The sequence below is a fragment of the Tripterygium wilfordii genome, chromosome 18 (assembly GCF_013401445.1).
Source record: "Tripterygium wilfordii isolate XIE 37 chromosome 18, ASM1340144v1, whole genome shotgun sequence".
NCBI lineage: Eukaryota > Viridiplantae > Streptophyta > Magnoliopsida > Celastrales > Celastraceae > Tripterygium > Tripterygium wilfordii.
In genome coordinates, this window is record NC_052249.1 from 3,477,688 (window position 1) to 3,548,725 (window position 71,038).

The 71,038-nt window shown below is 36.2% G+C and overlaps 6 protein-coding genes and 1 non-coding gene across 10 annotated transcripts; 2 read left to right on the forward strand and 5 right to left on the reverse strand.

Moving 5' to 3' along the window:
- Positions 1-20,510: 20,510 nt before the first annotated feature.
- On the reverse strand, positions 20,511-24,000 carry LOC119983918. 3 transcript variants are annotated; one of them, XR_005464795.1, is made up of 5 exons: positions 23,873-24,000; positions 22,680-23,331; positions 22,299-22,360; positions 21,446-21,471; positions 20,831-20,864 (listed from the first exon to the last, which is right to left on the reverse strand). XR_005464795.1 is itself a non-coding variant. In XM_038827654.1 (4 exons), the coding sequence occupies exons 1-3, from the start codon at positions 23,896-23,898 to the stop codon at positions 22,340-22,342; spliced, it is 699 nt and encodes a 232-aa protein (XP_038683582.1). In that variant the 5' UTR covers positions 23,899-24,000; the 3' UTR covers positions 20,511-20,864; positions 22,299-22,339. The 3 variants fall into 3 exon arrangements, 1 of the variants encoding a protein (XP_038683582.1); XR_005464796.1 differs by having other exon boundaries at positions 22,680-23,263; positions 23,873-23,954; XM_038827654.1 differs by lacking the exon at positions 21,446-21,471 and having other exon boundaries at positions 20,511-20,864.
- Positions 24,001-27,975: 3,975 nt separating this feature from the next.
- Positions 27,976-29,677, reverse strand: LOC119983919. The gene is made up of 3 exons (XM_038827655.1): positions 29,599-29,677; positions 28,406-29,057; positions 27,976-28,086 (listed from the first exon to the last, which is right to left on the reverse strand). Exons 1-3 carry the CDS (start codon positions 29,622-29,624, stop codon positions 28,066-28,068), a joined length of 699 nt encoding a protein of 232 aa, XP_038683583.1. The 5' UTR covers positions 29,625-29,677; the 3' UTR covers positions 27,976-28,065.
- A 3,819-nt stretch (positions 29,678-33,496) lies between these two features.
- On the reverse strand, positions 33,497-37,469 carry LOC119983810. Its single transcript, XM_038827536.1, has 3 exons — positions 37,372-37,469; positions 36,931-37,282; positions 33,497-33,960 (listed from the first exon to the last, which is right to left on the reverse strand). Exons 1-2 carry the CDS (start codon positions 37,386-37,388, stop codon positions 36,931-36,933), a joined length of 369 nt encoding a protein of 122 aa, XP_038683464.1. The 5' UTR covers positions 37,389-37,469; the 3' UTR covers positions 33,497-33,960.
- Positions 37,470-42,407: 4,938 nt separating this feature from the next.
- On the forward strand, positions 42,408-46,062 carry LOC119983592 (UDP-D-xylose:L-fucose alpha-1,3-D-xylosyltransferase MGP4). The gene is made up of 4 exons (XM_038827267.1): positions 42,408-42,965; positions 43,291-43,452; positions 43,968-44,183; positions 45,579-46,062. The coding sequence occupies exons 1-4, from the start codon at positions 42,483-42,485 to the stop codon at positions 45,789-45,791; spliced, it is 1,074 nt and encodes a 357-aa protein (XP_038683195.1). The 5' UTR covers positions 42,408-42,482; the 3' UTR covers positions 45,792-46,062.
- A 2,452-nt stretch (positions 46,063-48,514) lies between these two features.
- Positions 48,515-48,586, reverse strand: TRNAG-UCC. Its single transcript has one exon. It is a non-coding gene; the product is annotated as a tRNA-Gly (tRNA).
- A 1,666-nt stretch (positions 48,587-50,252) lies between these two features.
- Positions 50,253-58,408, forward strand: LOC119983392. Its single transcript, XM_038827078.1, has 14 exons — positions 50,253-50,645; positions 50,908-50,994; positions 51,770-51,879; positions 52,447-52,497; positions 53,134-53,305; positions 53,654-53,959; positions 54,063-54,266; positions 54,985-55,470; positions 55,581-55,790; positions 55,944-56,132; positions 56,736-56,899; positions 57,031-57,183; positions 57,285-57,363; positions 57,762-58,408. Exons 1-14 carry the CDS (start codon positions 50,253-50,255, stop codon positions 58,317-58,319), a joined length of 3,162 nt encoding a protein of 1,053 aa, XP_038683006.1. The 3' UTR covers positions 58,320-58,408.
- A 5,583-nt stretch (positions 58,409-63,991) lies between these two features.
- LOC119983695 (rRNA-processing protein FCF1 homolog) lies at positions 63,992-68,281 on the reverse strand. Of its 2 annotated transcripts, none has more exons than XM_038827387.1 (10): positions 68,188-68,281; positions 67,956-68,048; positions 67,789-67,854; positions 67,594-67,699; positions 67,104-67,146; positions 66,724-66,796; positions 66,312-66,399; positions 64,865-64,921; positions 64,705-64,783; positions 63,992-64,464 (listed from the first exon to the last, which is right to left on the reverse strand). In XM_038827387.1, the coding sequence occupies exons 2-10, from the start codon at positions 68,024-68,026 to the stop codon at positions 64,451-64,453; spliced, it is 597 nt and encodes a 198-aa protein (XP_038683315.1). In that variant the 5' UTR covers positions 68,027-68,048; positions 68,188-68,281; the 3' UTR covers positions 63,992-64,450. The 2 variants fall into 2 exon arrangements, with proteins under 2 accessions (XP_038683315.1, XP_038683316.1); XM_038827388.1 differs by having other exon boundaries at positions 64,377-64,464; positions 68,157-68,206.
- Positions 68,282-71,038: the final 2,757 nt, after the last annotated feature.

Below are 71,038 nucleotides of genomic sequence, written 5' to 3' on the forward strand. Positions count from 1 at the left end.
AATTTTATTATTTCATTTATATTTTAACAAAAAATTAATTGATATTAATGAAAAATACCAATTAATTTTTGACCAGCTTTGACCGTGTGATGTTATTATTCTTGGGAAGCCAATAAGAAGAAGACAGAGAGTGAGAGTGTGTGTGTAATGGGTGGTCCAGATTCCTTGGTACAATGATATGAATCATATGATGATGATCGTAGTAGGTAAGTAAGTAGGCATAGATAGAGGCAGGGTGACGTGCTTTGGAACAACTTTACTTCTCCAGAATTCATGCCCTGGCTTTTTCGAATCTCTGGTTAGAAGCGTGTGCATCTATCTCTGTAGTTTGTGTAAGAACACAAGAAATGATTTGACATGATGTGACAAGGGGGTGAAAAAAGCAAAAATGGGGTGAAAATAGCAAGGCCGTAGATGGATTTCCAACTTAGATAGTACATTGTTTCCTCTTTCAGTGGGACTATATTCACCCCTTTTTTTTTTTTTTCACCCCTACCATGTATAGGCCATAGTTAGACGTAAGCATAATGTTGAGAATAAGATAAAAAAATGTGCTAGTAATCATGACAAAGATGACACGAAGCAGCTTCTTTCATTCACTTTTTCCCTTTTTTGGGTCCTGAATGTTGACTAAACAATTACTCATCTAGTCATCTTTCACGTGGGCCTTGCTGTTTGTAACTATTGGCCAAAGGTTGGGAGCATATACACCGTTCGATTTGATGATCTCACTCATATCTTACCCCTTGATTTTGATTAATAATGCTTGAAACCAAAACCCTAATTCAATGAATTCGACACTTTTATGTATTACCAAAACAAGTTAAATAATCCAAACAATAATATTTATTTTCTAGCATGGAAAGGATTGGGTTAGGATGTGTTCTTACACAAATTGTAAAGATAAATGCACACGTGTCCAAAAAGTCAAAGCATAAGAAAATAAGAAAATAGAATTGTTCTAAAACACTCCACCCTACCTCTACCTACTTATTTACCTACTAGGATCATCATTATATCATTGTCAAAGCTGGTAAAAAATTCCACTCACCCATACACACGCCTACTTTTTTTTATTTTTTTAAAATGATTTTTAGGAGATAAATCAATTAATAATCGATTAATTGTGTTATAATTGTTGTAGGAGTTACCATGCAACATTAATTTCGATATGATTAAAAAGGTTTGCAATTTTTATAATTGTTAATGTATTTTTTCAGTATAATAATTTTTTTTATACATATATATGTTTTAATGCACTCACTGATTTTCAATGGTTTCACTTATAGGCTAACTATATTTGCCAAATATTCAACTAAAATACAGACAAATAACATTTCAATACTCTTACAATTATGTAAATTATAATACAATGGTTTCAGAAGGAAATATAGAACGTGTACATTGAATGTATGATGCAAGTTATTTCGTATACGGTGTAACCCATGCAACTGCGCAATCATACCTATATGTAAACCATTGACTCATAATGGGAGGCATCGGGTAACCCTCTGTCAAGGCAATGTGGACAAAGTGATTACTATTGACGAACCCGATACTGATAGTAACATGTTCATGCGGCGGGAGAGGCATTGATCGTAGTGGTAAAAATGTCAAGCACTGTTCAGAACTAAGGAGATGTAATATAACATTGAACCTTGAAGCAATCAAATGACCCATGTCTGGCATTGTCATCCAGTTTTGAAGTGGTGCTGGTCTATCGGATTCCCAAAAGTCAAGTGAGTTGTAAATGGAACATGTCTGTTCATAACCACCAAATAGATCAACATACTCTGCCCAAAATGTTCCCAACTCGTCATCAAGTTATGTCGGACGTTTACCCATGCATCATCTCCAAAACCAAATAATCCAGCAATAGCCCGGAAGCCACAATTTCCATCAGCTCTTACATCTTTTACGAACATAATGTAAGAATACAATATAGGTGGGAACTGACAAAGATATACATGCTCATAGGCAGTTGACCTCGATCTTGAAATCCTTTGCGTAGGAAGTGGTGGGGTGCTGTAAAGATATGAACAACTGTGCCTACCTGGTTCCTGAGAATAACAAAAATCTTGCTGAACGAACTCGAATGCAGACGCGTCACCACTAGTAGATCTGTCTACTTTCTTTTTTGAGGAGGGGCGAACTGATGAACAACTGTGTCTACCTGGACCTTGAGAATGATTCAAATCGTGCTGAACAAAATCGAATGTGTTCTGATTACAACGAGTTGATTTGTCTACTTTCTTCTTTGAGGAGGGGCGTCCACGAATATTTGTCTTAACAACTGGTTGAAGAAGAGCAGTTATTGATGGATTAATTATCTCTCTCAACTTCCTTAGTAGACTGATTTTTTCAAGCCTTGATTGATGCTTAAATTGTTCTGTGAACATTTGTAGCTCGACAATACAATCGATATCATTTACTTTTCTCATTATTTATTTCTAAGACAAAATTTCATATTAACTTGACCCACATTTTTCCATCAACAAATCGTTCTTCGTATGGTAAAAAAAACCTTAAGTGTCGGTTTGGTTTTTTACTCTCTGGTTTTCCTTTTTTATTTTAAAAATATATTTTTTTCATTTTATGTTTTAAACTGTTTTTTTATTTCTTGTTTTCCATATTTTCTAAGACAGGTAACCAAAAGTGCGTTGTTTTCTATTTTTTGAAAAATTAACACAGAAAATACATGTAAAATAAATCCTAAACATAACTGTAAATCTCTATTTTTTTCTCAATTTTATTTTAGTTGTTAACGTGAGTGTTTCTTATCTTTAAAAAATTATACAAATGTGAAAGCATGACAAAAATTGAAGTGTTGTAGACACACATGTGTAGAAAGTGGAATTAGTTGAAATCAAGAAAAGGACGCACAGACTGACAAATGTGCTATAAATGGACTGCATTTCTGTACTAAAAGCTGATAAAAAATAGGAAATTGCTAAATACACAGTTTTTTTTTGCTAAATGCACACAAGTCTATCTGTGTGTCTGACTTAACTGATGGCATAGGTCCCTAGCCGATGGTCGGGTCAACTTAATTACGTCAGCATCAACTTCGTTCCACTCTATTGCCGATTACCAAGAAAAGAAAAAGCCTAGTCTAAGAACTGTACGGATAGCACAACTCTCCACGAAATCCTCCTATGGTAATAACTTGCAGTCTCAATTCTTAAAAAACTTTAAATATTAAATTAAGGTAATTATAATTTTTACCTAATAATAATACAAACAAAAATATATTTTACACTATTTAACCATTGTTAAAATCCCGATTTTGATCGTACGATACAATTACATTAGCAAAACTACAGTCACATTAGCAAAACTACACCAAAACATCATCTCCTAATTGATGTGAATTATTCGCTAGTGTACAAATCACCCAAGTAATAAAGACTGAATAGAGTATCGTTCCCACGAAGATATATTGACAATTTCAATTCAATATCAATCCAAGTAATTATCACACTAAAATGGAAAGACGAATTGTTGGTTGTATTTTATCTACTGCTAAACTAGTAATTAAGAAATCACTAATTAAATGACAATTTGATTAACCAATCAGGCTACAAAGAAAGAAGTGGGTTTTCAAGAGACTTAAACACTAGAGTTCCTAATATCATCGCCTCTTATCCAATTGAATTCCACTAATCCATTAATTCCCAATTCCCCGTTTAATTGTTGACAATCGATTTCCCAACCTATTCAATGTTCTATTCCTAGATACACCGAAAGTATTCTCGATATAAATCCTTGTTATTTATAACACTCGGATTAATATATCAAAAACCCGTTAAGAGCCATGAAAATCATTTAACGATTGCATAAATCATAAACTTATAGTCCTATGGTTCATACAACCTATGTTCTCTATGGATTCTTGCAACCCTAAGCATATCATTACGGTCTCAACCTAGGCATAAAATCATCCAAATGGTGATCAAACATTTGAAAGCAATAAGCACATCCACAGTGAATCAACAATAAAGGGAGAGATTCAAGAACAATAAACCAATTTCATTCAATCTTGAAAGAGGGGTTCCATTATGACCCCTAGTTAGAGGATTAGTTCCTCATAACCGAGGCATACAAATCAAATTCCAAAATAGCAGTCATTAAATATAAGAACAAGGAAGAAATAAAGAGAAACTCTTGGATCTCCTTGCTCAAGCTCCAATGGCTGCTGTAGAAAAGTCTCCAAAATCCTTGATTTCTCTTCCAAAAATGAAAGTCCCTAAAACCCTAAAAATCTATGCTTTTATTCGCCCAAAAACCCTAAAGTCATTTTTCTAACAAGTCTGTGTGGTTTTGAATTGGACCCACTTGATTTGAGGGTAATTTTGGGCATGTAGAGATCTTCAAAAATCGTGAACTGGAACAGACTGATTGATCGGAAATGGCCACCGATCGATCGAATTCTCTATCGGGTCTTCCCAGCTTCAAAGTTGTCCGATCGATCGGATTTCTTCTCTGACTCCAAATTTGGTTCTTTTCTATCCATTTAGCTCATTTTATTCCATAATTGCCCTTACACCTGAAATGCACAATTAACCACTCTTTAGGTAGAATTAATTCCAAAACGACTCTAAACAATGCAAGATTTAATGTAAAATGATGTACAATTATATGTATATAATTGACACATCACTAATACAGTGACATCAACAAAAAGTGAGTTGAAAGAGTGAGGATAGAATTGATAGAAAGTGATAAAACAAGTATCTTAACTTATACAAAATTATTATTTTCTTTTGTTATCTTGAATTATTGGAACAATTATTTTTTATAGATTTTTTAAAAAATAACAGGCAATTTGTTTAGTATTACTATTATTATTGGAAACGAATTTTCAAATATTTTTTATTCTATGTTTACGATAATTTTTGCTAAACCCACAATTAATTTCTTGAAAAAAAAAAGGGTGTTGCTATGCAAACCCACCCTAGTCACCTAGTCTATTACCTATGATTGATGAATTGTCCTTGTAACTTCATAAATTCATTCACGTTGAGTGTTTCTTTGAGACAAAACGTGTAAGCATTGTCATCACATGTCAAAACTCATCAATAAAGACTACTTCCTATCATTCTTTTAATTTATTATATTTATGTCAAATCAAATATATTGTTCAAAACAGTTTACATTTACTAGATGTATACAATATGATAGTTTTCTTGCTTTAAACTCTCTGTAAAATGATGTAACTCTTTAATTATAAAAAAATATATTCTCTATAAAAGGATATAAGTCTTTAATTATACAGAATATATTGGAGAGAAAGAAATGTAAAATACAAAAAGGACATAGTCGTCATTAAAAAAGGACGTAGTCGGTATTTTAGTAATTGTTGACGAGCTCCATTTCGGGCGAACCATACCTTGTCGGAAGCAGAACGACGACAGAAATCATACTCTATGCCTTTTGGCATAGACGTTCGATGGATTTTGGCCATTCGAGTTCGTTTAGGGCCTCATATTTGCAGTCAAAGTTCGACTTTTAACATATTTTATTTTAATTCTATTTTAATTTAGTTGGATTATGGTTTTCAAAACATATTCAAGCCTTTGGGCATTGTTTCGAATTTATTATTGAATTTTATAAAAATCTTGGGTTTTTACCTAGCCTAGTGATAAGCATACTCATGTCTTGTCTCGTCCTATGTTATATGTTTGAAAATAATATATTCTCTGTTAAAGTTAAAGTGTATAACTATTTAGTTACAGAGAATATATTCTCTGTAAAAGGGTGTAACTCTTTAATTGCAGAGAATATATTCTCTGTAAACGGGGGTATTTTTTTTTGCAGAGAATATATTCTCTGTAAAAGGGTGTATTTTTTTTTTTGCAGAGAATATATTCTCCGTAAAAAGAATATATTCTCTGTAAAAGGATGTAACTATTTAGTTCCATCAACAACTCCAAGGTTCACACCATTAATCTATATATACATATACATGGTTGTTCCTGGCAATATACATACTAGCAGAAGATATGAATTTGGATCAATTGAGGAGTTGGGCCAATGATCTACGATTGTCAAGTGGTTCAAGTGATCAGGTAAATATACAACTTTTTAATTGTTTTAGGAAATTTTTTTCTTTAATTGCAAATGCTCAAGTGAATGTCTATTGTTCTCAGGATGATATTCTTGGACACGAAATAGAACAAAACGACGAAAATTTGGACGAAAATATTGATGGAAATGTCGACGAAAATGTTGACGAAAATGTGGACGAATTTTCCACTGACATGGTATGATATTTAACTCAATTAATATATGTTTTATTATGTCAATTTGTAATAAAAAATTGTTAATTTCTAACATAATTAATACATTTTTAGGTATTCAATTCGCGCCAATCTCTTATTGATTGGATTCAAAATACTGGACGCAGTTTAGGATATATCATTGTCATTAAAAGGTCAGAGACTAGTCTAATCGGGAAGAGTCCTAGACTGTTGTTCCAATGTGATCGCGGTGGCACGTACAGAAGCAAGAAAACCTCCACAAAGGTTACAGGTACAAAAAAAATTGATTGTCCTTTCAGATTGAAAAGGGTGAAAATCCGAACAGGTGATGATTGGATGGTAAGGGTGGTATGTGGAACACATAATCATGCCCCTGCAACGTATATGGAGGGACATCCATACCCCGGTCGGCTCTCTGAAGTCGAAACCCAGTTGACGTTACATCTGTCTAAGAAAAATGTGAAGCCACGAGATATTTTGACATCTTTGAAGAAGCAGAATCCGGACAACGTGTCTACCATTAAGACTGTATATAATGCACGCCAGAAATTTCAAACTGCAGAGAAAGCCGGTAAAACCCAGATGCAAGTTGTCATGTCATTCCTACAACGTGAAGGATACATTTTCGAGAGTCGAACAAATGCTGTAACCAATGAGCTTGAAGATTTATTCTTCGCACATCCAGGATCATTAGAGCAATGGCGTGCATTCCCGCACGTGTTATTGATGGATGCAACATATAAAACAAACAGGTACAGGATGCCTCTACTTGAGATTGTCGGCGTGACTGCAACTAATATGACATTTTGCATAGCATTCGTGTTCTTGCACTCAGAAAAAGTATTCAATTATACTTGGGCTTTAAGGTGTCTGCAGTCAACAATGGATGGATGCACTGGTCCACGAGTTATTGTCACCGATAGAGAGTTGGCCTTGATGAATGCATCTGCCCAGGTATTTCCTAATGCTAAGAAATTACTTTGTAGATGGCACATCTATAGGAGTATTTTGAGCAAATGCAGGTCATCCATAAAAGACAACAAAACTTGGAATGCATTCTATAAAATGTGGACTAAGTTGCTGGAATCTGAAACTGAGAATGCGTATGTGTGCAATTTGGCGGACCTTGAGGTAGTGTTTCAAAACTTTCCAGGTGTTATTAATTATCTTAAAGATGTATGATTGACACCGTATAAGGAGATGTTTGTATCAGCATGGACCGACAAATATCTGCATTTTGGAAACCAAACAACTAATAGAGTCGAGAGCCAGCATGCCAAGTTGAAACGATACTTGGAGTCATCACAGTCAGATTTGGTGACATCACTGTCTTTTATTCATCACGTCATCCAATCACAGGACATAGCTATCAAAGCGAGTATTGAGCAGAGCAAAACTATTGTCCAACATCGATTCAATATACCACACTTCTAGGAATTATGTGGTTTCGTTTCAATCCACGGGTTGCATCTGATTTCGAAAGAATTTGAGCGATCTAAGAATGCCGGAGAAGTTTCTTACAAATGCGGATGTCAACTTCGTACGAGCTATGGGCTACCATGTGCGCACGAGCAAGCAATATATTTGAATGATGGTCGTCCCATACCAATTAATTCCATAGATAATTTTTGGAGGAAACTGGACTTATCACCGTGTGTGTCTCTTCAAGACGATGACATCGATTGTGTTGTCGATCTACAAGTGTTCACGAAACAATTTAAGCAGCAAACGAGGCATGGCAAATTCAGTCTTTTAAGGAAGTTGAGGGAGATAATCACACCATCAACAACTTTAATTCGTGAACCTGTTGTTAAGACGAACACTCGTGGACGCCCCTCGAAGAAAAAAGTTGCATCAAATACTCGTGCTAATCCGTCTGCATTTGTGTTCGTTGAGTTTGATTCCCCTCATTCTCGGGAACCAAGCAGACACAGTTATTCGTTTGGAGGCCCCGACTTGAAGAGCAGGGAAGACATATCCACTCGTGCCAATACGGCTACATTTGAGTTTGTTGAGCCAGATATTTTCCAGTTTCAGGAACCAGCGAGACACAGTTGCTCCTCTACTTACAACTACTCTGTACATGCCTATATTCGTCAGTTTTCACCTATACTTCATCCTTACATTATGCACGTACAAGACGTAACACCTGATGGAAATTGCGGCTTTTGGGCGATAGCTGTCTGTCTTGGTCTTCACGAAGATGCATGGACAACTATCCGGTATAACTTAATAGAAGAATTGCACATATTCAAGACACAGTATGTTGAAATATTTGGCAGTGATGATCAGTGGACTCGTGTTTACAACTCACTGAACTTCTTTGCATTAGATAGAGGAGCACCGATTGAGCATTGGATGACTATGCCTGATATGGGTCTCTTGATTGCTTCAAAGTTCAATGTGATATTACACGTTTTAAGTGCTGCACAGAGTTTCACGTATTTTCCACTTCGATCTACTCCACCACCGTCGTATCAACATGTTGCTATCGCTATTGGGTACGTAAATAATAATCACTACGTCCAGGTTGCATTGACAGAGGGTTACCCGATGCCTCCTATTATGCCTCAATGGGTTCACTTCAAACATGATTGCGCAAATGCATGGGCTACCCAGTATGAGGAGCGAATTCATGCGTACATGCAATATATGCGTCATAGGTTTCATTCTGAAACCATTGTGTTGGAAGATTAGAAATGTAATACGTGTTAATATATTTGAATAAATTTGTTTTGAATATTCAAAACTTTTGTGTGTATTTAATTTTATCTCGTACAAAAAGGGAAAAATACAAAATTCAATCAAATTACATTAACTTTGTTAACAAAAAATAAAGGATACATGATTACCAACTAAATGAATAAAACTATATATAATTTAATCCTCCACGCTCTCTGATTTAAATTATCTAAAAATAAAAAATATAATTAGAAAATCAATATCATATCAGTAACATATTATCCTCAATTTGAACAAAATATACAATTGTAGTGCAGGAAAAGGAAAAGGGAACCATTGAAAATGGGCGAGGCAAGAAAGAGCCAAAGAAAAAATGATAAAAAAAGAAAATATAAATAAAAAATAAAAATCGCATTAGATTCCCCTTTCTTCGTTCTTCATTTAATCAATATATTAACTTGTACAGTTCACACTCTTTGACTCTACCCATGGGATTATCCAGTAATAGACCTTCCACAAGGAGATCCACCCAATACAGTAACGATATCTAATTATGAAGATTTGTTGGGTAGCTGACCCTCTGAGTCCTTGCAAGAGTCTGGACAAAATTTTTCTGCATTCCCCTGACATCTGTAACACTTGTCATGTCAAATAATAAAAAAAATTGTATTCAACATGACACAAACACAAACATCAATGTCAACAAAGCTTTTTAGCCGGTCAAATCATGCATTGCTTGGGTTTAATTAACAAATAGGCCGGGTGTATTTAGAAAAACCCAAAAAAAAAACAAAAAACATTGGTTTACAGTCTTTGAGAGACACTGTCTGTCCTGACTCCTGACAAGTTCAGTGTTCAATGTAGGGTCTAGTCTCAGACTCAGACCATTTAAGAAAAGTAGAAACAAAACCCAACAGTTTTTGCATGCAGTATCTTCACTCTCGTATGCTGGCCTTTTTTATAGGTAATTACAGACATCTCACAGACAAATCAAGATTGACAGAATGAATCAGTGTCACATCACGTGTGCATTTAGCAAAAATAATGTGTATTTAGATGCACCTAAAAAATATGTTAACTCATGAAAGCTCCAATCCCAAAAAAAGGGAGAGTGAGAAGCAAAAATGGGAGTATATATAGCACACCCTTCCTCTTTCCTTGTTGTCAATAAATTAATCATGGAGCAAATATAATTAATCATGAGAATTTGGAGCCATTGAGAAATTAGGCTACTAGGCTGTAAAATATCAATGTAAAGAGTTGAATTTTTAAATTTTTTATTCGAAAGCAAGCATTAATCTTTGCCGATTTGGTCTTCCTTAGATGATTACCAATACGTTACTTAAAAAGGGCATCTATCTATATATTCTTGCCTTCTATCATTGTTTCACAAAATCAGAAAAATAATCTAATCAAGTTACAGGATTGTATCAATTCAATTCAAAATTCATTCTTGAGAATCTCAATAACATGATAATTCTGAAAATTAAGATTTGGAGGAAGAAGTTATTGTGAATCACATACTAGCAGAGAAGGTACACTACCCAGTTGTTAGGAATCTCACATCGAAAAGATGTGAGGTTTCGATATCCTTTTATAAGGACAAGCTCTCTCCACTACCAACAAACCCTTTTCTTTGGGTTTAAGTACCATTAAGTGAGACGACTCATGAAAACAAAGTCCGTCTCACTTAATGGTAGTTGAGCCCAAGAAAAGACTTGTTGATAGAGTGAAAAACGCTTATTCCTATAAAGGGATATTGGATCCTCGCATTTTTTCAATAGGGTATTCCTAACACTAGTTAGAAACTAAAATAGTTGGAGATAAGCAACAACAAAGCAAAAGGGGAACGTATATTTAGCTCGCAATCTACATATTAAATATTTCTAAAATAGTTTTCTTTGTAACAAAATTTAATTGCTACTTACTCCTTACAAAATATATATATATAATCACTCTTTCGGTGTTTCCGTACTGAGGACGCTAGTTATAAGAATCAAGCCAAGCATCAACTCCAATTAAACACATTGCCCTCTGAACAAAGTATATAGGAATATGAATAATTACAATATTTGTTAAGTGCGTGCGTCAAGTGCCTTTTAAGTAAGAAGCGAGGCCGAGCGCACACCTTGCACCGTCTCGCTTCACCAGTGTATCAAAAGTGCAATGAGACGCGCTTCTTGCGAAGCACAATGTGCATAAAGCGCAGGCCTCACACGCTTATGTGTACCTGATTGTTTGGCTTTCGTCTTGTTTGCGACGGAATTCGAGTGTTGCGAACAAATAAGATCAAACGATGTGTGCAGGAACAAACATCTTGAAACAAAGTCCCAAAAAAGGGCACAAACACAGGACAGAGGATGGCCTCCAACGGACGCAAACACACGAGGAAGAAAATGGGAAAAAGGGCTAATTAGATTAAAAGCTAAGAAATGGAAATTATATACTCTGTTTGAGTCTTTGATTGATCAGACCTTGTAAAATCTAAAATCTAGGCTTATATACATGTTCTCTACAAAACAAGTGTTCCACGTTCTCTCAACTATTTGATAGTGTAGAATAATTACTTCCTTTCTACCTGACACGTGTGCTCCACGTTCTGTTGTTGTTCTATTTCCGTTGAATTGTAAGTTTCACGTTTACCACTCTCTCTTATACGTTGAGGTGTTGTGTAACTGCCGCCGCTTATTTTGATCATTAATAAGTTGTTTGACCAATCTATCTTCGTTCAGGTTCCTAGCTTGTTTATTCCTCGTCCAAACCTGACCGTTTCCTTCTGCCTTCGTTCAACGAATTGGACGACATTGCTATGTGAACGAGACGACATTGCTATGCCACATAGCATCGATGTAATTTCGATGTATTTTTATATGCAACGCGCCTGAAGCTCAGCTCTTATATCCAGCAAATCTAGCCCAAGAGCTTCTTCGTTTTCTTCTTCCTTCCTATAAGTCGACCGCGTTTGTGTTTTCTTCTTCCTTCTCCTTTGTCATTGCATAAGTCTTCTTCTTCTTCATCCTTTGTCGATCAAGTTTGCTCCGTTGACCCCACCTCTCTCTGTCAATGGGTGCCTCTGTCGATCATTCCTCTCTTTTGTCAATATTTAAAGTGAGATATTTTTTATACATAGTTTTTGTTAAATTTTTTTGATATATTGCCTCTGTCTCGCAACATATTATAATATTGATATACAGATTTGTTATATTTTGATAAATTTTAAATAAATTTAAAAGAATAATTTACCCAACAATGAGGTGTACATGGCAAGAATTTCTTGATATGCCGATTCTTTTCTTTTTTTGGGTTTATCACCCATACGATCTTTTATTGGACAAATAACGCCCCCCATTTGAGATTAATTTTATTTTTAGCACCGTGCCACTATTGCTAACAGCGACATCTATTTGTCTTCAGCGATGCCGCTGTTGAGAAAAACAGTTAAGGGAAAAGGACGGGTGCCATTGTTTTAAACAACGGCACATACATATCCCAACAGCAGCATGAGGATGTCGCTGTTTCCAGAAGCGGCATCAGAGAATCCTAGGTGATGCCGCTGTTGGAAATTGCGGCATCACTTAGGATTCTCTGTTGTCGTAATTGTGAACATCGGCTTCTTCTGTCTATAAACAAACGCGCAAGCGCTCTCCCGTACCCACAAAAACAAAATGAATATAGAGAGGAAGAGAGTGAGAGTCTTTCAGTTTAGTGGAGAACAATAACAACCGAGGAACTAAACTGTAACAATCTTATTGTCAATTTCTACTTGTATTCATTGTTTGGGTACATATCTTATCTTCTATATCTTATTTGGTGTAAAAATAGTTTAGATTTGTTAATGTTTAGTTCATTATTTTATTTGATGTATAAATATAGTTTAGATTTGTTTATGTTAGAGTGATTAGTGTAGTTTGGTTATAAATATTGTTTATATTTGTTAATGTTTAGCTCATTATTTTAATTTGAAAATTAAAATTGTTAATATTTGTTAATGTTTAGTTCATTAATTTAATTCAAAAATAAAAATGGTTATATTTGTTAATGTTTAGCTCATTATTTTATTTGGTGTATAAATATAGTTTGGATTTGTTAATGTTAGAGTGATTAGTGTAGTTTGTTTATAAATATTGTTTATATTTGTTAATGTTTAGCTCATTATTTTAATTTGAAAATTAAAATTGTTAATATTTGTTAATGTTTAGTTCATTAATTTAATTCGAAAATAATTTTTTTTTTTATATTTGTTAATGTTTAGCTCATTATTTTATTTGGTGTACTAATATAGTTTAGATTTGTTAATGTTAGAGTGATTAGTGTAGTTTGTTTATAAATATTGTTTATATTTGTTAATGTTTAGCTCATTATTTTAATTCAAAAATTAAAATTGTTAATATTTGTTAATGTTTAGTTCATTAACTTAATTCGAAAATAAAAATTATTTATATTTGTTAATGTTTAGCTCATTATTTTATTTGGTGTATAAATATAGTTTAGATTTGTTAATGTTAGAGTGATTAGTGTAGTTTGTTTATATTTGTTAATGTTTAGCTCATTATTTTAATTCAAAAATTAAAATTGTTAATATTCGTTAATGTTTAGTTCATTAATTTAATTATTTGTTAATGTTTGGCTCATTATTTTAAATCGAAAATAAAAATTGTTAATATTTGTTAATGTTTAGTTCATTATTTTATTTGATGTATAAAAATAGTTTTGATCTGTTAATATTAGCTTGATTAGTTTAATTTTTAAATATTAACTTGATTGGTTTAATTTTTATATGAATATTGTAATACGAAGGTGATAATGACTTCACCAAAAAATCAAGATTTTTCATATAAATATGGGTACGATTATAGTCAATCTACTCCATGGGTTGATTGTACCCAGACAACTGCTGGAAGTTTCTTCACAACATCAATTATCGGATGTTAATGTCACGTTGATCCCAGAATTGTGTGCCACTAAACACAACAATCATTTTAAGCAGACGATCGCGAACAGCGATGTGGATATTGAAGATGATTAACGTTACATAGGATCTAATGACAGTAAGGTTGAGGTTGAGGATGATGATGATGGTGGTGACACTGAACAAAATGTTGGCCTCCAGACTCTCTTAGTGACAGAAATACCCGAATTTGGAGCTATTAGTTTTGATGATGTGGTATGCACGGATTGGGATGATGTTAATAAGGGGAATGAAGGTGACTTAGAAGTTAAGCAAGTGTTCGAGAATAAGGCAGAACTGCTTAATGCGGTGAAAGCGTGGCACATAGAAAACAACTATCAATACAAGACACAACGTTCGAACACAGAAATTATTCAATTAAAATGCGTAAAGGACTAGAGTTGCAGATGGTATCTTCGGGCTAAGGCGAAAAAGTCAATTTCAATGTGGATGATAACTATGCTAAGAGGGCCACATACATGCACAAATGTCTCTTTAACACAAGGTCATTGACAGTTGGATTCTGAGTACTTAGGAAGTGCAATTTTAGGTATTGTCCGAGCTGATTTGAAGATTAGTGTTGCTAGTATCCAAGCCTTTGCGAGCACACAACTCAAGCATGAAGTATCTTATTTCAAGGCATGGATAGCCAAACAAAAAGCAATGGAGAAGTTATTTGGATCGTTTGAGGCATCAAATGGTGTACTGCCTAAGTTCTTTGGAGCTTTACAGATGTCGAATCCAGGCACGTTGTCCATTTCGAGCATAAGAACAATAACAACTTAGTGGCAACATTTGGATGTGTGTTTTGGGCATTCAAGCCATGCATTGAAGGCTTCCAGTATTGTCGTCCATTGATCAACATTGATGGCACACACCTATACGGAAAGTATAAGGGCAAGTTGCTGATAGCGGTTGGATTTGATGCAGATACTGGGTTGTTCCCATTATGTTATGCGTTGGTAGATGCAGAAAATAATCAAAACTGGGCATGGTTCATAAATTGTATCCGTGCCTATGTTACAGATCGTTGGGGTATATGTGTGTTGTCCGATCGACATCCCAGCATCAAATGCATAATGCGAGAACAATGGCCTGAGCCATTTGCATTCCACAGATATTGTGTCCATCATTTAGCCAGCAATGTCATGACGAAGTTCAAAGATTTTGAATTGAAAGCCACCATTAATATTATGGCCAGAGAAAAATCTCGTGAGAAGTTTGATTTTTGAATGACACGGTTGAAAGGACTAAATGTTGAAGCATGGCGTTATCTAGACAAAGAAGAGAAAGAAAGATGGACATTATCATACAATGATGGACATCGCTATGGTAACATGACTACGAACATATCAAAAAATTTTAACAGTGTCCTAAAACGAGGTCGGTTTTCGCCTGTCACCACTCTTGTGCAATTCACTTTCTACCGGTCAAATAAGTACTTTGTGACAAGGAGAATCATAGCAGATCATAATCTTCATGAAGGTAAACAATAGCCAGGGAAAATGACGAAAGCTCTATTGCGGTAAGTCTATATATCAAAGCGACATCAGGTACGAAAGTTCAATCATGATCCACCGACATTTCAAGTTTCCACGAGCGTTCGTCGAACTGAAGTTAATCTACAAGGAACACGAAGTCATACAGTCAAGATTGGGGATGAAGCTGATCAACAGAGTTGTACATGCAACATGTGGCTATTGTATCATCTTCCTTGTTCCCATGTTATTGCTTGTTGTTTGGCAAACCGTGTAGAATACTCTCAGTTTGTGGAGTCGCACTCCACTGCCACTTCGTTCCTGGCTTCTTATGCACCCACTTTCCATCCAATACTAGATGAAACAGGGTGGCCCATATACAATGGGCCATTGCTGATCTCGAACCCTGAACTACGACGATCATCAAAGGGTTGACCTAGATCAACACGATTGACTAATGAGATGGATATGCGAGAAGGAAGTTCACGCTATAAATGTAGCGTCTGTGGTCAAGCAGAACATAATAAGAAATCACACGAATCAAGGGGTTGAAGTAGGAATGTTTATAATTTGATAGATATAATGTGTAATGTTGTTGTAGAATATATATTTTGTGGGTTTATTGACGTTGCCTGTTATGCGTTTGTAGGATGGATTTTTAGACCCCTTTCAGAGTTATTATTCACCATAGTGGTTTCATGGTAAACACTATCGTAAACTTGAGTGAAAAATATATTAATAAATATGCATAAATAATAATTTACATAAATACTTACAACTCAATGTAGCCTACTCATGTGAGGCTCGTACTCTAGCCATGAAATTACTGGAGTTTCTGTTGGAGAACTGATGAATATGTGAGTGATATATGTATACCACCGCATACAGTCATTGATGTCTAAGTACGCGATGCACTCCTGAAGGACTAGGTCATGTCGTTGCTCCCACTGTTGTACCTACGCTCATTCTCGTCAACCCAGTTCACATCGCTCCGCCTTCTCCTACTCAACTCATGCAAGTCCGCAGCCGTATCCACTGGCTCTAGAATATGCTGAGATAGTCCAAACTGTCGCATGACATGATCGGGGCAATGTCGCTCAACTATCTCATAGCAAATGAGCGGTACGACCGACGCCCATATCTGAGATCCCTCAACACACACACGTGGCGCCATAGAAAGTCATTTATGTGTGTATAACATTCACACAACCTTCCGTATAAAATAAATATAATAGATTTAGCCCACAAGTTTTAATATACTTGGAATCTATGATAATTGTGGTTAGTACCTGATGAGGCCCCAAACTATCAAGCTCTGCCCTAGCAAATGATACCACAGTGGTGGATTATTCCTGCAAGTCCAATCCCCACTCCATATAGCACCTAGCTGAAGCAAAGGTACGTCTGGTCCAGGTACGAGATGCCTAACAATCTCCAGGTGACATAGATGTAGCCGCTCCCACGACTATAACTACAAAATATATATAAAGTGTCACGCATTAAATTTACAAAAATAGCATCAAACCAAATTACGAACACATCATCGAAACGTAATAATTTATACTATTTTGTAGTAACATTGGACATCCACCCATCCCTCTTGCTCCACTTAGACAAGCTCGACAAATATTTCGATATAAAACTACGACAACAGCTCCTCCCCAGCTATACGTGCTAGTCTACTGCAAATCCTCCAATAGCGGCAAATAGTGAAGTGAAATGCTAGTGCCATTGGTGCTCGTGAACAACAAACTCCCAAAGAATGCCAAAATATAGGCTTGAGCATACTGCCGTAATACATCCTCTCCAGCACCATCGGCTGATGGACTGTGATGACCAAAATTGTAGAAAGCCAAGACAATCCAACAGAGGCATCCTGCCTCTGTGTATGTGGGGGAACCCGACCCAACGATCTCTGCATTACATCATCCCACTGTTCAACCACATGTCCAATGACAGCATGACCATCCACTCTCAGTCCTAATAACACGCCTACATCCTGGAGTGTGACCGTCATCTCACCACAACGGAGATGGATTGTGTGCGTCTCACGCCTCCGTCACTCAACTAATGCGGTTAGTAGTCCATGGTCAAGCCTAATATGACCAATCTGGATGATCCCATAAAAACCTGCCTCGATCACAAATGGCCTAACATGTTTGTCTAAATCCCAGAGCACATGGTGTCTAAACGTGATAGCTCATCGAGCATCATCCTAAATATATAAATAAAATTTAAATTACTACCTCAATAAATAAATAAAAATAAAATGAACATTAAGGTCAATAAACTCTTACCTAACCACTCGAAACATCATATGATCTATGCCCAACTTGCATATACAAAACAGATCCATCTACTAGACCAGGATTCTGGACTCTCGTGACCCCAACTACGGATCGAGACGTAGAACGACCACCCCGTGTTTATGCCGTTACCAATCTGACAAACATTTGAGATATAATATAATATAATCCATAACATTTAATTATTTGTAGTTGATGTATTTAAGAAAAAAAGAATGTTTTTCCCAGAGAATTGAATGACAGATCAATTTCTTATTTTTTTCCCTTAATGGTTCATCAACTTCGGGAGAGTGTCTCCAAAATGGCAAGATGTGCGTTGTCGTGTATAGGATTGTCTATTTTAGGTGCTTCAAAACTTCCCATCCAAGTTGAAAGAGAACAAGACTATTCTAGGCATTCACCTAGAAAGTTAAAGAAAATCCAGAGAAAATCTGGTCTCACTTCCCCAATGCACCCAAGCCATGCACATAAATCTTAAAAACGACAAGTCGTGAACCTAGAAAAAAACACATTTGATGAAAGCATCTTAAAGTAGGAAACCAGGATGATAAAAAGAAAAGGATGCTTAAAGAATGAAAGTAGAAAACGATTGATCAATGCATGCATGACGTTACATATATATATATATATATATGCTACTCGATCAGAACTTTGGGACATAAAGCTCAACAGATGGAGCTCACTATTATGAGAAACAACTATGCCTTTTGTACATTTACAAGATCATGCGAGATCAACCACATTCCCGGATCAATAAAGCGTTTCTCAGTTGAGGCTCAATGATTAAGTCATTATTCGATTCCTACAAAATCATGATACTACGAAAATGGTTGGATATGATCTTCTTCCTTCCTAACACGAGCTTGAACAAAACAACACCAAATCAAAGCATAAAAAAAAAAAAAGCATACACCCAAATCTGAATCCAGCCAAGTCAATATACAAATTTGGAATCACATTTGCATGAACCACCAAGTTAAGCATTTAATCTATGGCATGATTAGTGCACACCTTTAAACCGGAAAGGAACTGTGGACGAAGGACGGAACGGAGAAGGAGAACTTCCGGTCAAACTCCGGCGTCGGTGGTGGCATAGAACAGGCTCTCCGAGACTCCGATGGATGGCGGCGGGCCCCCAAACCTGTTTCTCCTCACGAGCGAAGCCCTATGCCGGTGATCTGTCTGTTTTTATATCTTAGTGAATGCCGCTGTTAGCAATGGTGGCATGCCGCCATGGCTAACAACGGCATACGTTATAATGCCCATAGCCGCTTTTCACAACGGCGGCTATGTTTTGTCTCTAGCAAAGCCGTTGTTTCCAACAACGTTTTGATTAAATTTAACAGAGTCGTTGTTGTAAATAGCGGCACCGCTAAAAACAAACAAGTACACGGTGCTAGATATTCAAATAATTTGAATTGGGCGTTATATGTCCAATAAAATTTTGTACCGAGGCCAAATCGAAAAAAACTCTGATGTCTTTTGGTATCTTTTGATCCGATGAGCTGTATATAGAATGAATTGTTTGATCTGTTTTCAGCCTTTTTGTTTTCTCCATAGACTACACTTGTTCAACATGCATGTCTCTAACATTGTTATTAATATTTTTCAATTATTTCGACAGCTAGAAGGGAACCTGGCCATCATATATATATATATATGTATATATATATATATATAGCTTTTTTCTTATAAGGATTCAAAATAAGGACTAGTTTAATAACCATTGAATCAAATCAAGGGACCAGATTAGATCTCAAAAACAAACCCTCTTTTTTCTCTCCCACGCGCGTTTACTTTTCTCCTTCTGGTCCCTTATATCAGCTTTTCTCTTATAAGGACTCAAAATAAGGACTGAAAATAAGGACTAGTTTAATAACCATTGGATCAAATCAAGGGACCATATTAGATCTCAAAAACAAACCCTCTTTTTTCTCTCCCACGCGCGTCTACTTTTATCCTTCTAGTCCCTTATATCAGCTTTTCTCTTATAAGGACTCAAAATAAGGACTGAAAATAAGGACTAGTTTAATAACCATTGGATCAAATCAAGGGACCAGATTAGATCTCAAAAACAAACCCTCTTTTTTCTCTCCCACGCACGTCTACTTTTCTCCTTATGGTCCCTTATATCAGCTTTTCTCTTATAAGGACTGAAAATAAGGACTGAAAATAAGGACTAGTTTAATAACCATTTGATCAAATCAAGGGACCAGATTAGATCTCAAAAACAAACCCTTTTTTTTCTCTCCCACGCGCGTCTACTTTTCTCCTCTCAGTCGTGAACTAAAACCTCCTTCCCCATATATTTGTCGAGAGACCTACGACCACCATAGTCGGTCGGCCTTTACAATCCATCTCTATCGGAAATCACCCATAAATCTTCTAGAAAGTAGACGCGCGTGGGAGAGAAAAAAGAGGGTTTGTTTTTGAGATCTAATCTGATCCCTTGACTTGATCCAATGGTTATTAAACTAGTCCTTATTTTCAGTCCTTATTTTGAGTCATTATAAGAGAAAAGCTATATATATATAGGATAATGCTTAAGACCCCCAAAAAGTGATCCCCAAAAGTCCCTCATTTATTGTGGAGTGTTGGATGTGAAGTGGGCCTCACATGTGTGTTTTTAATCAATGGTTATTTTAATGCCACATAGATTTGGGGAACTTTTGGGGGTTAAATTTTGGGGGTCTCTAGCATTGTCCATATATATATATACAAGTTTTCTCTTATAAGTACCCATAATAAGGACACAAAATAAGTACACCCTTCCCAACCATTAGATCAAGTCAATGGCTCAGATCTGATTTCCAATTAAAGACACAAACAATTGCACTCTGGTACACCCAGAAAAGGACAGGAAAAAAGAATAAAAGGTTTACCTGGACAGGCAAATGATGAAGGAAGAGGGTTTTTATTTATTTATGGCTATAATGCATACTAATTTTGCTATTCAAAGGGAGACAACCTATTAGAGATCATAAGGAGTGGCTACTACTATGCCAAGAGCTCATTATTTCATCATATGTTTTAACAACTATGCAAGTAAAGTCACATGTTCAATATTATCGTCGTCTTCAATTCTATTCACATTTTGTATCTCAAGAGAGTGGTGCCTGCGTTATGCTGTATCAACACTCCTAAGCTGTTTTTTTTGTTTTTGCATTTTCTATATCCTCCCGTCCTCAACCTGCATACAGAGATTCAAATAGTTAAGAGACAAACAAATTTTAATAACCCTTTAGAAATGATTCATAGATGTCACTACGTGGGATCTAGGACACAACTGTTACAAACAATGCATCACTACCATTTGATGCTAAAAAACTGTACTTGAACTTTCGTGTAAATACTATTATTAGGTGTTTTGTAATCAAACATTTTCAGATAATTAGGAATTATACTTCAAAAGTTCAAATGTAATCATAACAGGTAAAAATTTCCATTATCTGAACAAAAGAGGAAAGTAAGCAGTCTCAATTCTCAAACTATGCCCAATTCAAGCATCCTTTCACAGCTAATTAAAGGCAACTAAAAAAACAGAGGTAACTTTGGTTCCCTATACATTGCAATATTGCATGCATCAAATTGCAAAGAAAACGCTAGATTTACTTCAATTCAAGCATCATTTACAAGAGCCAACACTTTGTAACACAGCAGCGTAACAACAGTAACAGAGAAACCATTTTATTCAAAAGTAGTAGCAGACATTGAAAAAGAAGAAACAACTAGGATTCTTTGCACTCAATCAAACTAAAAAAAAACTTTTACCTTAGCTACGACCAGAAAGAAAATACCTGCAATTACAAAAGCATGTAAAATGATAACATAAGCATTCCTTTACAAGATAAAACAAACTTTACCATGAAGAAATCCAAAAGGCAATCAATTTTCAGGCATAAGTAGAATATAAAACAACATGGTTCCTTTGCATTGAACCAAATTACAAAAGTAATGCTAGGATTACCTCTATCAACAGCAAATAAGAAAATATAGCTACCATTAAAAGCAGTCTAAACCTTTCAAGTTCTACATCGTCCTACAAACTATAGCTCAAGAATTAATAAAATTGCAGCATGAAATTGATCTGAAATTAAAACTCTTGGGCTCACATATTCATCATGAGAAAAACCAACTCAGAAAGAGCCACAGCCGGAAGTTTTAGGCCCTTAAGACTCCGGTGCATGCATTCTCCTAGCTTTCTTCTAATAATCAGACATGGAAATTGCGATGGCCTCTGCAATCCATTGCTGAGATTCTAAATTAGGGTTATTCCAAATCTAGATTTAGAATAAGCATTATTCTTGTTAACTAAATTAGGGTTGGGGATTGGACAATAGCTGTTATCAACTTTTGCATAAAATTTAGACAGGGCAGGTTGTGCTATACTCATCCCAGTGGGTGTTTGAATCCAGAACCCACACCAGCTCCACTTCTAGAGCCGGCGACAACACTATTCTGATACATCAGAACTTTCCAATTGTTGTTTTCAACCACCCATAGCCAATATTGGTTCTACTAAACGTTTCCAAACAACATCAGACAACAAATAAAGACTGTGAAAGAGGATCCATATATTGACGACAGCATGAGATGATTTATTTTAGTCAAAAGAACTCTTAACCTTTTCGCAGTAATAAGGGAAGACAGCTCCATAGAACAACTTCAGTCCTTGAGCGAAGGATCCTGACATCATCCAAGAGAATATGATCAAGTCAAAATATTGCATATACAATAACTACTTTTAATTCGAAAGTTAGATTGCTAAGATGGGATTGATCATATTCAAGAGTAAAAGGCTAGGTTCATTGTGATTTAGCAAAAGTCCAGGTTAGGTTTAGCAACATGCACTTTGTTTTTTTGTTTTAGATAAATATTTTAAGATTACAGGATTAGGATTCAGGTGATCACATATCCTAAAACAAAAAATTTCATCTCCGAATTCACACTATAACAAAGTATTGAAAAGATCTCGCAAATAAGAAATTTAAGGGAAGGTGATTACCGATGGAGGTGGTAGTAACCCCACTCCCAGTATTTCTCCAAACATATGCACCTTTTCAGGATCCACCAATTCATAGGGAATGGGTGATAAGGGAATGGGATCACTAATTGTCTCATCTGGATCATAAGGAGAAAAGGGATCACTAAATGTCTCTGCTGTCTCATTAGGAAAGGCAAGGGGATCACTAGTTGTTACATCTATCTCATACAAAGGAACATTCTGAATCTCCTCAACAAGACGTGCTTCTCCACTAACAAGTCGATAAACTTTTGTAGGATCAGTGGAAGTAACTTTCCCAATCTGAACAGTTCCACTGGAGCTACTAGGAAAACTTGTAGGGCGGAAAATCCGATCATCCATAGTCCCCCCTGTTGTCTCATTCAAAGTAACATTCCCAAACTCCTCAACAAGACGTGCTTCTCCACTAATAAGTCGATAAACTTTTGTAGGATCAATGGTAGTAACTTTCCCGATCTGAACAGGTCCACTGGAGCTACTAGGAAAACTGGTACGGATGAAAATCCAATCATCGAAAGGTTTGAAGTACGGATAATTGGCATCCAGACATCGCTTCTTGAATTCCTCTACAACAGCGTCATCGTATCCCAAATGTTTTAGGTAGTCAAACATCAACTGATGAATCGGTTTCCAACTGAGATAAAGAAAAATCAATTGCATTAATCTGACCTAAGATGTGGAAATAAACTGATGAATTTGTTTCCATGTGAGACTAGAAATCAAATGAAGAAATTTCAATCGCATCAATCTTTAACGTAAGATACGAACATTAAATATCAAGATCGCATTGATAGCTAACCTTTCCATAGGAGACTGAAAATCAAGAATAATCAACCACATGAATCGTTAACCTAAGATCTGAACATTAATCGGCGGATTTCTTTCCAACTGAGGAAAGAAAACCTAAGATCTGATTAACATTTGCGAGTTATTTCCATATGCGACAACAATCAATCTCAGTGAATCTAAGGTCTTAATATAAATGACGAATCCATTTCCAACTGAGACAGGAAGATAAATTGCATGAACCTTTCAACCTAATATTAACATAAATGGTGGATTCATTTCAAACCGAGAAAAGAATCATCAATCGAGTGGATTCCTCAACTAATCTGTGAACCTTGAATAGATTGCCAAAATTAGACAAGAATATCAATGGAGAATCAAGGGATCACCTCCTTTCATGTTCCTGTTCAGCCATTTCTTGCTTCAGAATTTGATCTGCTTGAGCGAACTTGGGAGTGATTCCTGTTCCTTCTCTCTGTTTCTTCCTCAACACGGTTTGGAGTTTTTATATTTGATAAATTGGGCGGGAAGCTAGCACCCAATGCTTGAGTGACAGCTGTTAAACTAGGTCGGTTTAAGACAAACCCCAATCTGTATAATTTTATTTTTTTTTTGCTTTTTTTCTTTTCTTACTTGGATTTCTTTTACGAGAAAAAAACTAAATGCATTGCACCTCTTAATCTTTTTTGGTTTAGTTCATAAAAAAACCTACTTAATTTACTTAGTATCACACATGACAAATATTTTCATTTATTTTTTTTGATATCTATATGCATTTTTTTAAAATGGCGACGTCAGTTTTAATGTCAAAAGCACAATATAAGAACTGTTCCAAAGGATGTGGTAAAATAGAATGTCAAAAACTTTATTTTAGATTTTAATGCTCCGTGAGCACATATGATGCTAAAAACTTTATTTTAGACTTTAGATGCTCCGTTTATTTCATAAAAAAGTGTTCATTCATGGGAAATATTTTTTCGAGAAAAAATATTACAGGAAAATCTTGAGTTTTCTAACGTTTGGCCAAGAAATGCATAATACTTTTCCATTGTTTGTTTGTTGTAAAAAGATAAATGCATAATACTTTTTCCATTGTTTGTTTCTTGTAAAAAGATAAAAATATTTTCATATCAGAATTTGTAAAATAATATACATATAATGAACATTATTTGCACCCATTATTTTCTGAGGAAACTCCACTCTAGAAAATCTCAGTAGAAAACATAATAAGTATGAGTTCTCTCATTTTTTTGTCTTTTGAACAATCACAATGTGTACCCCATCCGTTTCTTGCTTTACCTCTTTCCTCTGCCGTCTCTATTCTCTCTTCTATGTCAATTTCACCAGTAAGGGTTCACCTTGTAAACTTTTTTATTTAAATATGGTCACCTTTATCTCTTTTAGTGTTTTAGTTTAACATGACATATCATTAAGGAATTATGGAAATGTTGATTATTAAATTACCAATTAATATGAATATGAGATAATAACCATAAGATAAAATTAAGGAGCCATGATAGCTGATAACTCTTAGAGTGTGTTTGGATTGAGGGATTTGGGGGAAGGGAAGGGAGGGGAGGGGAGGGGAGGGGGAGAGAAGGGAAGGGAGGGGAGGGGGGACTATTTTTTTCTCTCCCATGTTTGGATAGATAAAAAAAAAAGAAAAGAAAATTTGTTTAATTTACTAATTTATCCTTAATTTTATGTTAAAATATTATGTATAAGGGTAAAATAGATATTTAACTTACAAATGACTTAATTAGTAATCATTTCCCTCCAAATGACTCCATTTTGGAGAGAAAAATTTTAACAAAAATTTAATGAAATCTTCCTCTCAAATCCCCTCAAATCCCTCCCCTTAATTTTTAATAAACTATCCAAACAAGGGAATTGGAAGGAAACTTTATTTCCCTTCCTTTCCCTTCCTTCTAAATCCTTCAATCCAAACACACTCTTAGTAGTTATCTCTCATCTTAACCCTCTTCTCTTCTTCTCTATTAAAGAGCACGTTCAATATCTTATGTGTACATACTTTTTCCATCACTTAAGTTTTGGTGCTAAAAGAGAGACAGAAAGAAGAAATGTGTTAAGTTTGTTTTGCATGTTATTCTTGGAGCATCTTCTTCATCCATTTATATGACAAATAATGGTACATGATATCGATCCTATTAAAGTTATTTCCGCATTATAAGTAGAGTATTATGGTAATTATGAAATTCCAAGCCATGTCCCTTATGTTACAATTACAGGCTGCCTCAGCACCCTAAAATACCTTACATCCAATACTCAGGTTTGATTAACTTTTGGAAGGATTTGCCATTTATTTGGTTTTTTTTTTTAATTCCCTTTCTAGATTTATGTTTACAGTAGTTGTTCCTATTTTATATTTTTCCTCTGCAATTGCTTACCAATTCTTCCTCAATCTGTAATTTGAGAAAATCTATCTAGTCAGTTACAAATATGTCTTGGACCTTTTATCACCGTTTGATTGTCAATTTTTAGGCAAGTCACTTTGATATAAGTACTAGCAATAACTTCAGCAACAATAGCATCTTCTGCAGTATAAGCGCCACTATAGAATTCAGTGCAAATATCTGACATTTCTCCTTTGACCTCCAACAATCACTGCTGCTGATAAGCCATTTACGCCTATGGCAGCATCAAATTTTAATTTCTCCATAACAAAATGAATTAAGCACTTCATATCCCTTTTTTTTTCTCGAAAAAACTGTGGTTTGGTTATTAAATTTTAGAGATTTGAAACTAGAAAGCTTTAATATGTGCATACCATTTAGTTTTTTTAGCTCATTCACCCAAGCATAAAAGGTTTACCTGGACAAGCAAATGAGGAAGAGGGTTTTTATTTATTTATCGCTATAATGCATGCTAATTTTGCTATTCAGAGGGAGCCAACCTATTCAAGATCCTAAGGAGTGGCTACTACTATGCCAAGAGCTCATTATTTCATCCCATGTCTTAACAACTATGCAAGTAAAGTCACATGTTGAATATTATCGTCGTCTTCAATTCTATGCACATTTTGTATCTCAAGAAAATGATGCCTGCGGTATGCTGTATCAACACATCCTGCGAACCTATACAGAAAACTCCTCAGCTGTTTTTTGTTTTTACATTTTCTATATCCACCTGTCCTCAACCTGCATACAAAGATTCAAATAGTTGAGAGACAAACAAACTTTAAGAACCATTTAGAAATGATTCGTATCGTCTTCTTAAAGTTAGATGTCACTACATGGGATTTAGGACACAACTGTTATAAACGCTGCATCACTTCTATTTGATGCTAAAAAACTGTACTATAAATTCAAAAGTTCAAATGTAGTCATAACAGGTAAAAGTTTCCATTATATGAACAAAAGAGGAAAGTAAGCAGTCTCAATTCTCAAACTATGCCCAATTCAAGCATCCTTTCACAGCTAATTAAAGGCAACTAAAAATACAGAGGTAACTTTGGTTCCCTATACATTGCATGCATCAAATTGCAAAGAAAACACTAGATTTACTTCAATTCAAGCATCATTTACAAGAACCAACTGGAACTTTGTAACACAGCAGCGTAACAACAGTAACAGAGAAACCATTTTATTCAAAAGTAGTAGCAGACATTGAAAAAGGAGAAACAACTAGGATTCTTTGCACTCAAACTAAAAAAAAACTTTTACCTTATCTACGACCAGAAAGAAATACCTGCAATTAAAAAAGCATGTAAGATGATAACATAAGCATTCCTTTACAAGATAAAACAAACTTTACCATGCAGAAATCCAAAAGGCAATCAATAAACCATTTCAGGCATAAGTAGAATATGAAACAACATGGTTCCTTTGCATTGAACCAAATTACAAAAGTAATGCTAGGACTACCTCTATCAACAGAAAATAAGAAAATATAGCTACCATTAAAGGCAGTCTAAACCTTTCAATTTCTACATCGTCCTACAAACTATAGCTCAAGAATTAATAAAATTGCAGCATGAAATTCATCCGAAATTAAAACTCTTGAGCTCACATATCCATCATGAGAAAAACCAACTCAGAAAGAGCCCCAGCCGGCAGTTTTAGGCCCTTAAGACTCCGGTGCATGCATTCTCCTAGCTTTCTTCTAATAATCAGACATGGAAATTGCGATGGCCTCTGCAATCCATTGCTGAGATTCTAAATTAGGGTTATTCCAAATCTAGATTTAGAATAAGCATTATTCTTGTTAACTAAATTAGGGTTGGGGATTGGACTATAGCTGTTATCAACTTTTGCATAAAATTTAGACAGGGCAGGTTGTGCTATACTCATCCCAGTGGGTGTTTGAATCCAGAAGCCACACCAGCTCCACTTCTAGAGCCAGCGACAACACTATTCTGATACATCAGAACTTTCCAATTGTTGTTTTCAACCACCCATAGCCAATATTGGTTCTACTAAATGTTTCCAAACAACATCAGACAACAAATAAAGACTGTGAAAGAGGATCCGTATATTGACGACAGCATGAGATGATTTATTTTAGTCAAAAGAACTCTTAACCTTTTCACAGTAATAAGGGAAGACAGCTCCATAGAACAACTTCAGTCCTTGAGCGAAGGATCCTGACATCATCCAAGAGAATATGATCAAGTCAAAATATTGCATATACAATAACTACTTTTAATTCGAAAGTTAGATTGCTAAGATGGGATTGATCATATTCAAGAGTAAAAGGCTAGGTTCATTGTGATTTAGCAAAAGTCCAGGTTAGGTTTAGCAACATGCACTTTGTTTTTTTGTTTTAGATAAATATTTTAAGATTACAGGATTAGGATTCAGGTGATCACATATCCTAAAACAAAAAATTTCATCTCCGAATTCACACTATAACAAAGTATTGAAAAGATCTCGCAAATAAGAAATTTAAGGGAAGGTGATTACCGATGGAGGTGGTAGTAACCCCACTCCCAGTATTTCTCCAAACATATGCACCTTTTCAGGATCCACCAATTCATAGGGAATGGGTGATAAGGGAATGGGATCACTAATTGTCTCATCTGGATCATAAGGAGAAAAGGGATCACTAAATGTCTCTGCTGTCTCATTAGGAAAGGCAAGGGGATCACTAGTTGTTACATCTATCTCATACAAAGGAACATTCTGAATCTCCTCAACAAGACGTGCTTCTCCACTAACAAGTCGATAAACTTTTGTAGGATCAGTGGAAGTAACTTTCCCAATCTGAACAGTTCCACTGGAGCTACTAGGAAAACTTGTAGGGCGGAAAATCCGATCATCCATAGTCCCCCCTGTTGTCTCATTCAAAGTAACATTCCCAAACTCCTCAACAAGACGTGCTTCTCCACTAATAAGTCGATAAACTTTTGTAGGATCAATGGTAGTAACTTTCCCGATCTGAACAGGTCCACTGGAGCTACTAGGAAAACTGGTACGGATGAAAATCCAATCATCGAAAGGTTTGAAGTACGGATAATTGGCATCCAGACATCGCTTCTTGAATTCCTCTACAACAGTGTCATCATATCCCAAATGTTTTAGGTAGTCAAACATCAACTGATGAATCGGTTTCCAACTGAGATAAAGAAAAATCAATTGCATTAATCTGACCTAAGATGTGGAAATAAACTGATGAATTTGTTTCCATGTGAGACTAGAAATCAAATGAAGAAATTTCAATCGCATCAATCTTTAACGTAAGATACGAACATTAAATATCAAGATCGCATTTATAGCCAACCTTTCCATAGGAGACTGAAAATCAAGAATAATCAATCACATGAGTCGTTAACCTAAGATCTGAACATGAATCGGCGGATTTCTTTCCAACTGAGAAAAGAAAACCTAAGATCTGATTAACATTTGCGAGTTATTTCCATATGCGACAACAATCAATCTCAATGAATCTAAGGTCTTAATATAAATGACGAATCCATTTCCAGCTGAGACAGGAAGATAAATTGCATGAACCTTTCAACCTAATATTAACATAAATGGTGGATTCATTTCAAACCGAGAAAAGAATCATCAATCGAGTGGATTCCTCAACTAATTTGTGAACCTCGAATAGATTGCCAAAATTAGACAAGAATATCAATGGAGAATCAAAGGATCACCTCCTTTCATGTTCCTGTTCAGCCATTTCTTGCTTCAGAACTTGATCTGCTTGAGCGAACTTGGACGTGATTCCTGTTCCTTGTCTCTGTTTCTTCCTCAACAAGGTTTGGAGTTTTTATATTTGATAAATTGGGCGGGAACTCTAGCTCCCAATGCTTGAGTGACAGCTGTTAAACTGAGTCGGTTTAGGACAATCCCCAAGCTGTATAATTTTTTTTTTTTTGCTTTTTTTTTAATTTTTTAATTAAACTAAGTCGGTTTAAGACAAACCCCAAGTATATAATTCTTTAATTTTTTTTTTTTGCTTTTTTTCTTTTCTCGCTTGGACTTTTTTTATTAGAAAAAACTAAATACGTGTCACCTCTTAATCTTTTCTAGTTTAGTTCCGAAAAAACCTACTTAATTTAGTTTAGTATCACACATGATAAATATTTTCATTCTTCTTTTTATATCTATATGCATTTTTTAAAAATGACACATAAATTTTTATGTCAAAAACACAATATAAGAGCGACTCCAAAGGATGTGCTAAAATAGGATGTTAAAAACCTTATTTTGGACTTTAGACAGTGCAAAAAGATGGTGCTAAATTTTGGTTGGGACCCATAAAGGGACGAAGTCAGGACTTCATGTGAGGGAGTTGCAGTGGCGGACAAAAAATTCTATGTCAGGATGAACAAAGCTAAGAGAGGGGTTCTGAGTCCAAGGGTAGCGCTCTCGAAAATTTTTTGGGTTATCTATCAATTATAGATTCGAAAGTATAAAAATAACACTAAATGAGGGTCTAGAGGCAACTGACCCCTCATCATACGGTAGCTTCTTCACCCATGATCCCCCGGGATATGTTGAAATGGGCTGGTGAAATTATTTTGGGCCGAGCCCATTTAATATTGAAGTGCAACTCTTTTTTTTGGAGAGGAAGTGGAACTCATTTTTTAAATTTAATTAACTCAATAGATTTAATTAAAAAGACTTTATTTTCTTAATCAAATAAAATTAAAAGCTAATACTGAGGCCAATGAAATTGGACTAAGAGCATCTGCATCAGTTTCTCTTAACAGATTCCCTAAAATACAGACAAAATGTCACTTTCCCCTATTTTACAGATTTTCTATCCAATCAACACTGCATCAGATTACCTATCATATTCTCTATTGCATCAAAATAATATTTATTTCTCTTTCCTTTATTTATTCTATTCATATAAATTACTTCTATTTAAAATAATAAATTAATTACATTTAAAACAATATATTAATTAAAATAATAAATTAATGTTATCAAAAATTAGAGAAAAAAATTGAGGAGAGAGAAAAAGTGAGGAGAGACAGAGGAGAGAGAAAGAGATGAGTGATGAGAGAGAAATAAAAGAGAGAAAAAGTGAGGAGAGACAGGGAGAGAGAAAGGAGTGAAAAAGTGAGGAGAGGAGAGAGAAAGAGATGAGTGATGAGAGAGAAAGAAGAGAGAGAAAGAAAGGAGTGAGGAGAGAGAGAGGAGAGAGTGAGGAGTGAGAAAGAAGAGAGAGAGAAAAAGTGAGGAGAGAGAAAGAAGAGAGAGAAAGGAGTCAAAATGTGAGGAGAGGAGAGAGAAAGAGATGAGAGAGAAAGAAGAGAGGGAAAGAAAGGAGTGAGGAGAGAGAAAGAGTGAGGAGAGAGAGAGGAGTGAGAAAGAGAGGAGTAAAGAGAGAGGAGGGAAAAAATGAGGAGAGAGGAGAGAGGAGAAAGTAAAATAGTAAAAAATGTTATTTTATGTTTAAGGAAGTGAATAGTGGTTCTCTAGATGTAGGGAACTACTATTCATATTCTGTAAAATAGGGAACCTCTAGGTAATATGATGCAGAGCTCTATTTTGACAAAATCTCTATAATCTTTCCCTATTTTACAGACAGATTCATGTTTAGGTAATCTGATGTGGATGCTCTAAAGAGGTCTGGAGACATAATCCGCTGGGCCTAGGTTAACGCAGATGAGGTTAGATCTACCATCACAGATCTCCTCTGTGTTGATGTTGATATCTCTGATGGAAGTTGCGGAGTTCTTTTTCTATTTCTTCTGGCTTGTTAAGAACCGTCATGTGCACGAGGAACCTCTTTTCCCCTCAACTTCCAAGCCACGTCCCTTGTGTCACAATTACGGGCTGCCTCAGCACCCTCGGAAAACCGTACATCTGATGCTTTAGGCCGACTGAATCTGGTCACCATACGACGTCGCTGAGAACCACTTTCAAGTTCAACTGAGAGTCGAGATTAATATTGTTGCATCTTGGCATGCTTCTGCTACTTACGCTAGCGTGGGAGTTTTGTGATTCGAGATAGTGGTGGGCGAGTCATCCTATTTGCTTACAAAATGAACCCAGCGATAGGTGGCTCTATCATGATGGAAGCCTATGCTTTTTTGTTCGGGGAAGAACAGACCATTGATCTTGGCCTTGGACGTTTTATACTCGTGGGAGATGCATTAGTCATTGTTCAGGCTTTCCATCAAGAGGCTCATTCACTTACCCTTACTGATTCATCCTCCGGATATACTGTCTAAGAAAATCAAGTGGATTGTGAGATTGTCTATGCTCCTCGGGACAGCAACCGGCTAATGGATGGCTTAACATCCTTATGCTTAGATTCTACAACCACAATCATCTTACGGGGGATAGCCCTACAATTGATAACGACCTTAAGAAATATATATGCAAATGGAAAAAAAAAATGTTGGAAAGCAGGCAAAGCACTAGAGTAGAGGTTCTCTTAAGATTACTATGAACATTTAAATTTTCAGAGGAAATGACTAGATGAGAATAATACTCCGTTCATTTCACAGAAAATAGCTCATTCATGAAAAATATTCTTAAAAGAAAAAGAATTTCAGGAAAATTAAAAATTATTAGTTTTCTGGTATTTGGCCGAGGATACAGAATACATTTTCTAGTGTTTGTTGGCTGTAAAAAAAAACTCAGATCAGAATTTACCTGATAGTATGGCTTGTAAGCAATCCATGATCATTGAGAGGCAAATGAAAGGACCCATACCTACTACATGTTCACAATTTCTTTCTCACTGCTAAAAGCATAGCCCAAAATGCATCTGCAGCAGGAGATACTTGTGCATACAATAACCACCTTTGTGATTGCAAGAACCATCACGGCCAGGACAGCCATTTTTGCTGCCCGTGGATTCCCAGCTGCAAATTCATTCACATTCGACTACTAGAAACAATTTAGGGAGACAGAACACAACCCTTATGGTGTCTTTGTAAGGCTGTTTACAAAGACAGAGAATTGGAAGCATTAACTGAACATTTGAAAACAAAATTAAAGTTCTTCACATTTTCTTTTTATTAGTACATAAAAATATGCAGCAAACATAATGAAATATGAATGGAAATGTACCATATAGAAAACACTGAAGTCTTCAGTTTTGGAACCAGAGCAGACAGTAGAAGTAGAATCGCACAAGACCAACATGCAAGACTAATTAAATTGATAAACAACATAAAAAGAAGATAAAATTCAACCTGGTAGGTGACCATTTCTTGGTTGGAAAAATAATCTGAAGAGAATTACTAAGTCATCACTACAGAAAGAATAGCAATGCATAGCTTCCAAATTTCCCAGAATACCTCATGAGTACTAAATGTTGCTCTATTTTATTTCACAAGCAAAAGAATTCTTCATTGCAACCCAAGAAAAATCACATTCAACCAATACGATAAGCTGATAGCTAATGCTGCTCCAACCAGTCTCAATTTCAAGTTAAACACTAAAACCTAACAGAGAAGTATGTTAAAACACAGAGTTGCAATTGAACTCAAGAACATCGGAATGATCAAACTCTGAGTCTGGAAGTAACGAATTAAATTTGGTAGGATTCGATAACCAATCTACGCAGAGAAAAACAAGATCAAAAATCGAGAAAGCACTTGTCTAATTGAATGATTCAATATCTGAACCCTAGATTTAGAAGGTACATAACCTGATCTAATGGAGAAAGACAAAAGCTTCCATGGAAACCAAGGTGCGAAGCCGATCTTGGAAATCCGGATGACGGACAGCGTTGAGAGAGGAGAAGCTCTTGACTGCCAAAGAAAACAACATCCACTCACGAGAAACGGATGTTGTTTTCCTGGGTTTCATCGTTAGTTTTTCCTTTGCCCGATATTTGGTTTTCATTAAAAATTTTATTTTCCTCCAATCAAACATTGGAAAATAAGATAAGTTTTCCCAAAATAGATGTTTTCTGCCTAACAAATGGAGCATACATACATGGAAATAACTAAAAGAGAATTTTAAAAAAAAACTCGAACGACAACATTCCAGATCTTGTCTTGTTAATGGTAGCTTTCTCCTGTCAGGATTTCATCTTCCATAACCTGCATGCACGGAGATCAAAACTGTCAATCCTGACATCAGACCAAATCTCATTGAGGATGCTTTTAGGGTTGCTCTAAGAGCAACTTCTCAACTCTAATTTTAACGAGACCCTAAAAACACCAGTTCAACAATTTATGTGCGCTAAATGAACATGATTCTAAATGAGAATATCGTTGGGGCGGTGGTGGATTCCCGTTGATGTTCTCATAAACTCATGTAACCTACCCCAAACTTTTTTGATAAAGGCTTTGATGATGATGATGATGAAAGCGCAAGAAACATCTGTTCAAAACAACAACAATTTCCCCCACATCAAAATTCCCAGAGCCAATGATCAAGTCAAATAAGTGCTGAACAGCAGCTTAAATGGATAGGTTGCAGCTGAGCTGAGCTCAGTGAGTTGCTTCCCAAGTTACCCCCATCAAGAGCTCAGCATTGCAGATGTTGAGCTTAGCAAGACATGGCTCATAAACTTGCATGTCAATGACAAGTTCAGTCTAAAATTCGACTCTTGAATAACTAAATAAAAGAAAAATCCACTTGAGTTTTTTAAATGAATACAAGTTCTGAGTTCTTCGTCAAGCTTAAGCCCAAAACCAAGCCCAAGCCTACATCTTTAACTCCCTAACAAGCTTGAGACAGCTCAGTTCTGGTAATCGACTGAATGAGTATGAGTCAGGAATGCTGGCTAAATCTAACCCTGCGATTTTCTAGTCATGAAATTACAACAAACTTAATACAGTTTACAGCAATACAACAACAACCATCAAATTATTATCCTCTTAAGTCTTAACAGTTGAACCCATTAAACGAGGCTCTCGATACCACTGTAGGATCAAAGAGGGCATGCGTACAGCCTAACTCTCAGACTGCAGAAAAATGGCTTCCTGGTATTGAGCCGTGACACCAAGCTGCGATAGAGCAACTTACCACCATGCCTGTTCATACTATAATGACTAAAACCTTAGGGTCTAGATCCACATTGGACTTCCAAACCCATATTTTTCCAAATGTTAATATAACGTTAGGCAGATTTTTATAGATTCAGCTTTCTGGAACCAGAACATGTTTTTACTTTTTACATTGTGGAAGATCCAAATGAACAAGGGTATCAGCTGTAGAAAAATATAGATATGACTTTTAGAAGTCAGAACCAAATGACATTAAGCCTTGAGGTAGGACCTATTGATGATGTGCTTAATTTTATACAAGTAATTTTTCGGACATGCCACGAAATTGAATATGCTAAAGTGGATCCTAATCAAGATGAATATGATGGAAACTTTTGAAGGACATATGGTTTTCTTTCAATTCCAAGTATAAGGAACTGATCAAGAAAAACTACCACCACGACATTCTTTACCATCCTTCGGAATCTATTTGGAGTTCCAAAGCTCTTCCTAGGATGGCCTTCTTTTGCTGGGAAACTATCTGGGAAGAATTATGATGATTGACAATATGTAGAGAAGAGGTTTCAATATGATAGACAGATGCACCCTTTGTCGAGTTGATCATGAATTGATAAATCACTTGCTTCTTCATAGTCCATGGCCAAGATTTATTGGGGATAAATTGCGGGACAGGTTGCACTGTTGGACTTGAGCTCAGAGCATGGAGTTCTTGTAACCACCGCAAGAACAAATAGAATCCAATACAGATGGTACCTACGGCTATAATAGGGGGTCAATGGAATGAAAGGAACAATATTATGTTCAACAATAGGAAGTCCTCAGTATAGGTTATCAATGAATTTTACTTTAGCACTTTGATACTATGGAGTTCAGGCTTTTGTAACAATTTTCTGGAGGCCATCTCTATAGCATCTTTGTGATTCCTATAGTTCACTTTCTTGGTGCTTAATAAATTTTCTTTCCATTCCTCGAAAAAAAAAAAACAGAATAATGTGGTACTATGGACAACCAGAACTGTGGAAAAGGGTAAACTCTAACTATGTTTGCCTACCGTAATTTCAAGTTTCAACAACTGTTGCTCAATTTTCAAGACAAATTCTAACATGAAAAAAAGATAAAATAAGCGCAAGAAACAAAGTCACACATAAGGGTATGAGGGAATGACGCCCTCACAAACTTGACATCCACATACTACATATTTTATGGGGACATCAAAATAGTACTAAAAGATGCAGAATTCACACTTATCAAAGAAAAAGAGGCATAATTCACAGTCTCCTAGTTTTCCAAATTGTATTATGATTAGAATTTCCCAACAATTTAGTCCCCAGGAATTTCCGAGGGAAAAAATCAGAAGTAAATTTCTAACATGCTAGAAGTGAAGGAATTAGAAAAACAGAAAACCACAATGAGTTCCACCAAAGACCGTAGTTGACTGTCACATAAAACATGTGAAGTTGAACAATTAGGTAAATACTAATAGGCTACTCTTTCAACGAAATAGAGCAAATCTGTAAACCCCACACATCCTTGATCCAAGTTAAACAAAAAGCGGAAACTTTTTTTCCTTCTTAAAGAAAAAACATTAATAAACTAACCGCACTTAACCTAATGAAATTGATCATTGTACATGCTCGAAATCAATTATTTAACCTTATGCCCTTAAATAGCTTACACCAAGTCCAACCAACAACTAATCCAATTCAGGAGCTTCATTCTTGGAAATACTTCTCTTTCAGCTTAATAGCACAAACTCACTTGACCCATAAGATGTGCTTCTTAAACAGGCATCAATTGCCTTAAAAGGATGGCATAGAAAAGCAAACTTATTTTCCCATGCTCCAGTGACAAAGTTAACTTGCGAGAAAAGATGACAAATTAATATGTTCAACACAAGCTTTGTCAACAAACCAATTAACAAGTCTTTACTTGCACAAAAATAGAGAATATGATCAAAAGCATTCTGGCCCTCTTGTAGTAGGAAACAGATTGCTAATATGGTCAGTATTCTAGAACTTAAAAAATAAATTCCAATATTTAAGGAGCAAAGATAATCACCTAACAATCTGATCGCAAGCCCGAACTCTGATCAGATTGAACAACCAACTTCTCCCGAAAATCAGAAATAAGCACTGAAGCAGAATCGATTGCCTGGAATTTCCCATCAACCCCTGTCGCAACCTTCTTCTTCTCCCTCGTCAGTTCTGCACCGTCTCCTTGCTCCACAGTGTTGTCCGTTCCAACGTCTTTTGGCCTGGCTTCTGAACCTGGCATACGAACCCACTGGGACAAGGGTTTGAAACTTGGAGTTTTAGGATCGAGGGCTTTCTCCTTCAAATCTTGAACAACGTTTTCATTGAAACCTAGATGTTTGAAGTAGTTGAAGAGTAGTTGCTGGAAATCATTCAATCTATATAAAAACATCAATCCGTTAATCAACAAATAAGCTCTATAAACAATGTTAAAATTAGATTGAAGTAAAGATTAGCAACACCATACTTTTTCTCCTCTTCCATTCTTGCTTTCACGATCGTCAAGGTTTCAGGGAAATACTTCAAAGAAAATTAACCAATTTAAAACAAAGAGTGAAAAATAAACGCCGGATGTCTCTGACTCCCAAAGGACGAAAAAAGAGATAAATATTAAATTGCACACAAAACTTTTCAACTATTCTTTTTTTAATTTAATTTAATTATTGGAGTTTACATAAGCCCTACGCGATATGAATTGGGGGAGGACCCTATGCACACGAATGGAATTAACCACATTTTTTTTTACCCAAAAGGTCTTTGACGCTGTTATGAATAGCGTCATCATAATTTTTTTACTCTAATGACGTTGTCTTCAATAGCGTCAAATGGTTTGAAAATTCAATACACTAATGACGTAGTTATAAATAGCGTCTTATAGGAAACTAAAAATTTTATGATATTGACGCTGGTGCAAAGAGCGTCAGTGACGATAATGTGAAATAATGTCATTTGGAACGACGTCATTTATAATGATGTTGTTTAGAACAGCGTCATCCCTCTAAGAAAAAGAACATGAGTGTTTTTGTTCTACAATAGACCTAAAACTAAAATCCCTAATTTTAAACAGCAGCCTCAGCAACCCAAACACACTCCCATGTAGGGATGGCAACGGAGCAGCCTCAGCAACCCAAACACACTCCCATGTAGGGATGGCAGCGGGGCGGGGGTGGATCATGGTCGCCCCGGGATGGCAAAACAGCAGCCTCATCAACCCAAACACACTCCCATTGTAGGATTCGAACCTGGGACTTCTAGGTGGGAAAGTAATGAACTAACCAATAAGCCCAACCTATTTTCATGTCACACTTGCCAACTAATTAAATTATTATCTTTACATACCACCTATTATATTTTTAACACCATTAAATAATTTTAGTTTTACTTAATGGTATTGATTTTAAAGTTTATATCATACACATCTATAGTTTTAAATTGTTTAATTTTATACTTTATTTTATAAAATCTTAGGGTCTTAAAGATTTTATCAACATTAATGAGTAGAGGGTCATATTATGGCTTTAGGCTTAGGTTTAGGGTTCAAAGCCTTTAGGGTTTAGAGTCTTTAGGGTTTTGAGGTTTAGGGTTTAAAGCCTTTAGGGTTTAGAGATTTAGGGTATTTAAAGATTTTGGGTTTAGGGTTTAGAACCTCTAGGGTTTTGGAGATTAGGATTTGGGAGTATAGGGTCATATTTAACTTAAGATTTAGGGTCCTATATTTTTATCAATATCAATTCAATTGACTTAGGGTTTAGGGATTATTTATATTGGATTAATTATATGGTTTAGGGTTTAGCGCTCAGCTTTAGGGGTTAGGGTTTATGAATTATTTAGTACTTAGGTTTAATGGTTTAGGGTTCATGGATTATTTAGTGCTTAGGGTTTAAGGATTATTTATATTGGATTAAAACTAAGCATTCAAATCTCTATTTTGACATTATTAGTTTATTACTATATTAGAATCAATGTGTTCAAATCAAGTCAATTTAAGTTAGGGTTTAGGAATCTTAAATTATTTTTTATCAACATCACTTCAGTTGAATTAGGAGTAGACTATATTTAATTTAAGATTTAGGGTTTTATGTTTTATCAATATTTATTCAATAATCAATCTAATTAAGAGTATAGGAGTATTGTAAATATTATGTATAGGGTTTTAATTTTTAAGTACTTAAATCTTATTAAAGAAGTTTAGGGGTTACTTTGATTTTAATAATAATATCAAATTAATAAATGTTTAGATAAACAAATATTTATCTATATTATAAAAGAAATCTCATATATATATATATATATATATATATATATATATACATATATATGAACATTTATTGCGGGGCGGGGTGCGGGGCGGATTGCGGGGCGGGAGACAAATCCGCCCCCGCGCGGGTTGAAAATTTTTGCCCCCATCCCCGCCCCGCACAAGTCTCGAATCGGAGAAAATCCGTGCGGATCGAGGCGGGTCGGAGCGGGTCGGACACAAATTGCCATCCCTACTCCCATGGTCAATGGTGGCTCCTCCTACGACGAAGCCATCTTCGTGCCTCCGGTGACTCCAAGTTCATTCCGCCGGAGCCTCAACCGTGCCTCAACTGTGGTTGAAGGATTCCTCCAGTGCCCAGCCACTCTCCACGGGTGTGTGAGAAAGACACCAAAGTTAGGTAAGAATTAGTTGTTTTTCCTTTTGATTGAGATGTAGTTGTTGATATTTGGTCAATTTATGTGGATTATTTGGTTGTGTTGAAATTCATTTGTAATTTTTTGTTTTTAACCACCAAAAAAAAGACAAACCATTGCAGGTGTTTGTGGTTTGATGAATTGTGGGCGAGGGACGTGAAAGGCTTCTGGTGCTTCACTTCTTGGTTTTGAGTGTGTGTAATCCCGGTTGGAAGAAGGTACAAGTTGGCCCAATCACCTTGCCCTCTTGTGGTCTCCCTAACTGTGAGTCTCTCTTTCTATCTCCCTCTCTTTGTTAATTAGGTTACTGGCTCTTTCAATTTGGTTCAAACATAGGTGTTAAATGGTTGAGAGGTTTGAGTTTTTTTGGGCTGATATAGAGTAGTTAAAATGTTAATTTTGGTATGTTTTGGTGAAGGTGATAATGACGATACCATGGAATCAAAATTTTAAATTCGGATTTTCCGATGAAAATGTTGCTGGTAGTTCATATCCACCCCCATCATCGGGGGTGAATTTGACATTTATCCCGGAGATGTGTTATGGAGAAGCCGATAATATTTTTGATCAAGCAGCTGCAAACAACAATTCGGAAGGTGAACAAGATGAATATGATGTAGACTCTGATGATAGTGACAATGATGAGGTGAACATACCTAGTTCTGGGGTACAGAATCCAAATGATGGTGACGATAGGGGTGACGATGTTGTTGTTGACCAATCTGATATGGCATATCCAATTCCTGTGGAGACGTTGGTGCACCTGGAGATGCAAGGTGCAACGATTGAGACTTCAATCGTCCATTCGAGTATGATGATATTGCAGTCAATCAAATTTATGAAAATAAAAAAGAATTACTTCATGCAGTTAAGACATGTCACATACAAAACAATTTCCAGTACAAGATAGAACGCTAGAGGAGAAGGGGCCGTGGGGATGTTAATTGGGTTGATAAGAACGCGGAATGAGTCCTCTAGTGGGATGATTGAAGCAATAAAGTAGTTCAGGAGAGGTTCCCATTTATGAGTCTAGATGCCTACATGCAGTGGTATTCATCTATCACATGTCGATCTATTGCCTCTGCTAGTACAGTCCCGAGTCGATCGGTATTGGAGTACGAGCCTCACGAAAATAGACTACAGCGAGTGGTAAATCTTTAAGCATTTATCCATATTTATATATGCATTAATTCCAAATTAATATTTACTCTGTCTTTGTTACGCATATAAATTTGGCTTTGACGGGGGATAGGAGAGCTGCAGCTTTGTTGAGGCATGCGGTTAATGATGCTTCCGACGTAGTTGTCCACAACTAGTTCGCAACATGTTGAGATATTCTTGATGAGCTTGGTGAGGGACATCATCTAGCTGATGTCACAACCCATGCTGGGGTAGGTAGACCACCGCGCGTACGTCGACATCCTCAAGGTGGAGGACGTGGTCATGGAAGTGTTCTATTTGCTACCGATTTCACTATGCAGCAATCACAGCTAACACAGGAAGCTCCAAGATCATCTACTACTCCGAGCACTTGGCCTCCACGTACTAGGAGGAGGATTGGCATATAAACCGTCTTCATTATATTACTTAACATGTATTTTCTTAATGAATTAGAAACTTTAATTGGTACATTATGTTATATTATTCATTATCCTTTAATTGATACTGTGCTGCCAAGTTTTGGTCTACAATTTGTTATATATACAGGTTTCTGAGTGGTTCCCAGAAATTGATAAAATCTGTTTAATTCTTGAGAGAATGATGCAGTTTAAAACAATGTCATTCTTATTTGTACTAATGATGCTATTGTCAACATCGTCATTAGTATATTTCATTCATTGATGCAGTTAGAAATAGCATTTTGTAAGAAATTTCATGATGACGCTGTTAGAAATATCATTTGCCTTGGTAACGCTATTCGTAAGAACGTTATTTTTAATGACGTTGTTATGAACAGCGTCAAATGTCTTTTGGGTAAAAAAAGGGAGGTGAATGTCATTCTAGTGTTTAAATATATAATGAGTCCTGTACGATAAAAAAACTCTATGTCTCTAACTCCCAGAGGACGAAAAAAGAGATAAATATTAAATTGCACATAAATCTTTTTAAGTATTCTTTTTTATTTAATTTAATTATTGGAGTTTACATAAGCCCTACCCGATATGAATTGGGAGAGGACCCTATGCACACGACATCCCACCACTACACCATTTTGGTGTATCAAAATTATTTTTTAAAAAAAAATCATAAATAGATATATTTTGACTATGAATGTAATTATGTATTTTTTAAATGATTAAATTTATCAAAAAAATTAGGAAGATTTAATAGACCACTCACATCGGTTACATTAAAACCAATTCTGTCTTTAAAATAGCATTTGAATTGTACAAATTTAGACAAAATCACTCTTGCATCGGTATCTCGATCTTTTGAAAGATGTCAACGTGATATGATATAGTAAAACAAAATAAAACGCAACACTCGTATACATGGAGATAAAATTGTCTTTTAATTTATAGTTTAAATAAGTTTGTACTTTATTTAAATTTTCATGATTTATTGATATAATATTTTTGATAAAATAGGAGTGATTTATTGGTGATCAAGCCTTAAAGTTAATATCAAATATAAAATTTGTAATAATTTTTAAGATGAACTTAAAAATTTTATGATTAAAATAACTTATATTAAAAGTGCACCCCGGAAGACTGCACAGGTCCTCCCCGGATCATACCCGATAGACCCGAGTCTCGTCCCTCCTGTTTATCAAATCTCTATTCTCTCACATAGATCGGATCTCAAACTTTCTTTAATTCTCACTTCCCCAAAGATCATATCAACCGTGACGCTTTGTTCTTCTATTCGAGAACCTCACTCAATCCAGTGAAGCTAACAACAGCAATGTCGCACATCTTGCACCAGAGACCCCTCCACAACACACTCTTCTCAAGCCCCTACCCGACCTCTCCGCGCTCCTCCTCACCTTCTCAAAGACCGATCTCAATCTTGAGCCGGACAGGCCTCGTCGTGTTGTTGTCTCTCATGGTGGCGCTCGGTGTTCTCCTGCCATGGATGGGGATGCCCCAGGGAATTTTCTCCGTTACCAGACCTTCTATGACGAAATGGCGCGCCTACACTCTGCCCCAAGCGGCGTCATTTGTCGCCAAGAACGGGACCGTCATCGTCTGTGCTGTGAGTGAGCCGTATTTGCCCTTCTTGAACAATTGGTTGATCAGTATTTCCAGGCAAAAACACCAAGACAAGGTGCTTGTTATTGCTGAGGATTATGCGACTTTGTATAAGGTCAATCAGAGGTGGCCTGGCCATGCTGTGCTTGTGCCGCCCGCTCCCGATTCCCAGACAGCGCATAAGTTTGGCTCTCAGGTACTGTGGGGCGTTTTTGGCCTGGTTATTTCAAGTTATTGAACTATGACGTGAACTGTTAAGCCTGTGATCTCCAGCGGTTACAAGATCGATGCCAAGTTGTAGCATGTTTTCTTTAACTTCTGATTGAAACTGCAAAGATGATGTGAACACTCTTTTCACTTTAAGGGAATTTCTATCTAAGAGTATACGCTTCTAAAAGTATCTTGATTTGTTTTCTAAGAGTATTAATTTTCAAATATCTCAGTTGTATATTATGATTTACATTGTTAAAATTTACAGTATAGACCTTTTGAAAGGATCATAAGTTTGTTTTTTTGTATAGGGATTCTTCAATTTTACATCCCGAAGACCTCGCCACCTCCTGCACATTTTGGAGCTTGGGTATAATGTTATGTACAATGATGTCGATATGGTTTGGTTGCAAGATCCTTTTCCCTATTTGCAGGGAAAACATGATGTATACTTTACAGATGACATGGCAGCAGTATGTATCCTAACTTCCATACTAGCTTTTTTGTGCTTGTTCCTAAATTATCTTTTGATGCTCTGATGAACAATTTGGAGGACACAATTGTGGATGTTTTACCATTAAATTGATAATGCTGAAGATGTCAATGCAACACATGGCTAATCTCTGTTTTGAGCAATTCATTCAGCTTGAAGCTCTAGCTTGTTATGCCCTTTTTAGTTTCATCTTGAGGCAACCTAGCTAGAGATTTGTTTGGAATTAGCTTAGAAAACACATATGACTTTGTTTTCTTCTCGTTTAGAGGAGAATAGCTTTTCCCCTTAAATTCTTTGGTGACATTTGAGATCACTTTTCTCTCCTGCATTGCAGTATGTACTCTCACTCAACTCTGCTGTTGAGAGAATTTTCTAAATCAGTATAAATTGATTCAGTAGGAAGTGGTACTATTCTTCATTGAATATCTATTTCTATACCTGAAAATATGCGAGTTCTTCTCTAACTTTTGTTGGTTCTTTTCTTTGAGTGACCAGGTAAAACCTCTGAACCACTCCCATGAATTGCCACCCCCAGGAAAAAAAGGACGAACTTATATATGTAGCTGTATGATTTTCCTTCGCCCTACTGATGGAGCAAAACTAATTTTGAAGAAATGGATTGATGAGATGCAAGCTCAGCCATGGTCTAGAGCAAAAAAAGCAAATGACCAGCCCGCTTTTAACTGGGCCTTGATGAAAACTGCTGGACAGGTTGGTTCTCTTTGTCCTTTCACCATTGTGTTTTCCCATTTATTGTTAACCGTCTATGTGGTAACTTTTGTATTATATGTATCTTATTCCTACCATCTTAATTCCTGATTTCCTGTCCAAAGTGCCTAGTTGGCTTATGCCAGGCTCTAGGAAAATGCTTGGGGCTTGACGGAGTATGTTTCATGCCTAATCCTCCCTTATGCGAAGTACATGCTTCCACCACAAGAATCCTACCTTAATAGACAAGTCCCTGACCGCTGTCCCATGCACCTCTCTTCCTCACTGAATGAGCCATATTGAGAAGAAATGCTTGCACTTCATTACTTGTTACCTTAAATGAACCTCATGATATCCTGATTTTCCTTTTAACTATTCTACATTTGGATTTTTTTGTTGGGAATATTTAGCCTTGTATCGGGATTTATTTTTTGATTTATTCTTGATGAAGTTGTGACATCATGACTCCTTTTAATGTTATCTGTGTTGTTTCAGTAGTTGGTTAGATTGTTTATGTGCTGCTATACCTGAAAATTTGTTTGTCTTGCCTGTTGATTTACTATGTTCAAGGTAATATTGCTAGTAACAATACTTAACCTCTTATGATTCATCTTACTGAGTTCTAAGTTTGACATCTTCGTGCCATCCTCTATGGAGCCAGCCTTGTTAACAGATCTGGAAGCAGCTTATTTCCCATGCTTGCATTGTAATTGAGATTGCAGTTGCTTTGTAGTGTGTGGTTTCTATTGTTGAGGAAAACATTGAAGACTTTTCATGACCATCAAAAGAAATTATGAAACTAGTTTTATGTGATTTGACTTTCAGAAACTGTTATGCTGCAGTACCCATGGCTGTGGTGGAGTACGGAGCTTTGATATATTTATTAGAAGTACCAAGTGCTAACTTCCCAATCTATAATTCGCAAAGGGTGAATCTTTAAATAGTGACGTGTTAGCTCTTCAGGTTCTACAAGTCAATGTGCAATGGAAATTGTCTGCTCAAATATAGTTAACCTGTCCTCTGCTCTTGATTATATTCCGAAGGTTGTAAAATTTTGCTTTTCGTTTTTGCCCTATTCTTTGGCGTCTGTAGATATGACACTCTTAGAATTTATTTGACTACATAAAGAATTTAAAGTGATTGATGATCAAGAATTCTTGTATGTTTGTTGGTGCTTATGGATGGTGTCTTAAGTATGTACCATCTTTTAAGTTTTGCATGCACACTCTTTTTGTGTTTCAAGTATCCGGTTTGACATGCTATAATTAGCTTCGCATGGGACTAGAAGCAATGAAATGTTAGCTGACTTCTATCTAATGCTAGATAACTCTTCAGATATTGTACTCTCTGGATTCCCCGGATGATATTTACTGATCTAATCAAATGATAATTTTGCAGGTAGATCTTTACCTGCTTCCCCAAGCTGCTTTCCCGACGGGAGGATTGTACTTCAAAAATAAGACTTGGGTTCAGGAAACCCAGGGAATGCATGTAATCATCCATAATAATTATATCACTGGTTTTGAGAAGAAGATAAAGCGCTTCCAAGAGTTTGGCCTCTGGTTGGTGGATAAGCATGCACAAGAAGAGTCCCCACTTGGCAGATTATAGTCAGTAGACCAAATAACTCCTCCATGATGCTCGGACCAGGTATAACTTGCTAAATGGTTAGTCTTTCTTCCCATTATAGCTGTGTTATGAAATTTCAAGGAAGGATGTGACAACCAGCATGCGGATCCCCTCCTACATTTCAATCTGATCCAGAGTAATTTATATACTGTATGCGAAAGAAATCATTTCGAATCCTGTACAAATTCAATCATTTTGATCATGATTCTTATTCACGTTAGTATAAAAGCCTTTTCCTTAACTGTTCCAAATATGGCTACCTTTTTTGAAGCATGGACTACATGATACTTTTAGCTTCTACTAATTGATATAGTTAGGGGCGGAATCAGGATTTTTTTTTTGTTGATGTATATCACTTCTTAAGATTAAGATAAAACTAAAAAAGCATTAATTTTTTTTTTTTGTTAATATATATGACTTGTAACATTAAGATGAAACTAAAAACCATATCTATAAATTTGATAAGATGATTGCAATTCTTTTTTTGAGTCGTCATGTTTTGATAATATTGCATAATAAATTCATTGGGAATTCAATCAAACACTTAGAAACCAAAATTAACTAAAAAATTCGGAGGGTTTCTGAAAATCAAATAGAAATACAGCGGATTTTTAAAAATCAAACAGAAAATTCAGAGGATTTCTAGTTTTCTTTTATATTTTGATTTTTGTCAACAAAGTATATTGACAATGGGTCCCGAAAGGGTTTTGAAATTTTTTAGAGATAAAAAAAATCTGATGATGTCAGCATAAGGACTTATTGATATAAGGGCATTCTCATCCAAATTTATTTGATATTGGTTTGGAGCTTGAACCTAATGGTATACAACCTTTAAATGAGGGACATATTGGTTAATCCCCTTTCTATTTGACAAAAATATATATTTGGTCCCTCAACTATACTTTTGATTTTATTTTCATCCTTAAACTTTTTTTGCTCTTAAAATTATTCCTCAACTATCCAAAGGTATCCTGTTCGTCCCTTAAATAATTTCGGCATCAGAAAACTCTTACATGGCATCCTAGTGGGCGTAATTTTTACGCCTGTCATCTCAATTGACTTAAATTTAACATTTATCGTCTTACAAAATCCCTCACAATACCTAACTTTTCGAAATCCTCAAACTATTTGTTGTATAGTTTAAGCACTAAAAGTGCTAGACATTAATAGTTTATTGATAATATTGATCATGTTTGTCAAAGTTTACCAACTAGGATTACTCTGATATGTCAAATAGATGTCAAGTTGGATTTTTTCGACTACTCTCTCATTTGAAGGATGAAATAGATACCTTTCAATAGTTGAAGGACAAAGATAAGAACAAAAAAAATTTAAGAACGAAAATGAGAGACCAAATGTTATAGTTTGCCCTTTTTATTTTCATTCAAAAGTTTTCATTTTGGTACTCGACACAGAAGGCAATATTCCTTTGAAGTGCCAACATGTTATTGTTAATAAGAAAAGGCAAAATCAAGAACACAAAGCGCCATCTCTATCTATTTTTTTTTTCTCTTACCTCTCTCTAAACAGCTCACCTCCTTTTTCATATCTCTTCAGAGGAGGTGGAATTCCTTCTTCTCTACTTCCTCCTTCCCAGTTGATATTTCTGATATTTTTTATGCACTTCTTGTATGGATCTACTTTAATATCTCTGTTTTATTTTTGAATAAGGTTTGAATTCAAAATTTCTTCACTCAAACTCTAGATCTGCTCTATATATTGCGGCTCCTTGATCAGTAGTTTTTTTGATGTGTTTCGACAATACATATTTGGTGTACAGTGTACACTGATGAGATTCTTAGATCTAGTGAAAATCGATATCTCTTGATGAAAAGGAAGTCAATTGTTTAGTTTGTCAAGATATATTCCGATGTAGTCTGGCGTAGTTCGGTGTAGTCCGATCATTTGGTCTCAAATTCTTTTACCTAACATTTTGAGTAAATGCGTATAATTAGGTCTATGACTTTTTTTTCCCAAAAAAAAAAAACAACAACTAAGCCAATGTTTTTTCCCCAAAAAAAAAAGACAGGTCAAGGTAAAAAGTTGTTTGTTTGGTGTTTGTTTGTTTAGTTTATCCCGATATATTTCGGTATAGTCTGGCGTAGTTCGGTGTAGTCTGATCATTTGGTCTCAAATTCTTTTACCTAACATTTTGAGTAGATGCGTACACTTAGGTCTATGACTTTTTTTCCCCCAAAAAAAAACAACTAAGTCAATGTTTTTTCTCCAAAAAAAAAAAGGCAAGTCAAGGTAAAAAGTTGTTTGTTTGTTTAGTTTGTCCAGATATATTTCGGTGTAGTTTGGTGTAGTATGATCATTTGGTCTCAAATTGTTTTACCTAACATTTTTGAGTAGTTGCGCACAATTAGGTCTATCTCTTTTTTAACAAAAAAAGAGAAAGATAACAATTCAGTCAATGTTTTTCCCCCAAAAAAAAAAGGGAGAAGGGAAGTCAAGATAAAAAGTATAATTAGGTCTATGATTTTTTAAAAAAAAAGAAAAAGAAAATGCAAGTATTTTTGAGTAATTGCGCACAATTACCTCTATGTCTTCTTTTACAAAAAAAAGAAAAAGATAACAATTAAGTCAATGTTTTCCCCCAAAAAAAACAGGGACAAGGGAAGTCAAGGTAAAAAGTATAATTAGGTCTATGATTTTTTTAAAAAAAAACAGAAAAAGAAAATGCAAGTATTAAAATGCCGTGATGCGTCTGCCGGGAGTCGAACCCGGGTCTATTGCTTGGAAGGCAATTATCCTAACCGTTGGACTACAGACGCTTTATGCCTGTTCCCAATGATATAAAACAAAAAACCTTAACAATAAGTCAACAGTCAAACCAGATTTATTTTTTTATATGAACAATGTTAACTCATGTATTAATTTTTTAAAACTTATTAGCATATTATTTACTCCCCCGGTCCCAATTTATTTACCTAAAATCCCATGTGACCTATCTACTACCTCAAACCCTCTCTATTCTCAAATTGCATCATTTCCTCCCATTTTCTTTCACTATAAATGTGTCTCAATAACAAAATTAGTTTTGTGAATAGGACATAAATTTTAACGTCCCTTTTGTTGGGATTTAACGAAACAAAACCGAATATAGAAAACTTACTGAAACAAAAGAGAGAAGACACAAAGTTTAACGAGATTATGTACAACTTGCATACTCTTAAGACGAAGAACAACGAAGAATTTCACTAAAATGAAGAATATTACAAAAAAGACAAATTCTTGAACTCAAGAATTAACCCACAAATCTCTATATCGGATTCTCTCTCACAAATACTGCTTTTCTTTTCTCTCTCGGTTCTGCTCAAAACCAGCACTACCGACTCTTACCTCTCTTAACACATATAAAGGGAAAAAAAATTTCAAGTGCCGTGGCTTGCCGTGTGTACCACAAAGAGAAAGAATTCCAAAGACAATTCAAACAGTCTTTTAAATCAACCTAAACTTTCTACACGATTTTCTTGTAATTTTTTCCTTTAAACTCAACCACGTTTTGTCTTTCCCTATTTTAAACCTTAATTGTGCGAGACTTTTGAGTAAAAAAACGGAGTCCAAACTTTGATCAAATTCAACACCTTTCTTGCTTTAAATCAAAAGAATATTCATTTGCTAAGATTGTGTTTAATATGCCATATTGCCTGAGATACACAGATTTATGTACCTCGTCTCATCCTCATTAGGGCAATGAAACTGCATTTGCACCTGGATAGTATTTATTATATTGTATAGTCTAACACCTAAAAATTATACCAACGAGAGCCGAGAGGTGTGGTAATCGATTAGGTTAAACAAATGTGTATCCAATGTTGAATTTCAGTTGTAAACATATTTCTTTGCCGTATTTAAAAAAAAAAAAATAATAATATTATATTTTTATTTATTTATTTTGAAAATGGAAAAAAAAGTTGAGATTATACCAACGAGAGATAACTTGATTGGTAATCAATTGGGTTAGGCATATGTGCGTCTAAAATTGGATTCCAACTACAAACATATTTCTCGGTGGTATTTCAAAAAAAAAAAAAAAACTTAAAAATTATTATTATTTTTTTTTTTGAAAAAGAAAAAATGAGTTGAGAATAATGAGTTGTAATGTGAATTAATTATTATTAATTACATTTCTGGCAGCTTAAACGGGCACTTAAGGACCATCCCTCTAAATACAAGGAATGTTACGAGTCTTTCTTGGGCCGAATTTGTAGGTCGTAAGCAATTGTACGGCCCCTTCATCATCATTTCCATGAGATCACAGAAAACTCGTGTTTTCATTCCGAATCTTTCGCTGGAAAATCCGTTGAAAGATTTCTCACTGATTCTCTCTCCACTTCACTCACCTCATCGCACTCACATTCCACACTCTCATCGTTTTTCATGGATAAAATGAGATTCTCCTTTGCTGTGAATTCCAAATTCATGCAACTGTAGAAGATGGACAATCCTCCTCGTTCCTCCTCATCAGCTGCGAGGACTGAGAGACACGGACCTCGATCGAGATGGTCACGTTTCTTGCTCTCCAAGAACCGGGGCTACATTCTACTGATATCTCCAATACTCATTTGCGTCTGCTTTTTATTTCTGTTTCAAATGCTGTTGCCTGATGTTGTAGTGGAGGAGAAGTCAGGAAGTTCATTGAGAGTCGACGAAACCATGGATTATGGGAATCTGATTGGTTTTGAGGAGATGGAAGGCTTAGATTTTGGAGAGAGTGTTAGATTCGAGCCTTCCAATATTTTGAAGAAATTTAAAAAGGAAGACGGAGGGTTGGATCCGTTCAACAGGATACAGCAGCGCTTTGATATAAGGAAACCACAGCTTGCTTTAGTTCAGTAATCAAAATTGTTTAGGGGTTCTTAGCTTCAATTTTAGCTCAGTTGTAGTCAACAATGAGATTTGCATTTGGCTATTTTTTCTTGCGTGAGAAGTTACGTCAATACTGCATTCAAAAGTTAGGTTTATATCGGCAATGCTTTTCATTAGTTCATGCATGGTTTAAGCTGACCTATTCTATTTTTTATTATTAAATTCATCGGAGGTGAAGTTTCTTCTTCGGTTGATTTGGCTAATTTCAATTTATTCCTGAAAGGTTTTTGCCGATTTATTGGTGGATCCCCAACAATTGTTGATGATGACTCTGGCGACTGCATTGCTAGAGATTGGCTACACAATTGAGGTAATTCGTTCATCTGTACATAACATTTTATTCGTTAATTTATAAATATTTTTCTCCAGTGACAGATGTTGGAACTGCTGGAAAGAAAATATATGTTTCTACAACTTCACTATGGATGCCTTGTAATATCAATCTGCTCCAGAATGGGAGTGATTTTAGAATATTCCGCTATTTGATTTAGTCACTGTGTTAATATTATTCGTTTGATAACAATTTATTTGCATGTATCTGGTGCAAGGGTGGACCCTGTACTGTGAAACTTAGATGCATTCTCCCAAAAAATTTCATACAATGTCCCACTCTGAAAGTGGGGAGGGTGGGGAGTTGAGGAATCTTGGGAGGATAATTTCTTTGAGGTCATGAGTACCTCAAATTGTCGAGTTCACAATCTATTGCTTCCTTAAGGTGAAAATTTCGCTTTGTCTGCTCTAATAATTTATAGCTGGAAGAGGAGTTTATTAGACTCTTTTATCTGTGACTTCCTGATTGCAACTGAGGTCATTAAGTATGTATTATCATTGTTCTTAGTTTCATCAAAATCCCTCTCGGGATGGTTATCATTTCCTCGATGTTCTTCAGCAGAGTTGCTTTCTTTCGAGTTGGCACTCACCTAATGCCTCTTTAATGGATTTCCTACTTATTTTTTTCCTCGTAATCCATATCTCGTTAGAAATGACATTTTCATTCTGTTCTGACCTCCAGATAGTATGGATGGGTTTTTGTCTTAGTATTTTTATATGAAAAACTGATAATTCTTAGACCTGTTTTTTTGCAGGTTTATTCTCTCAAAGATGGTCCTGCACACACTATTTGGAAAGAGATAGGAGTTTCAGTCTCTATTATTACAATTAGCCACAAGGATGTGCCCGTTGTTGATTGGCTCAAGTATGCACGTCAAACAAACCAATTACTATTATCATGAACCTCTTAACATTATTAGTTGGAGGACCTTGTACTTCAGTTAGCATATTCGTTCATGGTCCATCATTGTAATGATTTTCCTTGTCTTTCATTATCACCCGCTGTATCTTTTCCTTTGAGAAGAAATTTTGGTTTCAGTCAGTACATCTTACACAGTTACACACTACAAAGAGGGCCAATGAGTTCTAGTTCTCGGCTTTCCTGTCCATTTCTCGGGGTTATCACTTAGATTGATTCGGCTTTTTGGGCTTCTATTCAGTGTTTCAATTTTGAAATTTAGTTATGATTAGCAAAGGCAGAATTACTTTCCCGTTATTCTATTTTACTTCATTTTAGCTTTTGGCTTAGTGAATGATTGCTGAGATAAATTCATAGTTACTTATTTAAATGTTTTGGGGCTTTGATTATTGTAAGCATGAAAACTGTTTAGCGTGGTTTTGTATTTTGGTATTTAAAATCTTCGAGCTTGATGTTTCTCATTGAATTTATTTAGTTTTAGTTTTATTTAATTATGATGTATACTCTTTTCAGCTATGACGGCATACTATTGAACTCTCTGGAGGCCAAGGATGTCTTTTCATGGTATGATTCTTTTCTTTTTCATGGCTTTATTAGTTATTACCAGCATATAAAATTTCCAAAACTTTTGGTCAAGACATTGTTATTTGTTTTCCCTCATTTTGTTTTCTCTATAGCTAGGTTTCATCTGTATTTACTTTATAAGAAGAATAACAGAGTTTTATTGTTTTTGCATTCTCAAATTTCGGTTGATCCTATTTCAACTTCTTGAGGCAGATATGTTGATACTGTTCAAAGTGATCCATTAGCAGTCTGTTATATATCTAAATCAAACAAAAAATGCATGACTTTTGTGTTGTTACAACATTTCTATTTGAATTTGCTTGTGAATCTGCCTTGGCTTTGCAACCTGAGCTTAGAGGGCTTTGAAAGATTGAAAATGCATAAGGGCTTTACACTTTTTCATTATTTTTCTCCAAAATACAGGCTTGTTTGGGATTGCTTACTTTATATGCCTTGGCTCATTTTTGCTTACTTTTACCCAATTTTCCTAGAAAGCAAGCAGAAGTAAGCATAAATAAGTAATGCCAAACCGTCGTTAGATGAAGAACAGACCTGCTTGTATTGACTATTGAGTATTGTTTTTTGAAAATTTTACTTTTCAAAGTCAAATAAAGTGAACTGAAGTACTGGTAACAGTTTTATGCAGGAGCCTTTAAACTCTATACCTCTTATATGGACTGTCCATGAAGCAGCTCTTGCTATTCGTTCAAAACAATATGCTTCAGCTTGGCAGATTGACCTTCTAAATGACTGGAAAAATCTTTTCAACCGTGCTACAGTTGTTGTCTTCCCAACCTATGCCCTGCCGGTAATAATTATTAGTCAATTTATCTTTTTCTGGTTGAATCTATACTCTACTAATTGTTGTTCGTCTTCACTTGCATGGGAGTATTTTTCTGTTGATAAAAACAATTTTTTAGTGGATGCTCATTCAATCTAGAAAGTGGGTTGTCTGATCTAAAGAAATAACTAGCTAGAGGTTGTGAACTCTAAATAATGCTTGCTTTCCCTTTGGAAAGAAAGAAAATTACTCATATTTGGTCAGAGCAGATTGCCACTCTTGTGCATCTACTGCTAGTTGTATTGTACATTCTAGAGCAGTCTTGAGCTTGCATTTATCTCCATTGTTCTTATTTCTTTCTGTACCTTTCAATAGATGATCTACTCTGCATTTGATGCTGGAAACTATTACGTCATTCCTGGTTCTCCAGCCAAAGCATGGGAAGCAGAGAGTATGATGGCATTTTACAAAGATGATCTACGTGCGAAGATGGGCTATGGGACTGACGGCTTTGTCATTGCAGTAGTTGGAAGCGAATTCTTGTACAGGGGCTTGTGGCTGGAGCATGCACTTGTTTTACAGTCTTTATCACCTCTTTGTGCGGTTGACAATCTAAATTCAAATCTCAAAATCCTTATTTTAAGTGGGCATTCAACAAATAATTACAGTGCAGCTGTGGAGGTATGACTAAAGACTCGAAACTCTGTTTCAGTATGTCTCTGGATAGGTTTTACTGAGCTTCGATTCTTCAATACCGATTTCAATACATTTCCTTTCTCCTCAGGCCATTGCTCTTAAATTAAAATATCCTAGGGGTGCTGTGAAGCACATATCTACTGATGGGGATGCGGAAGGTGTTCTAAGCATAGCTGATATTGTGGTGTACGGATCCTTCCTTGAGGAGAAATCTTTTCCACAAATTTTGGTGAAAGCCATGTGCTTTGGGAAACTGGTTATAGCCCCCGACCTCTCCATGATCAAGAAATACGTATGCTTCAAATTACTTCTTTCTCTTTATTTGTCAAGTGCATAATGAATTAACTATTAATGTCAAGTGTTGCATTGAATTGTCGAAGGGACTTGACTTTCATTAACTATATCTAATTTGAAATGTCATTCAACTCTATTTGGGGATATGCCTTCTAGATTTACTATGGAGCATGTTCTTTCTTTTTTTTTGTGACGTCAAGGCAAGTTCTAATTGGTTGCTTTTGATCCTTTTACTGTAGTTAATCTGCATATCATTTGAGTGTTTCTCATTTCACGGGCTTGCTTTTTTCTGGTCATAGACTCATAGTTGCCTCTATTTTTTAATAAAACATGGTTAAGAAACTTGCATGGCCTAAAATTTTTTATCTAAAATTGCTGTTTTGATTTGAGTGAATGCTCTGAAAGTCAGCTTTCTGTGGAAAACGTAAACTAATCCTGCTCAATCAATGTTAGTAACTAGCAAAATATACTTCCAGACTGTTGAATATTAGTGGCTCCAGTGGCATTTGCAGTTTCTTTTGACGTAAAGAATATAAAATGAGGTCGTATCTAACTTTTCTTTATTTTCTGCTGGCATTAATGATGATTTTGGAAAAAAAAAAAAAGGTTCTGCATGCTGATTGTGAGTCTAATTTGCTCATTTATGTTGTATCGTCCTTTGTTGTGGATGCATCTTTATAAAGGAGACTAATGACTTTGTTGGCAATGACAATTAGGTTGATGACAGGGTGAATGGGTATCTTTTCCCTAAGGAGAATATTAAGGTTCTGCCACAGATTATATTGCGAGCCACCTCGAAAGGAAAATTATCTCCTTTATCTAGCAATGTGGCTTCTTTGGCTAGAGAAACTGCTAAGAACCTGATGGTTTCAGAAACTATTGATGGTTATGCTTTGCTACTTCAAAAGGTTCTCAAGCTTCCATCTGAAGTTTCATGCCCAAAGGAAGTTAGCGAAATCCCTTCAAAATATAAAAAAGAATGGAGCTGGCATCTAGTTAAAGACTTCTTAAATTCAACTTACGAAAATAAAAGCTTGAGAAGTTACAGATTTTTAGAAAAAGTCGAGGAGCAGTGGAACAATACTCAGAAGGTGAGCTCTGATTTTACGAATGCTACCGATGACTCATATTTGTTTGACTTCTGGGCTGAGGAAAGGTACAGTGAAATGGTAGATTCTAGAAGAAGAAGGGAAGAAGAAGAGGTAAGGGTTGTTCTGGAAAGTAGCATATGTTAATGAATTTGCGTGATTTCTGGCCTCTTTTGTATGAGTGAACACTATCTGAATTACATGTTTTTTTAAATATCACACAGTTAAAAGATAGAACTGAACAGCCTCATGAAAAATGGGAGGACCTGTATCGAAAGGCCAAAAGGGCTGGTCTGTTGAGGGATCAATTGCATGAAAGGGACGTAGGAGAGCTTGAAAGAGCTGGTCAACCATTGTGTATTTATGAACCATACTTTGGGGAAGGAACCTGGCCTTTTCTACACCTTAATTCACTTTATCGTGGTATTGGGCTGGTGAGTTTGGGAACAGATTGTCTTATCCGTGCATCTACATCTACAGTCATTTATCTCACGCATAGTATGCCTTTTATTTTCAGATATATTTCTGTAAAAGAAGCAATAGTCTTTTTGCGCATTGATTTGGGTGAACTGATTTGGCAATCACAGTCCAGCGAAGGTCGAAGACAGTGGACAGATGATATTGATGCACCCTCTCGTTTGCTGCTTCTTAACAACCCTTACTATCGAGATACACTTGGTGAATATGGAGCCTTTTTTGCAATTGCCAATCGTGTTGACCAGATTCACAAACATGCTTGGATAGGGTTTCAATCTTGGAGAACAACCGCAAGACAGGTAAATAATTTGTTTCCATTTTTGTTCTTTTTGTAGTTTCCCTTGTCTAATACTTAGCTGTGCTTGACTGTGCAATTTCGTTCTGAGACTAAGTGCATACGGATATTAATCGGACCAAATTGGTGATCCATTTTCTCGAGTTTTCAATATATCTTGTCAGAATAGTTGCTAATTGCTCTATTTAGCTTTCTGGTGTCCTGCATGTGTAAGTCCTGAATCCTGCTTGCCCAGACCATTTGTGCATGATGTCTTTTTCTATAACTGAAGCATCATCTATAGCCGGATTATAGTGTTTATGGAATTTGACCATTTGTGCGTAATGTCTTTTTTTTTTCTTTTTTCTTTCTATTACTAAAGCATCATCTATAGCTGGATTATAGTGTTTATGGAATTTCTTACGTCTTAAGTTAAATTTTTCTTAAACAACCAACTTTTAAAAGCATAAACTTGAGTTTTGAGTGAATGAAAAAATAGGTCATCTCGTTCACTCTACAGCATACCTTCGTGAGTATTTTTGAATGAAAGTAAATGGAAGAAAACAAAGCAGGTATAGAATTGTTATGTTTTTTAGCACCGTCATATCTGACTTGTTCCCTTATTTAGGCTTCATTGTCTAGGATTGCTGAAAAGTCGCTTTTAGATTCAATAGAATCCGGAAGTCTTGGAGACACACTCTACTTTTGGGTTCGCATGGACATGGATCCAAGAAACCGCTTGCGGCAGGATTTTTGGTCTTTCTGTGATGTTATAAATGCTGGAAATTGCAAGTAAGAGATATGAAGTTTGACTTTTGATTTATTGCATAATTATGTGTCTCCGTGCTTCAACTTGTGAATATTTTTTTGTCTTTCTTCTACTCATTTTGACCTTGCATCTCTACTGAATGATTTTTCTGAAGGTTTGCTTTCTCTGAGACCCTTAAGAAGATGTATGGCTTTAAGAAAGACTTGGATTCTTTACCATCCATGCCTGAAGATGGCGATACATGGTCTGTTATGCATAGTTGGGTGTTGCCAACCAGGTCATTCCTAGAATTCGTTATGTTTTCAAGGTATGTTGCTTTTATAAGTTAACTAGACGGGGCTTCCCGATTATCTATCCTTGGGAGGTTTTGAGAGGAGTTCATTCCCTTTTGAACTGTTCTGTATGTAGAATGTTTGTGGATGCGCTGGATGCTCAGATGTATGATGATCACTATCAAACTGGGCGCTGTTACTTGAGTTTATCCAAGGTAATCTCTAGTTCATAAGTTCTGTTCTTCCATGGCAAGAAGTACTTTGTTTGGTATTTTTGCTGATCAACTCTATTATTTTTTTTTGCCACCGGTTAAACCACCCACATCCACGTCCACTAACTGGGTTGTTCAATATTATTGTGAATTCATCTGAAGTCACCCCAACCCTGAATGATAAATTTGTTCGTTTATTTTTATTTTTTTTTTCATTCCTGCTGTTTTTATGAATGTAAATCAATGAAAAAGACTACACATTCGATCCGGAATTTATTTCCATCAAACCATAAAGAACATGTGATTAAATAATGTGATGAGATGAATTGTGCTGCGCTCCTGGTTTGTGGTAGGTTTGCCCATGCAATCATGTTAACAGTTTCGTTTTTTGCATTCTACAGGATAAACATTGTTACTCGCGCCTGCTTGAGTTACTTATCAATGTGTGGGCATACCATAGTGCAAGGGGGATGGTCTACATCAATCCTGTGACCGGCATGATGCAAGAACAGCATACCGTGAACAATAGAAGGGGTAAAATGTGGATCCAATGGTTCACATATTCCACACTCAAGAGCATGGACGAAGACCTGGCGGAGGAAGCAGATAGTGATCACCCCAGGAGGCGATGGTTGTGGCCTTCAACTGGTGAGGTTGTCTGGCAAGGTGTGCTCGAAAGAGAGAAAGAACAACGTGCTCTACAAAAAGAGAGGAGGAATCAGCGGAGGAAGGAAAGGATCTCCAGGATGAAAGCTAGACGCAAGTATCCGGTAATAGGAAGATATGTGAAGCCCCCCCCACTAGAGGATAAGGAAAACTTGAACTCGACAATGGATACAATAAGCCCCCCACTCGAGGATAAAGAAAACTCGAACTCTACAATGGATACAATAAGCCCCCCACTAGAGGATATGGAAAACTCGAACCCTACAATGGATACAATAAAAGCTACTAAATAGAAACTAATCTCTTGGAGTCATCGAGTCATCTCACCAGTTTGCTAATTTTTTGAGTGGAAGGATGAATGAATTTGTATTTTGTTTTGTAACTAATATGCAATACTGCATCCTTCTTGCTTTCGACATTGATGAATGTCTCGGTCAATCTACCTTACCTATATGCAAAGCATTCAGGATTTCCAGGCCAACTACCTTGACTTACTCCTATGCCAAAATGAGCAACTTCTTGGATCCGCTTGTTGTGCATTGGCATCAAGGCTTGCATGATGCTACCAAAGCGTGGGTATTATGGGGCATTTGGAGGGTGTGATGAGGATTAGAGTCCCGCATTCTTTTATTTGGTCGATTTTAGTTGGGTGGAATGAGTCTCTTGTGGAGAACACTCAAGTTCACGAAAATGGTGATAATGACTCTTCTCCGACTCCGCAAAGCAAAATGAGTTTTAATGTCCAAAAGACTAGTCTATCCTTATGTTAAATCATTTTTATTTTTTTTTAAACGACAAAAGGATAATATAAAAATTGTACTATTAAAATTCTCTCTCGCTTTATTCCATACTAAATATGATCATCCTCACTCACGCTCATTGTCATAATCAATTACCTCACGCACCTCACTCTCATCTCATATTCATTCAGTTATGGATAAAAGCCTCGTTAGTCCCTATCATCTCATTCTGTTATGGACCAAATGTCCCGTTAATCTGAGTCATTGATGCTGAGGGTGCCATGAAGACTTGACTCGACATGTAAACACACAGCTGTCAAAAGTAGTGCATCTTACGTGGCTGACTTGGTCAAGTAAAGATATTATTTTATTGTTTTTCTGTTCCTATCTTTAAGCTAGTTTTTTGAGTCTGTTTGTTATGGAATAAGTCAACTTTCATATCAGTTTTTTTAGGAAGGCAGTTCAGCCTTTTGCACTTCTATTTATTGTCTAGTTCGCTGTGACTTGCATGTAGAGATGAAATAAAAGATCAGTTGTCCTTCTTGCTTATTTCTTTCTTTTTTTGTCACATGGTATCGGAGCCTTGTTAAAGGGAATTTTTTTTTCTATTGACACTCTCTTCGATAATTTGAGAGGAATACTGCTGGAGAAATCCTACTAGTGTTGTCAAGGTCTGCTGTTATTATGGATTCAGGTGGTGGAAATAGCTCTTCCCAGTTTGGGATGGAGAAGCTTGTTGGTAAAAATTACCAATATTGGCGTTTGTGTATGGAAGCATATCTTCAAGGTCAAGATCTTTGGGATCTTGTGGCTGGAGTTGATTCTAAGATTCCAGCGGACACTCCGGAGAACATTGAACCGCGTCGGAAGTGGAAGATCAAATGTGGAAAAGCTCTTTTTGCACTGAGAACATCGATTGGTAAGGAGTATATTGATCATGTTCGTGGCAAGACTACGCCATCTGAAGTATGGGAGACACTTGAGAAGTTATTCTCAAAGAAAAACACAGCAAGGTTGCAATTACTTGAAAATGAGCTTGCTGTGATGACCCAAGGAGGTATGTCTATCTCAGAATATTTTTTGAAAGTTAAAAATATTTGTGCTGAGATTTCAGAACTAGATGCTGAGGAGCCAATCAGTGAAGCAAAATTACGGCGGCACATTATTCGTGGTTTGAAGACGGAATACATGTCTTTTGTGGTCTCTGTTCAAGGGTGGGAAACTCAACCATCTATTATTGAATTAGAGAATCTGCTTACAAATCAAGAAGCATTGTTGAAGCAGATGTCTGGGAAACAAAGTTCTGAAACAGAGGATGTTTTATTTCTCAAAGGAAAACAATATCCTTCAGAGGCTTCCTCAAATGGCAAGAATTCTTCTCCAAAATCAAACTCAGAACGAAATTATGGTAGCAGATGGAAAAATGTGAAGTGTCACAGATGTGGAAAGCTTGGGCATATCAGGAGAGATTGTCGTGTAAAGCTTGCTGATGGGAATGTAAACATGGCAACCGAAGTTGAGGACCAACCAAAATGGGAGCAATGTCTTACTACTACCGTGATTGAAGACCGGGATGATGTAGAATCTGCTAAACAACAACATGGTGTGATATCAACTTCTATTGACTACAAGAATGAGTGGATTCTTGACTCCGGGTGTTCACACCATGTCTCTGGAAATAATTCCTTATTTTCAGAGTTGTATCCACATGAGAGAGATAAAGTTATTGTTACTGCTGACAATTCTATCCATCCAGTGAAAGAAGAAGGTAGAGTTAATGTGAAGGTCGATGGTTCGAGATATGACAACATTGCTCTGGAAAATGTCTATCATGTGCCAGGTTTGGAAAAGAATTTAGTTTCAGTTTCTCAAATAACCGATGCTGGAAAATTTGTCTTGTTTGGTCCAGGAGGTGTGAAAATTCTTGATAGTGTGAAATATGATGCCACTAATGTTCTCCATATTGGTAAGAAGAAGGATTCCTTGTTCGTTATGTCAGCCAATGAAGCCTATGTTGAGAAGACCAGTCGGAATGATAATGCATCGATCTGGCACGCACGATTGGGTCATGTAGGTTATCAAATGTTATGGCAAATTTCTTCTGAAAAGCTTATTGATGGTGTTCCAAATTTGAAGAATTTTCCAAAAGGAGAGGTTTGTCAAGGTTGTCAATATGGCAAATCTCAAAGTCTTCCCTTTCAGAGATCAACAAACCGCAGGAAGAATCCGTTTGACTTGGTACATGCAGATCTGATGGGGCCAAGAAAACCTCCAAGTTACAGCGGTTTTCACTATATGATGATTATTGTGGATGATTTTTCTCGATACACTTGGGTGTACTTCATGAAAGAGAAGAATGAAGCTTTTGCAAAGTTTTTGGAGTTTGAGAATACCGTAAAACGGGAATTTGGCTTAAAGATCAGGAGCTTGAGGACTGACAATGGGGGAGAATTTATGTCAAATGAATTTCTTCAGCACTGTGATGATGAAGCTATCAGCAGACAAATGAGCTGTCCTGAAACCCCACAACAGAATGGGGTTGCTGAACGGAAATTAGGACATCTTTCAGCGATTAGCCTATCTTGGCTACATGATAAGCATCTCCCTCGTGAGCTCTGGGCTGAAGCAATGCGATGTGCCTGTCACGTGGTCAATCGTCTCCCACCGTGGTCAGGTACCAAATCTCCTTTTGAGCTGTTATTTGATGTAAAACCAAATGTGAATTATTTTCGTATTTTTGGTTCTATATGCTATGTTCATATACCAAAGAGCAACAGAGCCAAATTAGATCCCAAAGCCAAGAAATGTTTGTTCATTGGCTATGATCAACATAGAAAAGGTTGGAGGTGTATGGATCTTGAGACAAAAAAATCTGTTACTTCTCGAGATGTTGTTTTTGATGAGGTTTCATTATACTTCAATCCAATGAAGCCTATAACTGAAGTTGTTCATGTTGATGATGATTCTATTGAAGATTTAACCAGCCCAAATCTTTCTCCTCCAAATGATGGTGTGTATGACACTCAAGATGATTCTACAACAACAAATGCGGAACTCTCGGAAGGCAGAATGACTTCTTCTGAGACCGAGCAAATTGTACCTGCAACTAGGAGATCAACAAGGGAGAGAAAGCAACCCAACCGTTTGAAAGACTATAAAGTTCAATTGAATCAATGTTCTGTGACTTCATGTTTTTTTTCTGGAGTGATATGTAGCAGCGAACCATCAAGTTATGATGAAGCAAAAGACATTCCTGAATGGAGGGCAGCCATGCAAGAAGAGTTCAATGCATTATTACAAAATGACACGTGGGAGCTTGTGCCTAAACCAGAAGATGTAAACCTAGTCACATGCAAATGGGTTTACAAGCTAAAAATGAAGTCTGATGGAAATATTGACAGGTTTAAAGCTCGCTTGGTGGCTCGTGGTTTTTCTCAACATTATGGGATGGACTATGAGGAGACTTTTAGCCCAGTAGCAAAAATGGTCACTGTGAGAACAATTATTTCTCTGGCAGCTTACAAGAATTGGAAGTTGTGGCAGCTTGATGTGAAGAATGCATTTCTATATGGCGAGTTGGATCGTGAAGTGTTCATGGAGCAGCCTCAAGGTTTTGTGTCTCATAAATTTCCTCACCATGTTTGTCGACTCAAGAAGGCATTGTATGGCCTAAAACAAGCTCCGCGTGCATGGTATGGAAAAATAGCTCAATATCTTACTTTCTGTGGTTTTAAAGTGTCTAATTCAGATTCAAGCATGTTTGTTAAATCAGAAAGGAAGTTGTATGTGCTAGTCCTATTATATGTGGATGATATGATAATCACTGGAGACAATAATGCTGAAATTGAGCGTTTACGAGGTGACTTATCAATCAGATTTGAGATGAAGAATTTGGGAGAAATTGGATGCTTTCTTGGTCTTGAAGTTGAGAAGCTGACTGATGGGTACTTTGTTTCTCAAAAACGCTATGCTAAAAGCTTGTTAGAGCGCTTTGGCATGGAGGAGTCAAAGCCGATGTCAACTCCTATGGAGCCATACCTGAAATTGAAGAAAGAAGGAGGAAAGTTGTTGACAGATGACAAGAGATATCGACAACTTGTGGGTAGTTTAATTTATTTAACTATCACTCGGCCGGATATCACATATTCAGTTGGGGTTCTCTCACAATTTATGGAGAAACCACAACTTCCTCATTTGGATGCAGCAAAAAGGGTTCTACGTTATGTGAAAGGGACTCTTGAATATGGATTGTGGTATAAGAAAACTGAAAAGTTTATCTTAAATGGCTTTGTTGATGCGGATTGGGCTGGAGATGTGAATGATAGACGATCAACTACAGGGTATAGTTTTGGTACAGGCTCAGCAGTAGTTTCTTGGTGTAGTAAAAAGCAATCAAGTGTGGCTCTTTCAAGCACAGAAGCAGAGTATGTTGCAGCAACGATGGCTACACAAGAGTGTGTATGGCTGAGAAGACTCATCGGTGATATTTACGGGAATGTTGATTACCCTGTTCCAATTCGGTGTGACAATGAAAGTGCAATCAAGTTGGCAGCAAATCCAGTATTTCATGCTCGTACTAAACACATAGAAGTACAACATCATTTTGTTAGAGAAAAGGTACTTGAACAAGAGATTGAGCTGCAAAGGGTGTCCACTGGAGGTCAAATATCTGACATATTCACCAAGGCTCTTGCTAAAGGGAAATTCGAAATTTTCAGGGCAGCACTTGGTTTGATTGACCGTAAATATGCACTATGGGGGAGTGTCAAAAGTAGTGCATCTTACGTGGCTGACTTGGTCAAGTAAAGATATTATTTTATTGTTTTTCTGTTCCTATCTTTAAGCTAGTTTTTTGAGTCTGTTTGTTATGGAATAAATCAACTTTCATATCAGTTTTTTTAGGAAGGCAGTTCAGCCTTTTACACTTCTATTTATTGTCTAGTTCGCTGTGACTTGCATGTAGAGATGAAATAAAAGATCAGTTGTCCTTCTTGCTTATTTCTTTCTTTTTTTGTCACATTCCCATCCTATTGAACCATCAACAATTGAAGCAAAGAAGTGGATCGAGGCAACGAAAATACACCCGTTTGCATCTGTTGTGGCACCATACAAGTGTGTTTTTTTTTAAAACCTTCTACCCGTTAGCAGTTACTACATAATCGTGATTTCTATTGCAATTGAACATAAGCAAAATCAATAAATTGATGCTCCTGTGCAGTCTCGAATGGTGCAAAAGCAAAGAAAAAGCTTTTCAATATCATCCCCTTTGAACAAATCCCCTGTTTTCATTTTCAGCCAACCACAAAGTGAACATAACTGGAAACAAAATAGGAGAAATTATCCGTTTTCGGGACTCTTTTTCGTGTACTCAAAACATTGAAGGGGGAAAAGGTAACCTAAAGAACAAATAATAAAGCCTAAGAGAGTGACATAATAGTATGAGAATCCTGGATTGTACATAATACAAAAATTCCCCTTTTTATGCCAAAAGGTAGCCCACCACCGCGAGGCATTAGACCTTCATGGATAAAACAAGATCACCACCCAAAACTGCAAATTCTCCCCTTTTTCCCCCTCCCTAACTTGAGAATGACAGAATATATAGTCTTGCTATAAACAAAATGCCACTTGGAAGGCCAAAACCATTTGTTTCCCACTGCCAAAAGACCCCCCCAGGTGCATTATCAAAATCTCGGAGCTGCAGCATAACACCCAACAGTCAGACAGCTATAAAAGATAAACACATACAAAACAGCCCTATAAAGATTACAAGTGAGTGAAACATGACACTTCACGAACGCAGATGCCTATAACACAACAAACCACTGCCAACCAACAACAGCAATCCATATAGAAAATGTCCAATTGGCATTGGCTGTAAAATTGCATTTTAAATTTAACAAACAATTGCTACCACTAGTTCCAGTATTTAGCTTACCTCCACCAATAGTTGCTTCGGGCAATCGTTCAATTGAATACTTGTGTTTAGTAATGTACATGATTGGCACACCAGGGACCTGCAACAAAAGAGCAACCTTAGCCATCACAGCCTGAGTTCATCATAAACCACACTGAAAAACCAAATTAATTAACCATACCTTGCGTATCCTTCGCTTCAAGTCTCGATCACAGGTTGCAACAATGTAGCATTTATGCTGTTTTCAACGAGAAAATATCTCATTCATGTTTCCTTTTCTTCAGTAAAAGTAGTCACGTAAAATGAAACTCTAACAGATGAAAAACAAAACAAAACTACAATAACATATATCTGAAAATCACGACAACTTGCCAGACCATTTAGCAAGTCAAGCACGCTTTTAAGGAATATTTCAAAACACAAAGCCAGAGGCATCTATCATCTAGATTTTCTTCAGCATGAAGAATGGGAACAATATTGGTCGCTGTACAGACTCATCCATGCAAATTTACGCCATGTAAAAAGGATACCACATTACTACCAACTGATTACTAGGGAGGTAGTGGTCAATAAACAAACAAGTGTGAGAAACAAGGTGCCTTTCCAGACTCAAAGAAAGTATTGCAAACTATATTTCATGACCCCCATAAAAGGAATGCGACGACAAACTGTTCCTGCAGGGAACCAGGCTGACATAATATGCTACTACAATCCCTAATAGAAGCTGAAAATATTATCTCACCGCCAATGGCAAGTTAAAAGAGCTAATTCATCCACATGAGCAACCTACATTTCGTGCCACATATTAGAAGTTCCTCAACATGGTTAGGATGCAGGATCATCCTACAAGTTAGCAACACATGACATGTAGAGTGTTGAAAAGACCTGTGGCAAAGTGATACCAACTCCCGCAAGACCACAATCCCATAAATACATTTCCATTGCATCAAGAGTAAGTCCCAAAGCCAACACAATTAGGCAAAAAAGTAAGAGGAGTCGGTACCGAGGCTTGTAAACCCAGCTCACAAAACATAACAATGGTACGTATATGTCCTTGAGGAAACTTATTTTAACTAAATTCACAACATCAAAATGAACGCATCTTTTCAATCCCACAAATGATGGACAATTACATTTCTTACTAACCAATGTAATTCTTCCTCTTCCACCATTAACTCAATTTCCATTTTGGATTCACCAATAGTGAAAATAAATAAAACATAACTTTAAGAGAGCAGAAACCTCTAAATTAACCATCTTTTTGTGGCAGTTTCTCTCTCCCCCCCCCCTTATTTTTTTCCCCTCTCCCTTTAATAAGAATAGCAAATATATTAAACAAGAAAAAGTATCCACAGTGCACCTCATACATGATCTAAGCATCTTCTTAGAAGCATAGCTCTATTAGCAGAAACGATTTCCTTCTTAACTCTAACAGCGACGACAGCATTAAATAACAACAAAAAAAGGCCAACAGCGACGCCAAGACGGAAGGTCGATAGGGAAATATACGAAGTGTACAATCAGTGAGAATATATGCAACAATAAACTCGCTAAATTACATCAATGTGCTTCAACAATTGTAGGACTTTTAAGGTTCCAAAATCGCGAATATTCTGAAGATATTGTACCTGAGTAACTCTATCAACAATGCAGTCATCAGCATAAGTCCCTTTATGGGCGCAAGGCAGTCTATCAAAACGGGGATCCTTAGCAATCCTGTCAAGGGGAAAAAAAAAACTGTAAGGTAATCAACAACAGAAATTCAAAAAAATTCAATGAGATTGTCTCAAAGAATAGGATCCCTGTATCAGTCATTCAGTCGTCTAGCCCAAGCTCATAGGGCAACATCATGATGGGTGTTCCTAGGAATTGAACCTGTGAGCTCTCTAGCTTGCACTAATGATAACCAATGCACTACCACAAACACATAAGTGCATGATGCATGTCAGGGTTTTCACCAATTCATACCATCGCATAAGAGAGTACCATTATACCACCAAACATTAAACATGAGAGAACGGCAGAGTGAGGAAAACGAACCTTAGAGCTACACGGTATTTCTGCCCTAACTTCTCGAGCTCTGCCATCACACAATCAGTGATGCAAGGAGTGCCTTCAAAGTTCACACAAGGGGAGTTGGGAATCAACAGAATTAGAACAAAATAAGATACAAAGTTTAGCCACATACCAAGAACCAGCCTTTTTTAGAACAGTGATGCATTTTTGAAAAATATAAGTACCAATAGACCATCATAAAGATTTTTATGAAATACCATGAACACAACATTCACCACAATGGTTGAAGTTAACATATCTTAAGTGAGAAACTTCTCACAACAAGAATCAGAATGTGAAAGATACATGTGTAGCAGCAAAAAATCTTATAACATAGTTAGCGAAACCAAAACTCTGAAACTCACATTTTGCATATAAGCAGTCCATCATTCCCTTCTCCAGATCCAACTACAGAAAAAAGAAAGAAAAAAAAATTCTATGAGATACAATCAACAGGGGTAAGGGATATGGAACTTCAAGTCTTTATTCATCATTTTATTTCTTTGCATACTACAACAGACCATTGTCCAAAGAGATAGCAAGCAAGCAAGCTGATTAGAGAATAAAAAGAATTACAAAGAAACGAACACGAGGGCATAAATCCATCACTATGATCATTATGCTTTGCCAACTGTTGCAAGGAGAAATATTTCATCACATTATGCAGGATGCTAGTGTTATTACCCAAAAAAGGAAGACCCGTCTAATAATCCATTTTCACTCCTTTACTTTTATGTTACAGAAACTTAATCCTCTCACTAGCTAAGTTATTGGAAAAAACACCTAACTGCGGCGAGCCATATTGAATTTATAGGAAATACTGAAACAAACACAAAAATAATGCTAAAAACTCACTTTATTCTGGATGGAGAAATTGATGAAGTTGGTATCGACCAAAACTCTATATGGTGGCCCCAATGCAGTGTTGTGAGTGAAGAAGAGCGCCGAAGGAGTTTGTGGCCTGATTTAACGAACCGAAAATTACTTACTTAAATAAAACAGGGTACTGCTCAGCTGTGAAATTTTGAAGAGAAAGAATGAGTGTCTTACACATTTCTTGGAAGCTTTTCCTTGCTAAGATCTTTCTTGTTTGGATTCAACACCTCCTCCTTATAACTAAATATCCAAACACGAAAAGCATTAAACTTATATATTGCACAAAATACCCAGAAAAAGAAAATCAAAAAAGAGATGGAAAAGGCGAGAGAATCAATTACTGTTTAAGTGCTTTAGAGGTGACGAGCTTCTTCATGGTAGCAAACTTAGGACCCTTTTTAGCCCTCCCCATCTCTTCTGATTCAAGCCAAGACCTTCAAGTTTCAAAAAACAGTCATCTTATTGCCACCTCAAACAATATATGTGCGCGGGTAGCAAGCACGCACTCCTACTAACGCAACAAATCATCAGAGGAAATATACGGTAGTCAAGCCAAAGATCGAGAGAGAGTACCAAAACTACGAGGAGAGAGGCACGAGCAGCCGAGCTAGAGAAAGAGCGCCAGAACAGTCTGGACGAAGATGGGGCGCCGTTGATTCATAGGGTTAGTGCTGACTTGGGCCTTGAGTTTTTATCTACTTTTTCTGAGTCCTTCTATACAAACGGGCCTGGTGGCCCGAACTGTCTGGCCTGGTCCAAATGTTCTACTGGATCATAGCCCATTAAACAAATTAAGAATAGAGAAATTTTAAACATTTTCACACAAAATCTGACATGAAGAACAAGAATAGACACCCATTGATGCTTTGTAACAATAACTTGACTGATTTTATTCCAGAAATTATCAAAAGTACAGACCAAAAAATAATTCGGGCATGCTTCCTTGCCGGAATGCTAGGTCGATTTTTCGGTGGGTTGAAACAACACTATGTTGTCTTGAGATGCAAAAAAAGAGTAAGGGATGTTGGTTTGTTTGTTTGTAAATTTAGCATATTTCTATCTAATACTGGGGGAAGAATCGAAATAACCCCTGAACTTTAATGACTCAATCGAGTCAGCCCCTGAACTTTATTTTGGGTCAAATAAGCTTCTTAGTGTGTTGGGATTGAGGGCTTCATAAACACTTAACGAATGGTATTTATCAAAGTTTAGGGGTTTGTTTGATCCGAAATGAAGTTCAGGGGTTATTTCGATTCTTTCCCCCATCTAATATTCTATTATTAAAGTGTAATTTTGTCTACTCATTAAAATTTAGGTGTAAACTTATAAAATTTTGATGTAAACTTATAATATTGATGTAAGTGGTCTAAACTTAGTATTTTAGTGGTTTGCAAATAAAATTTCCCTTCAGAATAACACGTTGGCATTCGAAGAGAAGATCTATTATTCTTCCAAAATCTTCTCATATGTAAAACCCAATATCTGATGCCTTTTCTTCTCCAAACATTCAAAATTCTTTCTTATAACACTTACCTTAGCAGGATGATGCGTGGGTCGGACTTGAAAATGTACTCATTAATTTTGAATAATGGGAAACACGTGTAAGTGAATAATTAAACTAAAACACACATAATAACATTAACTAAACGCTATAACACTCTAATTAAAGGTATTGGAATCTCAAATGAAAGGTTGAATCAAACAGAGAAGTTTAAAATAAAATTTAAAAAAAAAAACCATTTCATGACTATAAGGCTCAAGAATGGGAATATTAACAAATGGATTAAGCCCTCTCAATGTTGGGGTAAAAAATTTAAAAGAAAATTTGAGCCCAAAATAAACAATCGGTGCAGATTAAGTTAAGATTTGATTTATTATATTTTTACTATTCTTTATAACTAAATTAAATTATTCAAAAATAATGTGTGGTTCAACCATAGTTTTTAATATCGTACCATGTCCCAAACAGTGTCAACTGAAGGTTCGAAGTTTTTGAGGTTCAACCGATACGATGAAGGTTAAACCGTTGGTTTATAATACATAGATTAATAAATGTGTATAAAACATGTACTTCAAATAATAATTAATCATGAAGCTTAAATTTATATTCTTATTTAAATAAATTATAAAGGTCATTCTTAAAATTACTTTATTTTTTTTACAAGCCAAAATGATATTTAAAAAAGAGCCCATTTCATGGTCAGCCCACTTGGGCCAGCCCATGTCATATAGCCTATCACTCCCATCCCATATCTTGTTTTCCATTCTTTTTAATCTACAAATTTACACGTGCTTTGAGTCGAAAGCATCTACTGTCATTTTCTAACTCTATAGTCTGCGGTGGCCACCCAAACGAGGATACCAGATAAGGAGATAAGTAGATAACCGATCTTCGTCGCCCCACACCAGTGCCCACGATCGCCGATCTCTCTCGTCCTTGCTTCTTCTTCATGCTCTCCCTTAAATTCCACTCCACCTGTCACTAATGAGAAAAATCAGACCACAAAGAGAATGGGTAGCCATCGAGTTCATAGGCAAGCTAGGGTTTGAAGCTGGGAAGGTGACTGTTGAATGCTCGCAGCTCAAATCAGGGGAATCAGGGAACGGGTTTCACCGCTTCAAAAATCTGTTGGTTTACTCTAAAACCGCCGGTTCACGGTCGTATCAAAAATCGTCGATCTAACCTCCATATCTGCGATCCAACCTCTTATGCGGTATTTCTATGGCAAAAAACCGGCGTGGCCGCCAGTACGCGGTTTTCACGGTTGAACCGGCGGCACGATTGGGTATTAAAAACCATGAATTCAACCTTTGACCCTTCATATTAACGGGTTAAACTTTCGAAAATTATAACACCAAAAAATACAGCAAACCTCACTAAAGTGGTTTGGGGCCCCAATAAATTTTTTTTTTCAAAATCATGAATTTTCTTTATTTGTTTTACGAGTCGAACCAAATATTTCTTGTTTCAAACAAAAAAACCAAATCTTTCTTGTTTCAAACAAAAATCAAATCCATTTCAAGAGAGATATAGAATGTTTCTGGTTTATATTCAACAATCTAAAATTTTCATGTATTTATCATGTTCAATTTGATTATTATTTGGGATCAAAAAATGATTGGACTCGTAAACTCATCAAAACACGCTCATGATTTTTTAATTTTTTTGGTTACTTTAAATATTGACTACAGTTATAGCATACCCTAGCCGCCATCCCAATAAATATAGCCTTAAGATGCTCCCTCTCTCTCTACTTTCTCACTCTAGTGAAGTATTTACTAAAAATTGGTCACCATATTACTTACAATATATTGTTCTAGTAGCATACATTGTTTGTACACACCAAACGGTAATATTCGGGCGGGTATCTCGAGACATTTTTGATACAATTTTATTGTGGTTTTGAAATTGTCCACAAATAGA

What these genes read in the sequence shown, in the direction of transcription:
- LOC119983918 (XM_038827654.1), bottom strand. Translation starts at nt 23,898, where the DNA reads ATGGCTGAACAGGAACATGAAAGGAG. An exon ending in GAACAGGAACATGAAAGGAG is followed by an intron (nt 23,332 to 23,872) that starts GTGATCCCTTGA and finishes TCTTTATCTCAG; the next exon opens with TTGGAAACCGATTCATCAGT. An exon ending in GGTTACTACCACCTCCATCG is followed by an intron (nt 22,361 to 22,679) that starts GTAATCACCTTC and finishes GGATGATGTCAG; the next exon opens with GATCCTTCGCTCAAGGACTG.
- LOC119983919 (XM_038827655.1), bottom strand. Translation starts at nt 29,624, where the DNA reads ATGGCTGAACAGGAACATGAAAGGAG. An exon ending in GAACAGGAACATGAAAGGAG is followed by an intron (nt 29,058 to 29,598) that starts GTGATCCTTTGA and finishes TCTTTATCTCAG; the next exon opens with TTGGAAACCGATTCATCAGT. An exon ending in GGTTACTACCACCTCCATCG is followed by an intron (nt 28,087 to 28,405) that starts GTAATCACCTTC and finishes GGATGATGTCAG; the next exon opens with GATCCTTCGCTCAAGGACTG.
- LOC119983592 (XM_038827267.1), top strand. Translation starts at nt 42,483, where the DNA reads ATGTCGCACATCTTGCACCAGAGACCCCTCCACAACACACTCTTCTCA. An exon ending in TTACAGATGACATGGCAGCA is followed by an intron (nt 43,453 to 43,967) that starts GTATGTATCCTA and finishes TTGAGTGACCAG; the next exon opens with GTAAAACCTCTGAACCACTC. An exon ending in TGATGAAAACTGCTGGACAG is followed by an intron (nt 44,184 to 45,578) that starts GTTGGTTCTCTT and finishes ATAATTTTGCAG; the next exon opens with GTAGATCTTTACCTGCTTCC.
- LOC119983392 (XM_038827078.1), top strand. Translation starts at nt 50,253, where the DNA reads ATGGACAATCCTCCTCGTTCCTCCTCATCAGCTGCGAGGACTGAGAGA. An exon ending in TCCCAACCTATGCCCTGCCG is followed by an intron (nt 53,306 to 53,653) that starts GTAATAATTATT and finishes ACCTTTCAATAG; the next exon opens with ATGATCTACTCTGCATTTGA. An exon ending in ATTACAGTGCAGCTGTGGAG is followed by an intron (nt 53,960 to 54,062) that starts GTATGACTAAAG and finishes CTTTCTCCTCAG; the next exon opens with GCCATTGCTCTTAAATTAAA.
- LOC119983695 (XM_038827387.1), bottom strand. Translation starts at nt 68,026, where the DNA reads ATGGGGAGGGCTAAAAAGGGTCCTAAGTTTGCTACCATGAAGAAGCTC. An exon ending in ACCTCTAAAGCACTTAAACA is followed by an intron (nt 67,855 to 67,955) that starts GTAATTGATTCT and finishes TTGGATATTTAG; the next exon opens with TTATAAGGAGGAGGTGTTGA. An exon ending in GGACTGCTTATATGCAAAAT is followed by an intron (nt 66,797 to 67,103) that starts GTGAGTTTCAGA and finishes TGAACTTTGAAG; the next exon opens with GCACTCCTTGCATCACTGAT.